Genomic DNA, 72,089 nt, shown 5'->3' on the forward strand with positions numbered 1-72,089 from the left:
CATATAACCCCCCCCCCCCCACACACACACACACACACACAGGACCCGGGGGCCTTAGCTTGGGGTGGGGGGCGTTTTGAGGTGTTACACCCCCCCTTAATAAATATATTTTCTGGAAGGCAGCTGGATGCAGGTGCTTTCAGTCGGGTATTGTGAGATGCCCGTCGGATTTCACCAGGAATGTTTACATACACACAAACTAAAACGCACACACGCTGTTTTGAAAGTCCTAAAAAATATTGGCTACTTCACAAAATATTGTATTTTCTCTCTTAGTACTCCTAGCAGTCCGCATTCTCAGCCATTTCCGCTACCCCATAAGGCCCTCTCATGCACCCTGCTTGTCGCATAATAATGTACTTAAACATTATATGTCAGCGTGAGACCGGGACCCCCAAGTTCCTGTGAGGATGTGGCTCATATACTGCGTGACGTAACTCCTGCGTCACGGGTGCCCCATAGAGAGCAGAAACTGCAGTAGATAGATTGGAGGGGGCACTGAATGCCTTCAGCGACCATCTTCAGCAGGTGGAGGGAAGATGAACTGTGTGTACTTATTAACGCGGACCACTGCACATGTACTATCATGACAGACACACGAAGGTGGCTACTTACAGATCACCACAATGATAAACCTCACACCCCGTGTGTCACTGCGCAGCTGCGGAGGCCATTTTGGACTCCTCCGTACAGAGGCAGCCCTGCACTGGACTCATGGGCTCGTGAATGCCCTCACTTCTTTGCAGCCTTTAACTGGTATAATTGTATCGTTCGCCTTATACTCTGCCTCTGGCTTTACTTGTGAACTGTGTTTGGAGATCCATTTGATTTGCCTATGCTGTCCTTCAGGAAGATTTCTTTGGATTTGTACCTTGGAGTTATGGTTGCATTCTTAGTTTGTAAAGTTTTTTGGATCTTGGATTTACTTTTCTTTTTCAGTGGTTTTCTAAACTTTCTTTGCCAAGTAGACAGACATGCTCCGTGTATTTGATGCTATCACTCAGTGCCATTGCTAGCATTAAACGTATTGTCTTTCAGAGTTGAATTTGGGGAGGATTTTTTTGGAGGGCATCTCCTCACATCTTCCTGCTGATCTCCCGGAAGGGGTGGTTTCTGTCACCTTCTGAGTATTCAGGACTAGGTGGCTGGTGGTCTGTCCCTGTGGACATGCCAGACAGCCTCTGATGGCCTTTTGCTGAGGCCACAGAGGAAGGAGCGGTTAGGCTTTTTGGAAGCTGTGGCCTTGGGCCCTCCATTCACCTTCGCTCTCTACCATCAGGTTCAACAGAGAGTTACGAAGCGGGTCTGCACCTTGGAGAGTTTGCACCAGTAGCCAGGCACCATCAAAGCGTCCTCTCAATCCGAGGCAACTTCCATGATGACAAGAATCAATTATCAGGGGCTCAGATTCGGGGTGGTGGATTGAATGGTTCCTCTACTGACATGCCATCTCCGTAACCCTCAGGATCTAAGGGTGGAGACAAGTCTCACCGTTGGGTGTTATATTGAGTCCAAACGGCCTGCAGTCAAGCACCAGCACCGGGGGAACTGATGGCGAGAGCACGGAATGCAGCAAAACTGATATAATGGGTACTGGCAGAGGGTGACAAACTCAATGATGAATTACAGATATCACTAATTCACAGCACATTGGAAACAGCTAGTACTCCTAGAGCGTCATAGGTGCTGCACAATTTTTTTGTGGGAAAACTCATCTCCCCTTGGTCGTAATTACAATCACAAGATGACCTTTTGAAAACCTTTCCCCAGTGATATGCCATCCCTCTTGTAAATGGCTTAAGTTTTGCTAAGTGTTGGATATTGGGTTTGTTCTCGGTAATTGGGGCCATAACGCAACATATAATTCAGTTACGTGGGAGGAGATGCGTGGTAGTGGATAGAACAGCAAACTTTGGATCCCAGGACCCAACTTTGAATCCTGGCCGCAACACTTGACTCCCCATCGTTTGATTCTGGGCATATCACGTAATCTTCCTGTGCCTGAAAATGTGGCATGTAATGTACACATTTCGGGCCTGATTTATACTTTTTTAGCGCCGCATATGCGTCATTTTTTGATGCAAAAGTGGCGCAAACTTTCAAATTTCAATTATATTTTGTAAGTTTGCAGCGCTTTTGCGTCAATAAACGACGCAAATGCAGTGCTAAAAAAGTATAAATCAGGCCCTTTATTTCTGTAATCCTCACTATATGTACACCATCTTGTACGTTGTTTCCCATTCCCCCAAGTAATTTACAGGGCTCTGCTTCTTCTTAGCCAGGTTTGCAATATATTAATACCCACAGATACATATGTTCTAAAAGGACTTTTGGAAATACTAATTGTTAGGTATTCTCAGAAAGATGCTACCTGGTATGACTTCGACACCAGGACTGAACCCCACCGCAACACTGCAATTGAAAGTGTTCTCAATAAGATGTCAATGCATTCTTCACCTTCCAGGAAGGTGGTGCCTGGACACGCCAAAATAAACTGATCATTCAAAGAAATACATCACCAATTCGGATCCCCCATGGAATAACATCAGTTACCAAGTAGAGTACTTAAATCCTTTGTCCCATCACTTGTCCTATGGAGGCTTGCATAAGGCAACTTATTTCTCATAAACCTTCCCAGAATCCACCTCGGTCCTCTTAAGTTAGCCCTACCTGCCTTTGCAATGCAAGCTTCAGGAACCAGGACACTGTACACCTCAGTCCAGCCCTGATCACTCTCAGATTGGCATCCTGTCGAAGACAGTGGTTTATTCAAACTGTCCTGTGGAGTCCATAAAAGACTTCACTCCTGGGCAACATACAACCTGGATCACAACTGGTTGTCAATGGAGGCTTTAGCCCCAGCCGCTGTCCCATTATCCTTTAAACTTGAAATCACAACATTCAGAAAATGGTTCCATAGTTGTTTTGTCATGCAGATGGGGCATGCTATATCCATGGTAAAAATGCGTGATTACCTTACCACACACAGAACACTCACTATTGCCATAGATGTAGCACTTTGTATTCATAAACGGGAAACAACTTGCAGGAACTCTCTACTTCTCAATTATCACCAGTTGAAAGCTGGCAGCAACTGGTATGTTTTTTTGCTCTTCTGAGATGCATTTACAAAGAGGTAGTGGCACAGTTTTTGGTCTTCTTCAGGGCAAATATTCATTAGAGAAATATTTATGCTACAGTGTAGGAATTCTAATGTGCTCTGCATACCATGCACCATCTAAGTCTTGTCAGTAAGGCAAACAAAACTTGCTCTTCAACCTGTCCTGTGGGCGTAGCTCCACACCCTTGACATTCACCTCTGCAGTCTGGGAAAAGTTGAGGAGTGCACACCAGCACTGTGATATCAATACCGTTACCCCTGAATGAAGCGAAACCGTCAAACTTAATTTCAGGGTACACTGACTGCACTGGGCAGGGCGAGATGCCTGATCACTCCCAAAGCCCCAAAGCTGGTACATGTGTGATCTTGAGCAGGGTGATCTAAAGCAGTAATTCCCACCCTTTTGACTTTGTGGACCCCTGCTTTATCATTACTGGAACCCGAGGACCCCCACTGAATCATTTTTAGAATCCGGGGACCACCCACTGAGTCATTACTGAAAGATGGGGACCTAATCTGTTAATATTATTCAATTTTCTAAGCAGTTGTGGACCCCCAAGGGTCCCCGGACCACAGGTTGGGACCCACTGATCTAAAGGGACATTGGAGGCCCTCCTCCCTTGAGGGACCATGGAGTTCCTTTGGGCTGGCGGCATCAATGAGAACCTCCGGTCTTGCTGGGCTGTCGTGGCTCTAGTCTCGAGGAGTAAAACGGGTGAGTCTTACATCTTGAAGTATGAATATGCTGTTTTTAGGGACCATGGTGACGTCGTCTTGAGGAACCAATGACTTCCTGTCTTCAGAGACCCGGAAGGGCAACAAATCCCCCTGAGATGTAAAGTGTTTAACAACTGAACCCTTACACTCACTTTTACAGAAGGGGATAGAATGGGACAGGTGCCCTAGGCAGCTGCTCACGTCACTGTTGGGTCTGCTTGGGTGTTTGCATTGCATCTGCCTTTATGACAACTCCCTCTCACACCTGTTGACCTTGAAATACCGCCCTCCAATTCAGAAAGTAGCACGAGGACAAATATACAATTCAAAATTTTAATTTATCAAAAGACAAAAAATAAACACACATTACAACAAATAGACATCGCTCTGTAGTGAGAATGCGGTGACCGGGCACTAACACATCATAAATCCTGGGGTTAGGGGTTAAAAGGGCACTTGGTTGGTGCCGCGAGGTAAACACTGTGGGGGGAAGTTGGCACATCTCGGGTTAGGAATGTTTCTTAGGAGTGATGCAGGCACCTGCAGGAGAGATTGGGGTTCAAGGCACTGTTAAGAAGGCATTGGAGAGTAGACTGCTCACGCCACTGTTGATTAAAAGAAATGACCCTCCCTCCTCTTCATAAGGAATATTAACCAAAATTTTGGGTAAGAAGTATTCAGGAATATTTTGAACCTACAAGCCTGTACGCCACACTTTAGGGAGATACCTGTGGTCCCTTCTATCTACCATAGTTCAGAGAACCCCCAAACCATGGAGGATTGAAGGGAAGGCACTTGTGTACAAAATTTAAAGGCACTGAGTGTGTGTGTGTGTGTGTGTGTATATATATATATATATATATATATATATACCTGCATCAGTATGGTCAAAGAGACAGCTTAAGCGGACAGCTGCTGTATATATATATATATATATATATATATATATATATATATATATATATATATATATATGCTGCCCTTTTAGTATTAGTTTAAAGCTCTGAAGTGGCCCATGCTGGGGAGGGGCAGGGCCATGAGGGTTTTGGAAAACCTTTTATAGTCCATTTGAACACAACCTTTCAGCATCAATCAAGAGGAACCCCCACTTCTGCAAAGACTGAGTCGGAGTGCCATGGGTAGGCACGCAGGTCTTGCAGACCCCTCTGGAGTACATTTGAACACAATATGTCAGTATTTGTCACTCGTAGTGCACACTGCTGAGGAGAATTAAGCGAGGCTTAGCTTTATCCGATCTGCTGGTATACAGACATCAACAATTGGGTGTCACACAATTTTACATCTGTGATTCAGGCAAAAAAAACGCTGTTGAGCTCTGAGGTAAGTTGCCTCGTCTGATCTCCGCTGGTGTAGTGAGAGCCGTGGCTGCAAGCCAACTTTCAAGACGAACGTATTTGACATTACTTTAATGTGCCCTGTTTTACAACGCAGACATGGGCACCGCATAAGGTAAACATATGGACAGTTACATACAGTACACATAATTAGCTTTCCGTAATCCAAACCACCACCACCAGCGCCCACCCAGCAGCCCAGCAAGTGCTGTGACGCGCAAGAGAACAGCAACTCTGTGTGCAAACTGGATAGCAATTTGCCCAAGGGTTGACCCATACCTTCCCTCTGGGTTACCCATGATTTCTCCCTGGGTTGACCCTTGCCCTCTCCCTGGAGATGAGCCCTCTCTGGGTGGGCCTAGTGCTGCGATAGGTTTGCCTCATGACTGCTCCTTTCTTGGTTTGATTCTCTCCAGCTTGACCCATGTTCTCTCTCTGAGTTGACTCATGGCCGCGCTGGAGGAATGCATGCGCCTTTTCTGGGTGGAGCCATACCATCCTTGAAATCACTTATGGCCCCTGTCTAGAATCACCAACGAGTCGCTTTGTTTCACGCCCTCCCCTTTTCTGGCTTCAGCCATGACTAATCTCTATGGGTTGCCACATGAATCCTCTCTGGGGTGACCAATCACCTCACAAGGAATGGAGTCATGCTCGCTCACTGAGTTAACCTGTGGCCTCTCTCCGAGTTCACCCACAACCTCCCTCCTAGCTGACTACTAACTTATTGCGCTCTAGTGGCCTCTGGAATGGAACAGGATATTTCAGAATGGGGGGGTGTACAGCACAGCAAGAGGGGTGTGAGAAAACCCAGGGAGAGTGATAAGGGGAGACCAGAAAGGATAACATTCTCTAGTACCGCCTCCCGGCCTTGTTTAGGTCCTGGGTACAATCAGTTGCTGACCCGTACACGACTCTGTTCCATACCTATTGTGGACTGGAGGCTTAGGTCTGCGGGTGAAAACTGATATTCCTTCGTAGGTCAAACCACATATGGATAGGGCAAGGTCAGCCAAGGTCCTTTGGTTCCCTGCTGACACAAGAGGGGAATTCTGACCAAAGTGAAAAATACAGAATGCTAAACTGGGGACCGGTGTTAGGAAGCGTGGCCGAGTGAAAATCAACCAGAGAGAGTGTTGTTCAACAAAATCTGCTCTGAGTCAGTGCTTCAGCACACAAACAGTATGTAGAATATGCTGCTATAGTGCTCCCCCCCAGCAAAAGAGTCCTGCTATCTGGTATAGGTAAACCAAGTCACTGCTGATACTCTGGGATAACCCTCACTAAAAAAGGCTACCCACACATCTCTGACGGACAGAAGTTTCTTCACAAGTCAAAAACATGAAATAATCCAAGCCAGATATAAAAGTAGGGTGCTGGTTCCTTCACGTCTGGATTATGGCACAAGGCACTGGCTGCATGGAGGCACTTTGGTGTATGGAAACAATCCTTCTTGGTTTCCACCCGCTAGGAGGCATTTTAAAACACTTCTGGTTCCAGAGGTCTCTACGAGGTTGGGTGATGGAGTCCTCCAGTGAAAGGCAGACAGTCCCTACTGCCTTCCCTTTGCTCTAGCCCATCAAGGCTGTCAGACCCACTTGACACTGGTTAGCATCAAACAAGAACTGTATTTTTTAGCTATAAAGGGCCTGATCTTCTTCTTCACCGTCATACTGATCCTCGCAGATCTTAAATTCAGGTACCTCTTGGTCATGTCCCGTTTCATCAGATGGATGCAGCCGGCAGTCCTCCAACATTGCATCCGTGGCCAAAAGCCAGGGGTGGAGCAGGATGCCCTGGGCAGTGAGTCTCTCTGTGGGGTCCTTGCGCAGGATGCTGTGGATCAAGCATCGCGCCTTGGGCGACAGGCAGTCTGGGATGGAGAAGACCCCCTTACGGATCTTGTTGAAAAGCGAGGCGGGATTTGTGTCTTCAAATGGGTAACGCCCCACCAGCATTGTGTAGAGAATGACACCGAGGCTCCAGATGTCTGCAGCCTTCCCTGAGTAACTGTCCATGCTGAGGATCTCTGGACCCACGTAGGCCGGACAACCATGCTTGTCAGACAAGGAGTCCTCCGGGCCATCCAGGAGGTGGCAATCCTCTAGGTTCTCCAGCACCACCTTTGTCCTGGTGAAAAAAAGATAAAAGGGTAAGTTACAAACCCAAAATCAGATTCTCCACTTGCAAACGTGTGCATGTTAAGTTCACGTATCAACAGGCGTGCGCACTCGCAGACACACACACCGACAATTTCACAAGTGGCTGCACAAAAAGTTACAGTCACTTCTGAAATCTCAAATTCAAACAGAAGCACTGAAATCAGCATCAGGGTCTGTCGATCTCAAATTGGAAATAAAATACTGTAATCCGCTCTTCCCTCTCACACTCATGGCCTCTAGACGCCCTATGTGTTTAGGGCTGAGAAATATCAAACAACACTTCTTTAAGGCAGAGAGTACAGCAACAGTTAGGGCAACTACAATTCATGCCTGCTCACCACATTTGTGACTGCCACTGCCGCCACACTGAAAAATGCCAAGAGACTCCAAGCTCCACCCACCAGATGTACTGGGAGAAGGCCCCACCAAATATCACTGCTAAAAAAGGCAGCCTTGAACACTCAATGTCCCTCAAGAGCAATGCGGCACTGTATGTCCCACAGAGTGTCAAATGGAAACTGGCTCTGCCCTTATAGATTCACTGCTCTTACTCTCTCTCAGCCCTTTCTTTCCTTCCACCAGGACCAGTGAACTAACCCTGTGCCCCCCTCACCACTATACCTCACGGGTAGATGGCAATTTTCTTATAGGTCTGTTTATGAATAGGCAACAATTGTTTGATTCAACAATGGCCGCTCACCTTTCCTTGTCCCTGAAGATGAATTTGCGTAGCTTGAGGTCCCTCAGAAGGACCCCTTCGGCGTGGCAGTGTGCCACAGCCTCTGCCATTTGTCTGAAGATGGTGGCCACCTCCCGCTCCGGTAGACGCTTGCGCTGTCGTATGTGAGAGTGCATATCACCATGGCCCGGTTCCTGGAAGATGTAGGCACTTTGGTCCCCGAGGATTATCTCAGCCATAGGAGCAATGTTGGGGTGAGGAGGCAGGCGGCCGTACGGGGCTGTAACCTTGTGGTAATTTTTCATGGTGTATACCTGAAAGGGAAAGAGCATGTGAGAAATTGCTGGGTATGGGAGAGTGAAAACATTGGCCAAAATCAACACCAACCAAAGCTTTAGCTGAGACTTGATTAAATGGTTAGATTGAGGTGTGGTCCTGAGATTAGGTGGATATTCTGTTTTTAGGTCTGGTGTTTGCCAAGGCCTAGTGATGTTACTTAATTATATCTATAAGATATTTGCTTTCAGGCACTTACAGCTAGGCCACTCCATCGATTTGTGTCATTCACATTTTATTTCCTCCACTACAGCATGGGTCACTAGGTCAACCCACATCAGTCACTGGCTTACTTCATCACGAGTGATGGCGTTCTGCCCTTTCACAAGGAGCACATGAACACTCAAAATAGTTCCCTTAAGTACTAGTAACGTGTACTTTTTTAGGCTAAAAAATATTTGGGGTTTTAGCCCCATTTTTTTATATTAACGAGATCTCACTAGCTTCTCCAGCCATAAAGCTTTCCAAAATCCATGACAAAATAAGAATTGATAAAGCCAATAGACTGGCGGCCAATGCCTTTGCCACAGTTTATTTAGGTTAAGATGTGGCCCACTTGCTTAACTGAGATTTGGTCTAGGGGTCAAGCGTCTGAATGTGGAACCAAGAGTTAATCTAGTTACTTCCAGTTAGCAAGCAGAAGTTCTTACAAAGAGCAGTGTTAGTACCTATTTAATAACTAGACCTCACATTCGACTGCCTTGCCTCGCTCTTACCTGCTTTTCAGAGCCACCGACCGACATGTTGGCACATCTTTCAATTTCCCTCTCGGTACATTCTCCTGTTATTATCCCCCCAAAAGAGGAAATACCCCTTTTGGTTGAAATTATGATGTGGGAGGTACCTGAGTTTTCCGGATATCACAGGAATGATGATATGTGCAGGCACATAAAGGCCAGGAGGCCAGTCTGCTCGGCTTGGTTCTCTACTTTCTAATGAATCGCTAACTTTTGGTTGGGGTCTTTTTCTTATCAGGCCCCCAACATGTAGACCATTAAACAAAAATGAGGAACAAAAACACTCTGCAATTTACATTTGCACTGGGCTCCTTTTTCATTTTGTGCTTGGTGTACACGTATTTGCAAAAACCTAGTATTTATGCCTGCTTTCCATGCATTTGCCACGGTGTAAGATTGTTGTAAAAATCCGTTGTTTTTATTATTAAGAGCACAGGCACTCCTGCTAACAAGTGTAACAGCAGCCAAGAAAAAACTAGAATATAAAGACCGCACGTGTACTTTTTGTAAAAAAGAAAATGGAGTCCAAGATTTTAATCATGTTGTTTTAGTCTGTCCAGCTTTACAATCTAAAAGAATTGGGTTTTTTATGTCCTGTTTTTCGTAATGCCGGGATAATATCGGCTAAAGAAGCACAGACTAGTAGCACCGCGAACTCAGGATATTGGTTTTAATGTTTTTAAACGTTTTTTAGAGGTTTATTTTTATCTGCACACTAACTTTGATGTGTTCCTGTTTTGTAAAGTGATCTTACTCTGAGCTATTTCTTTCTATGTATGTGATTCTTTATACTATATGATCTCTGTGGAAATCTTTATAAAAAGACGTATGATGATGATATTTGTTAATACCTGCAAAACCTAAGCACCCACAAATAGCCCTAGTTGCCTCCTCACTAAAAAAGGGAAACCTGTGCACGCCTGTGTTTTAGCGCCGTACCCGGCCCTGAAAGGGCCACTAGTTTTGACTTCCAACATTACTCAAGGATGCTGAACAATCGGATCTACTTCATAATTTTCTACAGTTGGGAAAAACATCTTTCCTCGCTCAAAATGTCCCCAACTGCCTTTCTGGCTGGTGCCTTGGATCAAAGTCTTCAGGTGAGTTTTTTTAAGTGCACGTCACAGAGCGGTTGCCTTTTTTTTTCTTCCACAGTTTTGACCTCGTCCTGACTTTCAGATTGGTGGATTTACTCTTTGGATTGTTGCCCAGATGTGTGCACTCCTGCATCAACGCCTTTGACCGCTTGATGGCAGCAACAAGCAACGTTTGGTAGCTTCTGTTGTTACTTGGTGCAGAGCTCCTGCAGGCTCGGGCCTTAGCAAGCATGGTTGTAATAACAGTTCCAAATGCCTTAATTAAGCAATGCTATTCCTCACAGCTGTGCTTTTACAGGGTCATTTAATTTATCGTTTTATTTTCTGAACGATGTTTTACAGACCCTACGAATCCCAAAACCTATCAGGGCATAGTGCACATTTTTAGAACGAGGACAGAGACAGTGTTACATTTAACTTTCAACAGAGTTGCAAAGCCCTCCCGGCAAGTGAGCCTACAAATTTAAAAACATTCAGAATATTCCGGCAGTAAGATCTCGAAATATGGTTCTAAATAGCATATATATGGCATCAAATAGGTGAGAGCAAAACTCGAGTTGTCTATGATTCAGAACCTGAAGTGAAAACCATAAACGTTATCCATCTGAGAGCCTTGTTACAGCAGCTAGCAATTCCTTTAGAATTCATGTGATGCTGCAATCTGAGCATTAAAAGCCTGACTCTAATTTCTTTATAATCAAGGACTTGTGATACAGTCCGCCACCAATAATAAAGAAATAACACCAGAAGTCAACTCTAAAAACTTAATAGAGTGGAGATCTGACATTACAGTGCCTGCTGCCAGGGGTGAAAGGCAGGCCAGGTCACGGGGCATAATAAAGGAGCTGTTCAAACAGCGGAAATGAAACATTGATTTTCTTTCTTCTGCTCTGTTCTTCTAGTTATAAAATGGGGAGGTAAAGGGGGGATTTATAGCAACGTTTATTTTTACACTCCTAAGGTATTTATAGAAAAGAATCGTTCTGTGTGTTTCTCCTCAGCTTTTTTTTAATTACTTGCATTAAACTGATTTTAATATCTTTCCCAACAATTATCTAAGAGCTTTTTTCTGCGTTTAATTTTGCACCAGATTAATTTTATTTTTCATGTTTCCAGACACGCTAAGGATTAAAGTGGTTTGTGGGAAAGGTGAGACCCTCACGGGTGAGTAGTGCGCTTTACAAATCCCTGATTGATTGATTGATTCTGTGACCATGAACAAAGCATGCCCTGAAACCCATTATAAGGTACTGCAAGTCACCTTGCAAATCCCTAACCTTATAAAGGACTCTGCCTCCGTCCTTGTTCTTCTATATCAGTAGTCTCCAAACTTTTTAATGCTGCGCCCCCCCAGTTGGAAAAAAAAAATCATTGGGCCCTTCTCAGAATTTTTCACAATTATTTTATAAAGATGGCAATGTTTGAATATGTCTAGGCTGATTTAAACACTGCAGTTAAGTACTGTTACCTTTTTAAAAATGCAATAACATGCTTCTACTTAAAACAAAGGCCTGTTATCTGTATAATGCTTCTTTTGCCCCCCCCCCTAGGGACCCCCCACCAGTTTGTAGACCTCTGTTCTTTATGGTCAAGGAACCTTGTGGTGACTTGCAATATCCTTATAATGTAAAGCAGGGGTTACTTTGTCACATATATGCAACATGTAGCAACAATAGGGAACAACTTTTGTTTACCACTGTTGCTGTGTCACAACAGTGAATAACAGGGTAATGGGATGTTGTATCTGATATACATGAAAGGGGGTCTCTCTGACAGCAACTTGTAACAAATGCTTTCCTGAAAAGCGTAAATTTGTTTTTGAGTTTTGAAACTTGAACACATTCTTTAGACAAGGAATGTACGGTCCAGCAGTGCTATCTCTGGTTGCTCAGATGTTAGTAAAGTATGTCTGATGGAAGAGATAGTCCCTAGGTTGCTCAGATGTTAGAGATTTAAGCCTTTGACAGCAGAGCCCTCTCTCTGAATGCTCAAACATTAGAGGTAGGTCTGAGAGCTGCGCTATCCCACAGGATGCTTAAGTTAGATGTGCATGTCTGACAACAGAGCTACTGTTAGGTTACTGAGATGGTAGAAATGTATATCTGACAACAGAGCTATCATCAAGTTGCTGGGATGAAAGAGATGCATATCTGTCAGCAGAGCTATTCCTGAGATTTCACAGATTTTACAAGCAGTGCTTTAATTGGGTGGGTCCTGAGTACCAGCACTTTTTTATTTGGAGAGGGAAGTACCTGCACTTCTCTAGAAAAACGTAATACTTTTAATCAGAGAGTACCAGCACTTCTATTTTCCCATTTCAAGCACTGGTTACAAATACATGACTGACTGCACGGTTACCCCCAGGTTGCACTACGATTAGAAAAGGAAGTCTGACAGAGTTACCCACTAGTCCATGATCTGAAGTTCCCTGCCCAGGGCTGGGAGAGGAGAGGTACTCACCTTGCAGATGTAGGGTTCCTCTGTATGCTTGTGCACTGCAAGGTACACGTTCTGCCTCTCCTGGTGGTCCAACAAGGTGTATGGTCCTATCCTGGAGATGGTGCGTTCCTGGGGCGCAGCACAGGAGGGCCGAGGAAGGGGGCGCAGACATGGTGCCAGTCCAGGCTGGGGGCCAATCCGTGGCCGCTTACATCTGGGCGTGTCGGAGTCCTCTACGTCAAGGCGCTTCCTGCTGAGAAGAGCCGCTCTAGGCACATTGTGCACATTTAAGCTCATCTAGAGGGAACAGAAAAAAATAGGACATTGGTTCTGGAGAGCAGGACTCTAGAAGCTCAGGGTAGAAACTCGAGGCCTGCATGGCTCCTGTTTAGACGTGAGGCATGCGTGTCTGTCGCATGTTCATCAGTGAAGCCTGATGCCTCGTGTTTAGCAGTTAAGGCGCTATATCTCATGTTTAGTTGTGAGGTCCGCGTCCTTCGTGTTAACTAGTGACTCCCATGTGTCTCGTTTTTAGTAGTGAGGCCTGCCTGGCTTGTGTTTAGCAGTGAACCCCGTGTGTCCTCATTAGTAGTGTGACGTATGTGTGCCGTGTTCAGCAGGGAGGCGTGTCTTACTTGTGTTTAATAGTGAGGCCTGTTTGTCTCGTGTTCAGCAGAGAAGCTTGTTTGTCTGGTGTTTGTTTACTAGTGGGGCCTGTTTGTCGAGTGTTTAATAGTGAGGCATATGTGTCTGTCTTGTGTTTAGTAGTGAGGCCTATTTGTCGAGTGTTTAATGGTGAGGCATCTGTGTCTGTCTTGTGTTTAATAGTGAGGCCTGTTTGTCTCGTGTTCAGCAGAGAAGCTTGTTTGTCTAGGGATTGTTTACTAGTGGGGCCTGTTTGTCGAGTGGTTAATAGTGAGGCACCTGTGTCCTCTTGTGTTTAGTAGTGAGGTATCTGTGTATGGCCTTCAGCAGAGGCCTGCTTACCTGGTGTTCAGCATGGAGGCCTGTCTGTCTCTTGTTCGGTGGGAAGGCCAGTGTGTCTAGTGCCTAGCTCCGAATTCACTCAGCCTTCTACTTAGCAGGGAGGCGTGTGGGTCACCTTGTCTTGTGTGTGTTTATCACTGAAGCCTGTGTGTCACTACAGCTGGTGATTTCAGCAGTGTCTGTGTTCACGAGGTCTCTCACTGCGGCGCAGCGCTATATATAGCAGTGAGGTGAGTGTAGAGGTATGACTAGGCTGGTGTTTCAGGCAGATGGCATAATTTCGGGATGAGCTGCATGACTTGGGTGTGCCAGTGTGTCACGGCTCGTGAGTAATGTCCGAGTGGTGCACCGTTAAGGTCTGTGGTTTTGTGTCACTCTCTCAGTGGCGTGTCAGCGCCATGTTTAACAGTGAGATGAGCGCACTCGTGTCATAATGGCGTGCCTATACATTTTTGCCGACATCTAAAAATGTCTAGGGAGTTTTTCCATTTGCCCTCGTGAGGCTCAGGGAAGTGTACGTCGTCAAGGTTATCCTGGGAGGGCAGAGGCTATAAGGTGGCTGTGACCCCGATATCTAGGGTGAGTTGTGATGAATAGAGTAACACAGGTTGTTCAGATGTATTAAATCTCACGCACTGGGAGTGAGTTGTACGGCCCGGATCCGCGCCCTCGCCTGTGACATGCCACACCCACCACACTGACATTAAGGTGGGGTCTCAACTACATGACCCCCAAATTCTATTTTAAAACGTACATTATTGCTCCAGAGGTCTCAAATTCAGCTCTTGTCTGCCGCTTGGACCCCCACGTGTTTTCACTGCTGTCGGGACCTCCACGTCCTTCCTTTGCAAGTGCAAGGTCGAAAGATATAGCAAATGCAGCGTTAAAAGTTAGGGGTGCAGCCCCCCTCTCCCCGATCCTTATAGCACTGCAGCTGCCTTTGACACTGAAACCCGCAGGGCGCTTCAGAGGGATATTCACACCAGCACCTCAGCACGGGCAGGGGCTGTAAACAGGAGGTCCCCCCCTCCCCCAACCCCCTTTTCTGGGTGGTCTTTCTGGGGATGAACCCTCTTTACAAACCGGATACATATCAGCTCGCCCCAGGCACGACATTTCCGAACACACAAACCCTCCTTCCCCCCATTCCTGATAAGTCTCTCCAGTTTTTATATAGCGCGAACTCGACCCGGCGGGATTGGAGCGCTTTACATTATACAAAGACACATTCATCCAGTTTTCATAGGCGCGGCGACTTCACCCTGTTTCCCCAGCTCCATACTTGGCAATTCTGGCATTTATGCCACATGCCCTCCCCTTCCGCACTCAGCCCGCTGTAATGGGTACCCTTCCAGTGCTTTCACGCACACCCTTCACCCCCCACAGCGCCCACTGAGTGAATGTACCGTATACATACATTAGTGAATACACGCGTGGGGCACTATACGCTTCTAGAAGACTATCTTCTGCTGTAAGTCACAGACCCACGCACCGCAGCGCCAAAGTTACCACAACCAGGAAAAGCTAGAAAGCGGTGTTCTGCGGTATAGCGCATGGACGCACCCAGCGCAAGTCCCAAATTACCAGTCACCAGAAAAAACTTGAAGACTGTTCTGGTGTCTAGCGCATAGATGAACGCAGCGCCACACAAAAGATGCCATAACCAGGAACACTTGAAGACTGGTTTTCCTGTAAACCCCATAGATGAACACAGTGGCTCGCCAAAGTTATCCACGCCAGGAACAACTAGAGGCCTGTGTTCTGCGCCCAGACGCACCCAGCGCCACACGAGTGTTACCAACAACCAGGAAGAAAGTGAAGACGGTTCTGGTGTATAGCGCATTGATGAACGCAGCCCCACACAAAAGTTACCAACAACTAGAAACTATAGAGGGCTGTACTCTGCTGAATAGCGCATAGACGCACCCAGCGCCACACGAGTTAGCAGCAACCGGTGAAAAATGAAACTTAAGGTCCCACGGGAGAAGCCCTTACCTCCGGGAGTCGGCTCGGTGTGGGGAGCGAGACGGGTCTGCGTCCTTAGAGGGAGAGACAGCTGGTTGATGTGATGCAGAATAGGTGAGGGCGGAGACCCCAGGAGAGAGCTATAAAGCCCCCCAGGTGTGGCTGTGCCAGGATGCGACAGCCCCAGTCTGCACTGATTGAATCAGGCCCCATGTCTGGCACCCCCACCCCTCTGCGAGGCAGACACTCTCGCCCCCCCGGGGGCGGGGTGAGAGATGCCCCTGCTGGAAGTGCGCTGAGCTGGAGGAGGCCTCCCTGGGGTGCCGGGAGGAAGTCAAGCCTTCCTGCCACGGAGAGGAAGAGGAAAGGCGTCTGTTCCTCGGAGTATCAGCGGATGTCGCAATCCCCCTGCTTCGTATTCCCAGGGATGGATGACAAGTGCTGGGGGGAGGGTACCTTAACCCGTGCCCGGCTTCAGAGTTCAGTGTCAGCAGCTGGCCGAGGGCTACGGGAGAGCTGGGGCCACTGTCCTCTGAGACCCCCCGATAGTTCGGGATTACAGTCCGCTCGTCCAGACGCAAGGAGAGGGACTCACAGCCCATACAGATGGCATTTAGCTCTTCCTACGCGAGCGGTGCCTGGGCATACCAACTATGAGGAAGGCATGTGCCTCAGACCACACAATGTGATCTGGTGAAGAATGCGTTATTGAATCCCAGGTCCCCAAGTTTCAGAGCCGGCAACGAGAGCGCATCTCAATGAACCCAGGAGGGGACCATGTCTTAACTTAATAACAACTCCACCTAAAAGACCAGACCGCGTCTCACGTGAACACTTTGAGCACATATGTGCCTCTAGTCCACACTGCAACCTCTAGACCACTTGACAACTTAACCAGTAATCACGACTCATCTTATTCACTGAGCCACCTCTCACCAGACAGACCACATCTCAACCACTAGACCATGTTGTAACCACTAACCACATCTCAACATAATGGCCAGACCACGTCTAAACCACCAGATCACATCTCAACTGAACCACTAGACCAACACACTGCATACACCTGACCACATCTCAAGCCAACCATCTCAAGCCAACAAGTGCACACTGAACAATTGATCAGCCACCGGATCACTTGCAACATATTCAGCACATCTTAACACACCACACAACAACCACTAGATGACATCTCAACCACTAGACCACATCTCAACACACCACATAGCAACCACTAAAGGACATCTCAAACACTAGACCACACATCAACCACCACAACACATCTCAACCACCAGACCACACAGCAACCACCACAACACATCTCAAACACACAGCAACCACTACACCACATCTCAACCTTGAGATCACAGAGCAACCACTAGACCACATCTCATCCACAATACCACGTAGCAGCTACTAGACCACATCTCAACCACTAGACCACACAGCAACCCTTAGACCACATCTCAACCACTAGACCACACAGCAACCCTTAGACCACATCTCAACCACTAGACCACCCAGCAACTACTAGATCATTGCTCAGCCACCAGACCACAGCAACCAGTAGACCACATCTCAACCACTAGACCACATCTCAGCCACTAGAACACACATAAACCATCAGACCACATCTCAACCACCAGACCACACAGAAACCACTAGATGACACAGCAACCACTAGACCACATCTCAAAATTCCCACAAGGTCTCAACAAAATCACTAGACCACCTTTCAACTAAAATAATGTCTTATATTAACCACTCACTCATCCACATATCAATTTATTCAGGAAATTATATCCCAACCACAAAACCTCTCCTCTATCACTGGACCCCACCTCAGCATAACCATGAGACTGTAGCTTCCCCACTGCGCCACATCTTGATGTAATCCCTGGACCACATATCAGCATAACCACAATTTAAGCACAAGACCACTTATCAGTGTAAGTACTGACCCACCTTAATCATTAGAACACATACTGACATCACTGTACGACCACATCTTAATTTAACCATTAAATAATATATATATATATACATACATATATAGACATGTATGTATATGTAACAGCACACCTGTTTTCTTAATTTAATCACTAAACTACATATCAGTATCGCCAGAGACCACATTTTAAGTCTAATCACACCACCAGACTTTAGCTTAACAGTTAAATCCAAGTTTACTCATTAAAATACATGTCATTCTAACCACAAAACCACGTCTCAATTTTATCACACGGCCACAGCTCTGAGTAACCACTAGGCTACTTTTGGTCTAGCTGATTCATGGGAGAGCAGCGGCTTTTAGGACAGGGTGGTGGGCTGTGTCCAGGTCCCTGGGACGGGAGGTGTCCAGGGTCCCAGAGCAGCTCCTCCTCCACAGAGTCGATGAGTAGAGGGACAGCGAGACTATACCTGGGACTGTCCTGAAGTAAAGACAGAGGACTGACCAAGAGAGTAGAGACCAATAATACGCACTACTTAGCCAAAGTCAGAACAAAGGAATGCTTACCTGGTCACCTCCCCAGGCCAGCACAAGGCGCGTGAGCTGGCCAAGAGTTGTTGCTGTGCCCAGGTCACGTAAGTGTAGTTAGGATTCCAGGGCCAACGAAGGGTAGGGGGGTGCCCAATCCAGCGATGCCCGGTCTAACGAAGGGTGGTGACTGTTTCTGATCAGGGAAGAGTAGTTATCCTCAGGCCAGCGATGCCCAGGTCAGTGAAGAGTGGTGAATACTGGCAGACTAGCAAAGAATAGCGGTTGTGCCAAGGCCAGGGATGCCAAACTCATAAAGAGCTGGTACTGTACCAGGGCCAGGGGAGGGTAGTTGTTTTGCTAAGGCCAGTGAAGAGTAGATGGTGTGTCCATTCAGTGCCAGGCTTGCGAAGCTTGGTAACTATTTCCAGTCCAGTAACCAGTAGATTCAGTACCAAGTGTCCACAATGCCCAAGTCAGCAAAGCGCGTTTTTTTGTGCCAGGAGCAGTAATGAGCAGATAAAATGCCCACTCGAGTTGTGATCATTCAAGATGCCACGGTCAGCACAGGACGGATACTTAGAGGTGCCCAGGTACACTGCCCCGGGTGTGATAGACGCGCTGCCAGCTCACCTCGCACAAGTACAGTCCTCCGGGCGCTCTCCAGCCTGGGTGATGCGGACAGGGGTGGCTTGGTGTGCCCCTGGGTGCTGTCGGGTGTAAGAGGGTCCTGGGTGGGGGAGGGAGGAGCAGGGAAGGTGTCGCCCAGGTGTTGCTGGATGTGTGGGCACGCTGAGCATCCAACCCGGGCGAGCAGGGCTCAGGGAAAGAGCAGAGTGGCACTCGCCCTCCCTTTCTGACGGCCAGCACTCCCTCTTTGCCTCCGAGCCCTCCCTCTTTCCCTGACAGTCACCCCTTTGCTCCTCCCCTCGGTATGATGTAAATCCGAGCTAACGTGAGTTGCTCGCTGCTTTCGCTTCTCGTTCTGAGTCAGAGAGCCCGGCTGATGATGCACTCGCCCCCTATTGCAACATCCTCGCTCTCCAGGCCTCGCGCCGCCCCCTCCACGGTGTGCTGAAATCCTACCCGCCCACCCCATGATGACATGCGGAGATCCTGTATGCAATCACGGCAGCCGGTGCCAAGCGCCGCCCAGCGGGGATTGCACGCAGCGAGGCCGAGATTACGCTCACTGTGACTGGCGATTGCAGCATGGACCGGGAGGGCGCCTGCTGCTGGACTCAGGGGCGTAGCTTCCATTGGTGCAGCAGGTGCAGTGCACCGGGTCTCAGAGGCCTGAGGGGGCCATCAAATCCTGGTCGATGCTATAATGCAAACAGCGGGCTAGGGGCATTTCCTTCCTTTATTAGTTAACCAATTAGTCAATTAATTACGTAAATAGTTAAGGCCCTTGAGACATTGGCAACCCTACTGCTACTGGTCCTAGCAGTGCTATACCACCCTGGCGCATGCACTGTGCACTCGCAGTGGAGTAGCACAATTCTCCAGTGCTGGCATGGCACCCTGGTTCTGTATGGCACCCTGTCACTGCTTCTGCACAGCACTGGTGGTAGAACCATTTTCAAAGTGGGGGTGCTGGCTAGTGAGTCATTGCACTGTTCAGCAGCCCCCCGCATCACATGGATATTAAACAATTGTGATTCTGAACCTGTAATTCTACAAGTAGCCACACCTTTCTTTCCAAGGACCATGCCCCCCATTGTATTGTATTGTAATAGTATTTATATAGCGCTTACTACCCTTGACGAGGCGTCGAAGCGCTTTTCAGCGAGTAGCACGCTACTCCGGAACCCAACAAGAATTAGTGATGGATTGTCACCACCGCCAATATTTTTGAAAAAATTGGGTTTACTGGTGTATGTTAAAGGATATTTTCTCACAAATGTAAATGCAAAGTGATATGGAACCCTACTTTATAGAAAGTACCTTCACTATTGAACAAGCTTCCTGTCCAAGAAGGGGGATGAGAAATAATCACTGGAAATTCAAACCCTCGACTCAATAAGTTACATTATTGTAGTTTCTTTAAAGACAGGTCTTACAACGACTAGAAAAAACATTGTGGATCCCAGGCAGCAACTGACCTGCACGTGAAAGTCAGACTTCCAAACGGTTGGATTTACAACCCTACAAGGAATTCCAAAAGGTGACCTTGCTGTCATAAAATCTTTTATTTTCATCTCATATTTCCCCAAGAACATCTACTATTATAAAGCAATAAATAGCATTCACTGGGTTGGGAATGCGCCCTTAAAGACACAAATGCCTTGAAAGTTTGTGAATGTCCAGAAAGACATGCATTTGTAGGCATCCACATCTGATCTCACACTCTTTCCCACCCCTAAATGACTACAGATTTAGGGCCTAATTTAGAGTTTGACGCAGGGGTTACTCCATCACAACGGTGACGGATATCCCTTCAGCCAAAATATTAATGGGATTTATATTTCGACGGAGTAACCCCTCCGCCAAACTGTAAACCAGGCCCTCAGTATTTTCAAGAGTTTGGGTAAATACATTTCCTTGATAGGAAGGTGGACGGAGCTGCCCCAATCTTTCGGGGGATGCTAGGGAAGGTGTTTCGGTAAAGGGAAACATTTTCCTGGTGGCAGAAAAGATATAAAAGAAACAAAATGTGCCATTGCACAAAGGTGTTGTCTTCCAACACTGCACATTAGGGAAATGGCAACTCAAAAACTCAAAACACATTCACGTGACTTTCTGGGGAATATCCCTAAAAGATCGTGATTAGCAACGAATTCCGGATGCAAGGTGAGAAAGGTTTGGAAATCCCTGAAATGTATTAAGTTCTCCATGCCAAAGAGAACATCTATCAGTGTAGTTCAATAAATTCCTTTGTGGATAGGCCCTGTGTGGCCACTTGGATATCTTGATGTGCACCTCTCATTCACTCAGAGCTCTGCCTTTGATACAAAGATTCAAAAAGAGTTATTTTCTTAAAACCCTGCCCATGATTTTATGTCATTTCTACTTCTCAACAGTGCAACAGCTGCAGCTTAATTATCTAGACGAGATGCTCTTCGGAGTGGACGCTTGGAGACACCACAAGAGAACACTTGCACCATTTGGAACATTTGTTTAAGTAGTACTGTGTTAGTATCGAAAGATAGTGGAGGTTTATTTTGTGCCCAACTCAGTGGTACTTTTATTGACCTCAGAAAGACCTATAAGGATTTAACCAGAACTTTTAAATCAAACACACTTATCAGGACTGGATGTAATAGTCCAATGAGCCACTATATTTGCAATGCTGCCACTAAATACCCTTATTTTCTGATCTGCTACAGTATTCTAGTCGACTGAAATAGGTAATATTTCAGAAACAGCAATATAAGAGATAATGGGTCTCACCTGTGTGCATCATACAAAGTTCACCAGTGTACCTTGGTTCATTGTGGCCTTACTAAAAGCATTAATATTTAGAGGGAAACTGCTTTGTTTGACATTCCATTGAGGATCACACTTTTTAAAATATTTGTAAAGTTCAGAAAAACAAAGCAGTTGTTTTTTTTCTTACACAACTTTCTCCTCTCATTGTTCCTTTTTCCCAAAACAATGTCATTAGATTCAAGTTCAAAATGTGTACACTTTGGGGGTCATTCCTACCCTGGCGGTCCGAGACCGCCAGGGTAGGGGACGGAGGAAGCACCGCCAACAGGCTGGCGGTGCTTCTTGGGCTATTCTGACCACGGCGGTAAAGCCGCGGTCAGAAAAGGGAAGCCGGCGGTTTCCCGCCGGCTTCCCGCTGCCCCTGTGAATCCTCCACGGTGGCGCTGCAAGCAGCGCCGCCATGGGGATTCCGACCCCCTTCCCGCCAGCCTGGTTCTGGCGGTTTTCACCGCCAGAACCTGGATGGCGGGAACGGGTGTCGTGGGGCCCCTGCAGTGCCCATGCCACTGGCATGGGCACTGCAGGGCCCTCTAACAGGGCCCCACATTGATTTTCAGTGTCTGCTTGGCAGACACTGAAAATCGCGACGGGTGCAACTGCACCCGTCGCACACGAGCAACTCCGCCGGCTCCATTCGGAGCCGGCTTCCTCGTTGCTGGTGCTTTCCCGCTGGGCGGGCGGGCGGCCTTTTGGCGGTCGCCCGCCAGCCCAGCGGGAAAGACAGAATGACCGCCGCGGTCTTTTGACCGCAGTACGGTCTTCTGGCGGTTCCCGCCAGGCGGGCGGCGCCCGCCGTCCGCCAAGGTAGGAATGACCGCCTTTGTCATTAGAGAATCATAAACATTGATCTGCATGGTATAAAAAATTGTAGCAGTTTGTGATAATATCGTCTTCCCTGTTTATGTATCATTATGGCTGATAGCTGAGTGTCCGGTCTATTTTTGAATGGAGATGTTGCAATACAAACACTTTAAAATGATGAGTTAAGACTTTATTCCTTGTTTGTCTTCTTCATGATTTTTTTTGGCGTGGGGGGGCTGCAGTCCCTCTGGCACCCCTAGTTCCAGCACCCTAGCAGCACTACTGATCCATAATACTTCAATAGCACCCTGCAGGTGAGCAGTGGCGGGCACTTGTCAACGGGGATGGCGAGGGGTGAGGGGGTGTATTGCATTTAAAAAAAAACAAAAAACTTACCTCTATGTTGGGAGAGACGGTTCTGTCTCTCCCTTTGGACTCCCGGAAGCACAAGGCTTCCAGACTCCCCTCCAATCACAACGCTGCTGTCAACAGCATGACAACAGCATCGTGATTGGTCTGAGCAAACTGCTTCGGCGCTCAGACAGGGAGTAGGGCACTGTGCACTTTCTCCTCCCGGGCTGTTCAACACAGCCGGGTGGGGAAATGCAAAGTGCGCATGACTGTTTGGCCGGCGTCATGCACACTTATGTGTCCTCACCACTCTGCCCCGAGCCCTCCTCCTCCTCCCGCCCCGCCCCGCCCTAACCTGGCTCCCTGAGGAATAAGAAAATTATAATAACATTACGTTATTATCATTTTATTTTTCCCTTTCGTCCATTGCATAAAGCAGTGTTGAGACGCTCCTCTGCTTTAGCGGAGGAGCCGCTGCTGCAGGGGAGTAACTTAGTGAGATTCAGGGGTGTTATTCTCAAATTTCCCAATTTAAAAAGCAGTAGGCCGCATGGTGAATTGGTGACATGACCAAGGTTCTGGTGGACTCTTCCCATGAAGTACTGACTTGCACTAGGTGGGCCTCTGAGGCTGATTTAGAGTTTGGCAGACAGGTGCTCTGTTGCAATGATGGCGAGTACCCTGTCTGCCAGTATGAAGGTCTGACCACCCTATTTTGAGCCAGGCAGACCATAAGTTTTTCCACTGACAGAGTAAAATTTACTCTAGTCAGTGTAAAACTTCCTCCGACCGCCTGACAAAGTATGTGTCATCGGAAGTAAGCTATCCAATCTTCCGCCATATTGAGAGTGGACAGTCAGGTGCATTTCCTTTTTATTGACCATAATCACCAGATATATCCTGGTGGTGAGGGACAAGTGAAAAAAGAAAAACATATCCCCACACTATGGGAGAAAATCGCAGTGGGGGGTCATTCTTTTTTTATTTTCAAAAACAAACTCTTGCTTTGAGAGTTTGTTTTGAAAAATAAAAAACGTAGGAAAAGTTTGCCAAACAGCTGTCATACTTGATGGAGCCAATCGTTAAACCTTTACTACATTGACAGGAACGGCCATGACAGCGGTTTCTGTCAATGTTTAGAGACGTCCGCTCGGGCTGGCTGCTATCTCTAAATTTGGTGGGCTAAGTAAAGGCAGCAAAGTCCTGTGCCACTCTTTCTGCCTTTACTCCATTTGCTAAATCCCAAATTAGGCCATGGATGTTATTTAGGGGTTGCCTTACTAACTCTGGCACTTTCCTTGCAACCCCTAGCCTCAGAGGTTGCAGGAGCAGCGCTAGGAGACGGGAAAACATGGCTGTCAAAGTTGTTTACCTATGTGTCCACTCACTCCCCTCCGCCTGATCTTAGAGACACACTCCTGCTCATGGTGGTGAGCAGCAACAGTATCGTTATGACCTGCAGAGTTAGGAGGAAGCTGTGGATCATAAAAAAAAACACAAAGTTAAACAAGGTAGGCCCCAGCCGTGACCTTGTTCTGCTTTTCGAATTAAAGAAAACAAGTTTTCCATTGTTGGAAATCGCCCTTTTTGCAGGGTTTTCCCCAAACCTTTCGCCTCTGACCTCCTGTTTTGACTGTGTGCTGCATTTCGTTTTTGCCTGTTTAAAGACTCTGGGCACTTTACACCTGCTGGCCAGTGCTAAAGTGCAAGTGCTTCCTTGTACTGGTGATTATTTTCGCCATGATTGGCATATTTGAATTACTAGTAAGTCCCTAATAAAGTGCACTATGTGTGCCCAGGGCATGTAAATCGAATGCTAATAGTGGGCCTGCAGCACTAATTGTGCCACCCATATGAGTAGCCCTGTAAACTTCTCAGATCTGCCATTGCAGTGTCTGTGTGTGCAGTTTTAAACTGCCAATTCGACCTGGCAAGTGCACCCAGTGGCCAAACCCAAACCTTCCCTTTTATTACATGTAAGTCACCCCTAAGGTAGGCCCAACGTAGCCCCAAGAGCAGGGTGCAGTGTATTTAAAAGGTAGGACATGTACTGGTGTGTTTTGCATGTCCTGATAGTGAAATAAAGCTAAATTTGTTTTCACTATTGCAAGGACTGTCTCTCCAATAGGGTAAAATAGAGATTGCCTTGAAATATCAATATCTTTTAAAATTACATTTCCCATTGGGAGCAGATGGAGATGTGGGGTTTGGGGTCTCGGAACTCACAATTTAACAATACATCTTTTGATGAAGTTGTTTTTTGAATGCAAAGTTTGCATTTTCTGCGCATTGTTCCTAGGTGTCAATTTCTCATCGACCTCGCACTGCCTGTAAAGAACCGAGGCTGCATGTCCGGAAACTCACGCATCGCCTTTCCTGCGAGAAAAGAATTGGTACATCATCTCCCCTGCGCAGTAAGGAAGCAACACATTACTCTGCTTTTCCAGTGCCTTACCTCCCCTGCAGACCGCATCGTGTTTGTTCTTGATGCATCCCAGGTAAAAGGATACTACCATTGATTCCTAGGTTCCATTTAAACCTTTAAAAAGTGATATCTTTACTTGTGTATGTTGGATTTGTGTTGTTTTGCTTTTCTTTACTCAGATAAATATTGGCAATTTTTCTAAACTGGTGTGGAGTACTTTTGTTGTGTTTTTATGGTGTTACTGTGTGTGTGTGTGTAAGCTGACTGCTTGAGCCAAGCTGACAAGGGGGCGAGCAGGGGTTATCTAGCTGTGTGGCTCCCTTACCCTGACTAGAATGAGGGTCGCTACTTAGACAGGATGGAAACCATTGCCAACTAGAGACCCAATTTCTAAAATCCATGCTCCAAGGGGGATTAGTTTTAGACCCTTTTGTTACATTGTATAACATTTCTCATTTGAAAGAAACAAATACACCAAGCCTTTTTGCACTTCATACCTGAAACTTTGTAATTGGTTTCAGAGATTTGTATGTTTGTAAACATAAATATTATTCCAATTGAAATGCAATGTTTGTAAGACCCCTGGCTTCGGCTGTCTAAAGCTATAACCCACAGAGCTATCAGCAAATAAAACTCTACTACTGTAATCAATAACAGAAATACAAGTTCAGCACTGGTGATACTGCTCCTGAACAGGACCAGACTCCAGTGTGTGGTGGAATCTCCAAAGTCTAAACCATGGCTGGACGGTACCAGACCCTGTTAGCACTGCAAGACCCTGCTGTCAAGCCTAGATCTTGTATGGGATCTTGTATCTTCTCGTACAAAACCTATACTTTCATACTTTCCCCTCCTATTATGTGTGCTGTACAGTACAGCATAGTGGCAAAGTTGGAAAAATGTGAATGTTTTTAAAGATGCTTCACTGTTACATCTGCCTCCAGGAGGCATCATTTTTTGTGCGGATCCCTGTCTACAAATGTCAGTAGATAGGGGTTTGCATAAAAGAATTTGGGTGGTTTGATGGGAATGCCCATTTACAACACATAGTAGGCCCCTTTCACCTTAAGTAGGGCATTGCACTACTTTTTGCTATTGTGGGCAGCATTCCACTGCAATTCATGATTTGTGTTGGAACATAAATCCCACTGCAACATTTTGCACTAGGTTTGTGTCTCTTTGTGGCCAAATCAGGGGCAAAGTGTTCGTAAACATGGGTCATGGTGTCCTTTTAAAATGGAATCCTATTTTAACTCTAGAGATGCATTTCTACGTTATGTGTTCCCAGTGTTTAGAAATCAGAGGTGTCATAATTCAGTATTGCAGTGCAAGGTGTGCACTGTGTGACTCCCAGCTCGTTTGGACCTCTCTAATGCTCCTTATTCAGTTCCTGAAGCAATCGGTGGTAACTGGGCAGTGAACACCAATTAACTAATGTTTACCGCTTGTGTCCAGTGGCTTGATTTAGAGTTTGGCAGATGGGATACTCCATCACAAACATGACGAATATCCTGTTCCCTGTATTACAAGTGAATTCTATCCCATGGCACTTGAAATAAGGCGGGCATGATATTTGCCACATCTGCAATGGAGTATCCCAGCCGTCAAACTCGAAATCAGGCCCTAAGTGTCTTGTGTAACATTGTACTTTACAGTAGGTTCCAAGTATTCCTTAATGGCTTTAGGGTGGTATTGAGCATTTAAGATTTAGTCTAGGAGGCAGAGTTTTCACCTTTCCAAGAGAAAGGTACTGTACATAGTAGACGTCTTTTTACAGTAACTTGTAGAAAAGCAATAATAAATATGGAGCTGTTGACTGCTGGCGTTGGAATACAAACTTATACAATTTAATAGTGGTTAGAAAGGTGCTACAGTTCCAAATAGCATGTACAGCAACGCAAGATGTTATTTTATGTAGGAAAGATTGTGGACTATATTATTAAAGCTATTGGCACTCCCTCTCAGCGGTGACAGAGACCCTATCCGCAGAAATCTAAACCCCATTATGTCCTATTGGATTTAGACTTCAGCAGACGTGCTATACGTCACCGTTGTGATGGATTAACCTGTCCTCGTAAACTAAACCAGGCCCTTAGTGAGGTCAATAACACAAGCACTATTTACTTAGCTAGTAAAGTTACCGGCTTTTTCATTTATGAAACTATTATTTTCCTGCTTTGGCAATCTATCATCGATTTTCTTATGAATGTACCAGCTGCTCCCTGGCAATGGCTACTCCAAAACATATCATGGCAGCTCCCTCATTAATATATGGGTGGTAACTAAATAAACTAAACTAGATTTTATTGGCGTTAGTAACTTTCTTGCTATTTAGTTAATCTTCAACTTATTGTATATTTTTTTAAGTAACATTAGTGTCATCACTTCCTGTGATGTCATCAGGGTCAGAGGTCACATGACATCACTTCCTGTGATGTCATCGGGGTCGAAGGATGTGTGATGTCACTTCAGCTACAGCTGGCATTTTGGTAAATTCACGTCTATGAATTAGGCCCCCTGTCTAGAGTGGCGCGGTGGCAAAAAAGAATGGTTTGGAATCCTACCTCAAGGGATTGCCAGAGGTTAGAGTATTTGCAAGCATTTGTCGCATCACTGTTTTGATGTTTGACTGCCGGTAGTGTGTGTGGAATGCTGATACTGGTGTAGCTTTCCAAGCGTACTACTGCCAATGTTTGTGAATTCTAAAACGTAGTAAATTTGCATCCATTCAAAGAGTACTTGAATGGGTGCAGATTTACTACTTTTTTGGTAAACAGGTCACTGAGGGTCATATTTGCAAAGAAGCTGAGCAATGCAGCGAAACAAGCAAAGTTGCTGCACAAGATTACCTGAAGAGAGCAGAATTCGCTGTCCCTTTAAAGAGATGTTGCAGCTCTGCCCTCTCCATGTGCCAGCGTACTTTAGGCTGGGAAGTCTGTGTTATGGTCAGGATAGTTTTTGGGCAGGAAGGCGTTCCTTCTTGCACACATACTATCTTTGAAGGTTTTTTTCTCTTTGGTTGTGTGCTGCAGAGTGCAGTACACATGCAAAGAGGAAATAATGAGGAGAATTATAGATATTTCTGCTTGATACGCCAATCTCAGGCAGGCACAATATTTAGGTGCAAACCTGTATTTATGGCTTCTTGTAAACAGGAGTTTGCATCAGAATCCATGGGTGGATGTAAGGGAATGTCCAAGCACCGCTCATGGAACGCCTCCCTGATAAATACTTACAAAGCCACACATGTGTACGTTTGCGTGGCTTTGTAAATGCCAAAAACTATTTTGCGTTAGGCTGCATCAAAAAAGTAAGTGAGGCAATTCAGATGCAAAATCTGTGTAAACCTGGGCCTAAACATATTTAAGTTACTGATCCAAAAAATGAACATGTTAAAATCGATATTGAAATCATGTTGACAAGAAAAACCGACATAGGCATAGCAGACCCGACTCCGGGACCCTAGAGCCAAATAACAGCCAAGAATGTATTTATTTAAGTGGTATCACAACTCAAACACCCCCCATAGATATACCACTCCAGCACTAGTACAGGACTGTCTGACTGTACTGCATCAGAAAATTGATGCACCACCCTGACATCGACACGCCTTGCTGGCTCACGTACATCACTCTGGCATTGATACAGCACATTGACACTGATGTAGCAGCCTACACTAGTGGAACACTCGGGCAATATTACAGCATCCTAATACTGGTGCGGCACATTGACATTATAACCATGACACTCATACATTTGTGGTACTAGGGCAGACCCCTTGCACTGATCAGCACATTGCCACTGTTGTAGCAGCCTGGCACTGCTCCCCACCTGAGACAACACTCTGACAATGGTACACCAGCGTGCACTACTTTGCATTGGTACAGTATCCTGCCACAGGTACATAAAAAGCCCCCGAAAGGCCTGCTAAGGGCCTTTCAGAAGCTTTACGCTAATGCTTGGCTGGTCCTTCATGAGGCTCACATCTCTTGTCATCAAACCTGATGTAAATAATGGTTTGCAAGAGGGGTGTGTGGTTTGTGACTCTGTTGAGTATTTTCGGTAGTGATCTTCCTAACCATTTTAAAAATTCCTTCTCGTATGACCCCCAAACTGTGTTCGCCGATGATGCTGTAGTTCTTTCCTAAACCTCTTTTGGACTCCAACAACAGATAAAAATCTTGTGCAAAGGCACCATTCTATACCAGTTATCCATTTACACCACAAGTACTAACAGTTGGTAATTAGTGTCATGTCTCTGCATCCCAAAGCTTCTGGTTTCTTTTGCCAGCAACTTCTCCCCATTTATCGGTAACATTTTGTCCCTGTGACTTTGTCTGTATTATCTCACTTGTTAGACCCCAAACATTGATCATCCTTTTACCCGTAGTCCCACACTTGTCTTTTGGCACCCTTGTTGTGCGGTTGCTTCATTTTTCTGCACCTCCCACTACTGTGCTCCTGTCTCACTTGGGGGGGGAAAGTAGCTACTGAAAAGGATGGACCATTGGAGAACCATAGTTTAGGAGCAATCATTGTGTCCCGTACTCAAATTCGCAAAGGAAAATAAAACATACAATGAATCTTCCAATGATGTGAATGCTTCTAACTAGAGGGTTATATTTAGGCTCAGAATCTGAAAAAGATCAATAAACGTAGATCGGCATTCCTTATAAGGCCCACGGATGCACATTATTTGCTGAGTTGCACTTACCTGAAATTCCAGAGCTATTTCTCTTTGAATTTGAGCATCCCCTGTAGGCCAATTTTGCTTTCAGCAGGTGTTCTTCTACTTCAAGATGAAACCTGTTTTACTATGCGCCCATCTTTCTCTGGGTCCTCACACAGGACTTATGGGTACATTCATTAGTGCACATCTTTTGTGAGGACCTTGAATACAGAAGAACGCGGACACCTTGTCAATAAACGATTTGCTTATTGCAGAAACGTCAGGTTTGCCCACTGCGTTATCCTGGGGAGTGCAAAGCCACAGTCTTTGAAGTGGATAACAGTCTCCACTGGTTCTGGAGGGGGCCTGGAGCCCAGAGTGCTTCATCCTGCCAAGGACTGAGGTAGTGGATGTATTTCTCCACTTGTTCTGGAGGGGGCACGGTGCCCAGAGTGCTCCACATGCAGTGAGGCCGGTCCCATTCCCTCACCGGGGTGTGTGTGCCACGAGATTGCCTCGGAACAGGTAGCTTGATACACCATGGAGGCAGAGACATACCCCACACTGCTGCAGTTGCAAACAGTGATGGAAGTCATGCCTCATGAAAGCTGGGCAGGGTCCAGGAAGTTTCCTCCAGCCTCGGACAACTGACCACTGGGGATGGTAGCCATGTCAGCTGTGGTGCCACTGTCCGAGCACGTCACGGGGCTGGTGGCGGTGCTTGCAGCGGTGTCTGTGGCGGCGGTGCTGGCGGTGGTGCATGGGTCAGCACCTGTTGAGGGACACAGCAGGGCGTCTCCTGCAGCCTTGGACGGCTGCCCACTGGGGAAGGTGCTGGGGACTGTTGCTGAGGCTGCAGACATGCCGGTGGCAGTGCAGGTGGCAGTGCAGGTAGCTGTGCAGGTGGTGGTGATGGTGGCGGTGCAGGTTGCGGTGCTGGTTACGGGGCAGGTAGCGGTGCTGGTTGCGGGGCAGGTTGCGGTGTTCGCCGCCGTACAGGTTGGTGGAGTCGTGGGGTGACAATAGTCCCTCAGTCGGTGCCACCGTGCCCTGCCCTGACCTGCTCTTCTGCTTTTGTCCCTTCCCCACCTTTGATGGTGCCGCAGGTGTCTTGCCACTGTCCCCTTTTGTTTTGGCGGAGCCCCTGGTGGCTGGTAGGTGCGGCTTCTCCCTCCAGGATGTGGGCACCTTCTTCACCTTGGCAGGTGGCGGAATGTCCTAGGCCTCGCTAGGTGGCACACTGGCAGCCCTGATGGGTGGCGCACTCGATGACCCCGCAGTTGCTGGCACCACTGTGCCTGGGGATTTGGTGGCTGAGGTGCTGGGCTGGGACCTGGAAAGCCTGGCCCTAGGGGAAGGACGAGGGGGGGAGGTGAAGGGAAGAGGTCAAGGTTTGCCAGGAGAAGATTTTTAGACACACTGGGACGGGAAGATGGAGGGGGTTTGGGAGTGGAGGAAGAGGTAGTGGTTGTAGGAGGTGTACGTTTGCGGAATTTGGGTGAAGGTGCATGGGCCAGAGGCTGTTGTGAGTTGAATGGCTGTTGGGTGGGTGTGTGCCTGCGTTTGTGTACTTTGGGAGGAGGGCTCACAGACACACTGGGATGTGTGCATGGTAGTGGGGTGGTGATTGCACGTGAGCGGTGTGTGGTGATGGGTGTGCTTGTAATGGAGGTAGTGGCTGAGGATGTAGTACATGCAGGTGTGAGTGGCTACGAGACAGGGAGGGAGGAGGAGGACGTGGAGGAGGGGGACAGTGTGGAGACAGTGGATGTTGCTGTGTCTGCATGGGGATGGTGCTTGTGTGAGTGCTTGTGGGATGTGTGGTGCTTATGTTTGCCATGTACACTCTTGTGTGTTGATGAGTGTGCATGCTGGTCTGATGGTGTGCTTGGAATAGGCTGAGGTGCAGAGAATTGGGTCGGGTGGAGGAAGTTGGAGGGGGGAGGCTGGACTCAGGGACAATGGCTGCCATCAGTGCTGAGGCCAGAGCCTGAAAGAATGAATGCCCTCCAGGTATGCATTTGCTTGTTGCAAATGCCTCTCAACACCCTGGATGGTATTCAAAATGGTAGATTGCCCAACAGTGAGGGATCTCAGGAGGTCAATAGCCTCCTCACTGAGGGCAGCAGGGCTGACTGGGGAAGGGGCTGAGGTGCCTGGGGCGAAGGAGATGCCCACCCTCCTGGGTGAGCGGGCACGGTACACACGGTGAGGGGCTGCTGGGAGGGCGGTGCTGGTAGTGGGGGTGGCGGCTGAACCTGTTGATGCGGTGGGCACAGAGGTGCCCAACACCGCAAGGGAGCTCCAATCAGAGGAGGAGTTGCTGTCACTGGTGTATGCTCCTGACCCCGTCGTAGAGCTCCCCTCACCCTCCGTTCCACTGGTGGCTCTAGACTCCGTTGCTTCACCCTCCAGGGCCAAGTGGGTTGCAGCTCCCTCCTGCTCTGGTGCCACTGCTCCTCCGTCAGATGATGCTATTGCACACAGGAACAGGGAGACAAAACAAAAAGGGGGGGGGAGACAGAAGAAAAACATGTTCAGTGCATGCAACACCACTACCGTTGGCGGACATAACACACAGGGAACAGCCCTCTCCACTACGCGATGCAGTAACAGTTCCTGGCAAATTCACATGCGCATGGGGTACGAGGCCTAAGCCCAATTGCTGCACACCTGGAAGTCATAGGAGCCTGACTAGGTGTAGATGGTTATTACCACTAGTTGGGTTGGGGTGCCACAGAGCCTGCCTAACAAGGGACCTTGCCTACCAAGTTCGCCCTGGCATAGGGGAACCCACTGCCCACCTCCCCCACCCAGACACCTCGTAATGCGCGCAGAGTCAGCTGAATGAGAGTGTACTCACCCCCTTGTGGCTGCTGTGATGCTCTCAAGCGCCCATCCAAGTCTTGATAGGCCACCGCCAGTATCCGGTACATCAGGGGGGTCATGGTGCGACGGGCACCCCTTCCACGTTGGGAGGCCATCCCCAGCTGGGCCTCCGCCGTCTTCTTGCTCCAGCGGCGCAGGTCCTCCCATCTTTTATGGCGGTGGGTGCTCCGTCTGTGGTAGACCCCCAGGGTCTTGACGTCCTTTGCGATGGCACGCCAAATACCCTTCTTCTGGTCGGTGCTGACCTTGAGGAAAGGTACAGGAGGAAAGGAAATTACTCACCCGTCCGGACCGTCATTCTCATTGCCCACCAGTTCCCACACATGCTGTGATGCACATACACTCACCATCCGCACATGCAGGCCTCGGCCCCCCTCCCATGTATCTTCCATCCACACCACTCAAAACAGGCATTGCCCACGCAGCATGCTCACAGTGTACTCACCTGTTTGTCTGGAGGACCGTACAGTTGAGTCTACTGGGGGAGGACCCCATCCACTAGTTTCTCCATCTCCTCCAAAGTGAAGGCAGGGGCCCTTTCCCCAGACACTGTAGCCATTGTCACTTCCAGACACAGGTCACAGCAGCACTTGCAGTGTAGGTCCTCTCCTGTTGAAGGTCAGGTATCAAGTGAGTGAACAGACAGAAAATGGCGGTCACGCCAACGGCAGTGCGTACCGTCACCGCCGGCGTACATCGTCATTCGCTCCTGGGACCTATAGGGCCCAATGTTAACCAATGCTGAATTGTGCCTCGCTCTTCGACCGCCCACCATGACGGTGTACAATGCCTGAGCAGTTACCTAATTTCCCCTTGTCCCACCTTACAGGTCAGGCAGCCGCCGATTCAGGGAGCCACATGGGATGGATAAAAAACTGCGTCACACCTATCTAGGCCGGGAATACAGACAGATACCGGCACATTGCGAATTACCAACGTTTAAGCAAATAACACATTGTGATACCTCAGTGCTGGATGACCCTCTGCTCGCTGTTCTCCTCCATAGGGCACGTCTGCTGGGGCAGGTGATGAGATGGCGGCATCCTCCGGTGTACAGACCCCTGGTGGGTCGACAATGGAAGAGAGACACATCATAATCACATACAGACTTGATAGTGCAACAATCCTGGATCTGTGTGCCCAGTTGGAGCCAGACCTGATTTCAGCTATCCGCCATCCCACAGGAATCCCCCCTCTAGTGCAGTTTCTGTCTGTACTCCATTTCCTGGCCAGTGGGTCTTTTCAAACAACAGTGGCCATGTCATCAGGGATGCCACTGATGGTACACATGTGGCATTTGTCCCTCCCCCCGCAGGAATGAACAGGTGTACAGAAACCGGAAAAGCTACCATTCGATGAATGTGCAGATTGTGTGTTTGGCAGACCAGTACATCTCCCATGTGAATGCCAAGTATCCTGGCTCAGTGCATGACGCTTACATTTTGAGGAATAGCAGCATCCCTTATGTGATGGGGCAACTCCAGAGGCACTGTGTGTGGCTAATAGGTGAAGCCAAGGTCCCAACACAGTTGACATAGTTGTCTGGGTATGGGGTTGTCCCTAAGGGTTAGTGTGTGTCTAACAGTTGTCCCCTCGACATTTGCAGGTGACTCTGGTTACCCCAACCTGTCATGGCTACTGACCCCCAGTGAGGAATCCCAGGACAAGGGCACATGGGCGAACTAGGATTGTAGAACGCATCTTCGGCCTCCTGAAGGCCAGATTCCAGTGCTTCCATCTGACAGGTGGCTCCCTATACTACTTACCGAAGAAAGTGTGCCAGATAATCGAGGCCTGCTGTATGCTGCACAACCTGGCTTTGCGACACCAGGTGCCTTTTCTGCAGGAGGATGGGCCAGATGGTGGTCTTGTGGCAGCTGTGGAGCCTGTGGACAGTGAAGAAGAGGAGGCAGAAGAAGATGTCGACAACCGAAACAACATCATCATGCAATACTTCCAGTGAGACACAGGTAAGAAGATGTAACTGCTTCCCACATCTCATACTATTGTTGGAGCTAGCAGAAGTCTGTCATTTTCACTCAGTGTATGGACCCTGACTTGTTACTTTGGTTTCCATTTCACAGATCTGGGTCCCACTTTGTGCCCTCTGCTATGTTTACTGCTGGCCTACAGATGTGTTACATTGGTATGTGAACACGTACATTGACATTGCTATATTCCAGAGGTTTTGCAATTCCACATTTGTGAAAGCACAGACTGACTCCAGCTTGTTTTGCGATTCAAGTGTGCTTATTTCTGTGTAAATAAGTGGAGTGGGTTGTAAAATGGGCTGGGGTGATGGTGGAGGAATGTCCAAGGCAGAGTCCAGTCTATTTGTTTCACAGGTGCATTGTCCAATGTGGCATAGGAAGTGGGGCAATGGCAGTTTCAGGTGGACAGGGTGTCAAAGTGGGACATAAGGGTGACATTTAGGTTTTTTTTATTTCCTGGCAGCGGTCTTGGCAATGTTCTCTGTCTTGTTCCTGGATCTCAGGGACTGATTGCGGGGTGGTTCTCCATCTGCAGGGGGTGGTGTGCTGGTGGCCCGTTGTTCCTGTGGCGGGGCGTCCTGTCCACTAGCGCCGGCGGAGGTGGAGGGCTGTTCATCATCCAGGCTAGTGTCAGGGGCCCATTGGTGTGCCACTGTGTCCCTCCTGGTGTTGAGAAGATCTGCCAGCACCCCTGCAATGGTGACCAGGGTGTTGTTGATGGACTTCAAGTCCTCCCTGATCCCCAGGCAGTGTTCCTCCTGCAGCCACTGGGTCTCCTGAAACTTGGCCAGTACCGTGCCCGTGGTCTCCTGGGAATGGTGGTAAGCTCCCATGATGTTGGAGAGTGCCTTGTGGAGTGTTGGTTCCCTGAGCCTGTCCTCCCCCTGTCGCACAGCAGTCCTCCCAGCTTCCCTGTGAACCGTGTGCCCACTGCCACTGACCCCAGGTCCCTGATCGTCCTGTGTTAGTGGGGTTGCCTGGGTTCCCTGTAGTGGTGGACACACTGCTGATTGACGTGTCCTGGGGACAGAGGGATGGGCCCGCTGGGTGGGTGCTGTGGTGGTGTTTCCTGAGGGGGGAGGTTCAGTGGTGGTTTGTGACTGTGTCAGGAGAACCGACTGTCCCGAGGTCCCTGATGGGCTGGGCTGGTCATCTTGACCCAGGCGTGTAGAGCTGCTATCGTCACTGTGGGCCTCTTCTGTGGGGGGACTGGATATGTCTGGCACCTCCTGTCCGGTGACGTTGGGTAGGGGTCCTGTTGGGGTGTAAATGCATAGTTATTGTATGTGTGTGTGCCATCTTGTGCAATGGGTGAGTTACCGTCTGCTCCTGTGCTTGCATTATTGGCTTGGCCCTTGTGTGATTGGTGATTTTGGGGCATGAGTGAGTCTCTCTACTGGACTTGCTTTGGTGATGGGTGTCCATGCATTGGTGTTACATGCAGGTCTTGGTTTTGGGATGTGTGGGTTGTGTTAGTGGGGTATCTGTGGGTTGCTGGGGTGATGGGTGTGAGGGTGGGAGTATGTGATGGCATATTTAACTGAGTCATAGATTTAGGACTATGGGGGTTATTACAACTTTGGAGGAGGTGTTAATCCGTCCCAAAAGTGACGGTAAAGTGACGGATATACCACCAGCCGTATTACGAGTTCCATAGGATATAATGGACTCGTAATACGGCTGGTGGTATATCCGTCACTTTACTGTCACTTTTGGGACGGATTAACACCTCCTCCAAAGTTGTAATAACCCCCTATGTCAGTTTGGGTATGTCTGACCTTGTGTCCCTTGCAAACTCTTATATCCCCATCAAGTACATCAAACACTTCTACCTCGAGCTTAGACTGGCCAGCAGCGGGTGCAGTGTGGTGCTAGGCATGAGATGTACAAAGTTAGAAACGTCTTGGAAAAATTGTTGTTTGTTTCATGACATCCATGTAAAAATCGTGACTTTTACTACTATCTAAGTCACTTACACCTTGTTTAATTAAGAAAATAGCTTGGAAGCTTTTGCCAGAAATCAGTCGGTGTTCTTCTCTTCCAATGCACCATTGTCCATAAAACAACTTAGCAAAATATAAAGGTGCAGAGAAAATTTCTGACTACGATTTCCAGCAGGGAAGTGTGACACAGGTATGCAAACAGCATGAATCGCACTCTTTGTGTTTGGCTTGGCTGTATTCTATCAGCCTGAAAATGGTCTCTCCATGTGGAGATAGCTTCATGCGTTATAGGAGGAAGGAAATTAGAAACCTCACAAACTAAGTGAAGGGCAAAATCAGGAACTTATCAAAGCTTTGTGGGCATAAATGTTTTGCCATGTCTTAGTGTTGGGCCCTAGACTTCCTCAGGTGCTCTCCTGAAAAGAAGAAAATACTGTGAACAAAATCACCAAAATAAAGAGCACAAATCATAGGGTACGACCAAAAGGGAGCTATCTACTACCACGTGTTGTCCAAGCCTCTTGAGAAACAGGAGAACACAAGGCTTGCTGGATTTGTAAGTAAGGTAAACATGGCTGGAGCGTCTCCTTAACAAGTACTAGCAAACCAATAGATCTTGCCTGTGCAAGAGCTATTGGCTTTACCAATGTGTTTCAGCAGTGTTGTATACCAGCATGGTTGCTGTGCAGCATGGCTAAAAGTTAGTGGCATAGAGGAGAGTGGCATGGAGTGTCATAGAGTGTAATGGCAAATAGTGGAGTAGAGCGTTGTAGAGTGGAGTGGCTGAAAGTGTCGTGTATTGAAGTTACATAGTTTGGGGTGGTGCAGAGTGGCATAGAGCATAGTGGCCAGGTGTAGAGTGCATTGGCGTAGAGTGTTGCAGAGTACAGTGTCATACAGTGCAGTGGCATTAAGTGCAGTGGCAGGGAATTCAGTGGCATATAATGCAGAACCGTAGAATGCAGTGGTGTAGATTAGAATGGTGCACAGAAGAGTGGAGTGGTGCAGAGTGCAGTGGCACAGAGTAGAGTGGCGCAGAGTAAAGTGGCACAGAGTAGAGTGGCACAGAGTAGAGCGGCATAGACTGCAGTGGCGAAGAGGGCAGTGGCACAGAGTAGAGTGGCGTGGAGTGGCATAGAGTTGAGTGATGCAGAGGGCAGTGACACAGAGCAGAGCCGAGTGGCGTAGAGTACAGTGGTGTAGAGTGGTGCAGAGTAGAGTAGCATAGAGTGGACTATAGTGCCATAGAGTGCAGTGGCATAGAGTGGACTAGTTCAGAGTAGAGTGGCGTAGAGTTCAGTGACTGAGAGTCCAATCTTGCAGAGTAGTGTCTGAGTGCAGTGGTATAGAGTGACAGAGTGCAGTGGCATAGAGTACAGTTATGCAGACTAGAGTGCAGTGACCTATAGTGCAGTGGTGTAGAGTGCACTGGTGTAGAGTGCAGTGGTTATTAGTGAAGTGGCATTGAGTGCAGATGTATAGAGTGGAGTGGCACAGAGTGGAGTAGAGTCTAGTGGCATAGAGTAGATTGTTTCAGAGAAGAGTGAAGTGGAGTAGAGTGAAGTGGTGCAGGGTAGAGTGCAGTTACGTAGAGAGACATGGAGTGTAATGGTGTAGAGTAATGTGATGTAGAGTGCAGTGGCATAGAGTACAGTGGTGAAGAGTAGATAAGAGTGGTATACAGTGGTTTGGAATAGGGTTGAGTGATACAGAGTAAAGTGCATTGGTATAGAGTGTATTGGCATAGCGTGCAGTGGTGCAGAGTGGCGTAGAGTGCAGTGAAGTAGAGTGGAGTTGTGCAGAATAGAAGTGACGTGTTAACAAAAAGGCGAGTTCATAGACGGATACAGAAAACAAGGTTTAGGTAACGGGAGGGAGGAACTGAACCAGGTGAGCCTAAAGCAAATAAAGCCAGTAAATGGAAAGGAAGAAAGTACAAGTTACAAACCACAAAGCCAATGGTAATCAACTAGCAGAATGCATTTTTACGTCAACTTCCTGGACGTCCTCAAGATGACTTTAGCAAAGTAGGGTGTGAACTAAAAAGGACCTGGTCTCTTCTATTGATCACTACATGGCATGCTGCTACCACCGCTCTTGCTGCGTAACTCTTGGTGACGATGATAGCCTTCCATCACTATTAGGGTAGAAGGCTGGGTGCCCCTCCAACAAGACCACAATCTGCAAGACAGGCCTATGTCATAGCACACATGCATGATCCATATTCACCTGCGATAAAAAAATCATCATTATGTATCCAGACATCAATACAGTTGGGCACTCGGGCAGGGCTATACATCCGTTACTTTGCAGAAGACTTTTCCTTCCCAACAGCAGCCAACATGTCAGGCCAGATTTGGGGCTCCATGGCATAGCCATATGTGATTAAAAGCCCCTGTTCTCCTCGCTCCCCATTCCTGTTTTTATGTCAGGTAATAGGATTTTCTGTTGTGACTCTGCTGTAAAGATCCTGTCAAGGCATTGATCTTACCAACTCAATTCTTCATACTGGAACACGGTCTTCTGTCAAGTAGCCCAACCATAGCTGTATCCTACTTGAGCAGCATCATTAAAAGACTGACTCCTAGTTTTCACCGGTTGCTTTTAAATTAAAATAAAACACCATAAAAAAACAGAAAATCCTATCTCCTTTTTAGGTCCCACCTACCAAACAGAGCTAACTGTGTGTTGGAAAAGATCTATTTTAGGCTTATGAAGAACTGACAACCAATGGTTGGCTTTATTGCCACTCTCATTAGCTTGCTTCTTACTCAGTGACTTTCCTCGTCCCTTTTGTATTTTTTCCTCTCTGGAGCATACCCTGTTTACCGTTTGTTTGATTTGCTGAATTGTATTCTTCCACTGCTCACCTTTAAGTAACTGCTTTTTTATTTGTGTCTGAGCACTCAGGTAGAGTGCTTGCGTTTCTTTTACTTCTCTCCTTCGTGGCTTTTTCTCCTCGCTAAATTCCGCCACAACATTGCAGCCTTCCTTGTGTGCCTTTCTTCCCCTACCGCCCTCCTGTGTTTCTCTCTCCATTTGCTTCTACCCCCACCTCTGTTACTATCGCCCTCCTGTGCTGCACATCTCCCTCCTTCCCAGCCTAATTTTTAGGTCTCACCTACACAGTGCATGCGCTGTGGGATGTGTTGTTTACAATACAGTGGGCTTACAACTCACCCACAGCAAACCAAACCATTGCTAGTGCTCCCATAGGCTGCTCTATTCTACACCACTCCAATCTACTCTAAGCCACCCCACTCCATACCACTGCATTCTTTGCCACACTACTCTATGCCACGCCACTAACTTTAAACCATGCTGAACAGCAGCCATGCCAGGCAAGACCTATTGGCTTTGCCAATGCTTGTTAATTTAACCTCCTCCCTACGCCCCCCACTCCACCTCCCCCACTCCACCTCCCCCCCCCCCCCCCAAGCTCTGGTCACTCTCCCAGTTTCTCCCTCCTCACACAACAATGTGTTTCTCCATTGCCCACCCCACCTCTACAGTTAAGATATTTTGGGGGTCATTCTAACCCTGGCGGTCCAAGACCGCCAGGGCTAAAATGACGGGGGCACCGCCAACAGGCTGGCGGTGCCCCGCTGGGCATTCTGACTGCGGCATTTGACCGCGGTCAGAATTGGAAAACCGGCGGTCTCCCGCCGGTTTTCCGCTGCCCATTTGAATCCGCGCCCGCCAGGAACAGGATGGCGGTATGGGGTGTCGTGGGGCCCCTGGGGGCCCCTGGAGTGCCCATGCCAATGGCATGGGCACTGCAGGGGCCCCCGTAAGAGGGCCCCACAATGAATTTCACTGTCTGCATTGCAGACAGTGAAATTCGCGACGGGTGCCACTGCACCCGTCGCACCTTCCCACTCCGCCGGCTCCATTCGGAGCCGGCGTCCTCGTGGGAAGGTTGTTTTACACTGGGCTGGCGGGCGGCCTTTTGGCGGTCGCCCGCCAGCCCAGTGTAAAACCCAGAATACCCGCAGCGGTCTAATGACCGCGGTGCGGTATTCTGGAGGGGGGCCTCCGCCGCCCGCCAGGGTGAGAATCACCCCCTTTATGTTCCCGAAAGCACTGCCATTCACTTATATATATATATATATATTTCTATATATATGTATATATATATATATTTAACTAACCCATTTAAGAGGAACCCACCATCTTAGATCAGCTATTATAAAATAAAGGAATAAGGTGCGTGTGTCATTCTTCACATGTGGGCATATGTGATGATGCATGCGTGCCTCGTTTTTTCAGCTTGCGTCCAGATCCCATAGCTTTAGCTACATATGCTTTCTTACAGGATTGGTTCCTTTCAGTCAACTACTTATTCCCTCCCGTTCTCATGATCAGCAGAGTTCTTGCTCAGGTCAGGTGTCAACAGGGTACTATGGTAATAGTGTACACTACTGTTGATAATGCACTGCGGAGGCATTATTATAGCGCTTCGTATCCGTGACGAGGCACTGAAGCTCATTTATTGGTGATTAGGCAAGACTAAACAGATCTCTAAATGAACTTACTAATGGGGTGAAATGCTAGGGTTCACAAGGCGCTCAGGATTCAAATAGACTGGAGATCTCAAGAAAAGAGGGTGCCTGCACGAGGGTAATCACCCAACCCTCCAAAAGGTTCAATAGAACCTCAAACCTAAACACAACAGTGTGCGGTACCTCTCAAATGGTGTTAGAATTCAATATTGATAAATACAATTCAAACAGAAAAATCTATTTTGATATAATTTCAGTTTATCAAATCAAATCCAAACGTTTATTGTCGTTCATTAGTAGTATTCTGATTCAAAACAATTTTTGGTATGATTTCAATTTGTAACAATCGATTCAAACATTCATTGTAGCCCGTCCATCATGTTATAATTTAAGCTTGTAGCCCGTCCATGATTTTACAATTTAAGCCAACACGTGTTTCGTCACGGGACATTGTTTTCTCCCATCCCAAACGACTTCTTCAGGGCACTTGACTCTAGTTCTCCGTCTCTCGATTATATCTTCCAATAATAGTATTAAAGATGAGATTTCCATGAACTACATTCGTACATTATAATACAGAAAACTCCAATGCGAACCTGGCTAGTACGGGCGGTTATTTAATCAACAATCGGAAATGAAAGACGCCCTGTAACGAGTACGTACAGTGCGTAGATCAGAGAACCCCGATGCGATTGTTGATTAAATAACCGCCCGTACTAGCCAGGTTCGCATTGGAGTTTTCTGTATTATAATGAAGTTCATGGAAATCTCATCTTTAATACTATTATTGGAAGATATAATCGAGAGACGGAGATCTCTATATACCCAACCATGAGTCAGAGGGAGGCCCACGTTATTCACTGGATACGGCCAGCTATGATTGACATCCATTTAATAAACACCTGGGGGATGACCAGAGCGCGTGCGAAAAGTGCAGCCATAGAGCCTCGAGGCCCTCAACCTTTCTAAAGCTCCAGAGCACGTTATTCTTTGCAGGGCTTCCATGCACCCCTATCCTTGGGGCATCCACATTATGCTTTTCAGCGCTTCAAAACATCGGATGCTATCCGGTGGCTTCAGGGTACCCCTATCATTGGCACAGCTCCCTAACTCCCTCCCCGACCAGCCTTCACCTATAGAGCTCCTCAGCAATCTTTGCGCATGTTATAGAGAAGCGCTAGTGTTACACGTTTGTTTTTTTGCACTTTTATACAGCGCGAACTCGACCTGAATGTACTGATACGCTTCACACGATCACCAGTTATATTACACAAGCTCACATTCATTTATATGTTTTTTTCCAGTAGTGGAAAGGTTTGGTGATTTGACCAGAATCACAGCAATTTGAGACGACGCCGAGACTCGAACCTGGTGGTCTCCAGTTCCAATGTCGGTGCTATGTCTATCACGTTACATCCTCTACCCTTGGCGCTCCCTAACGCTCCCAGACGCCCCTAAGGATGAGGTCGCAGATCAACAGCGAGCGTCTAGAGCTTTTAGTCTATCCCTCAAAATACATCTTAAATAACGTCTCAAAAGATAAAAGTGCAGATTGAGGCGGCTGTCAGTGCCCTGCTGGGAAACGTCTCAGTCACACCGGGCTTGAAACCAAAATCACCCCAGGCGAAAATGTATAAAACAGCCCCGTCTGCAGCCTCACACCGCAGGAGGCCACGGCTAGCACAGTGCCATCGGGACAAACATACAGTGACACTCCTTTTTAGTGTAAAAGGTCATTTATTTAGGACAGGATTTAAACACAAACATCAATTAACATTTTAACTGCACATCAAACTTTTAACCAGACCTTAACTTGTACTCCTTTCCCTTCATTCTTTCCTCAAATAGTTCCCTTCAATTCTCCTACCGTATACGCTCCCTTATTCCTCCCAATCCTTCCTAGCTTGTAAACCTACCCCCCCCGTTCTGATCCTTCAACTCCTTGTTTTTCCCCCTGGAAGGGTGGACAAGCCCGCATCTGGCTCTCCACCCTCCCCCATCTCCTGCCACCACACAACCTACCTCACCTGCCCTAAATGACAACTAAAAACCCAAAACTACCCCCCTATTCTACCTTGAAGCTAATATATGCCATCCCAAAACCCCTTTTCTTCTCAGCTGGGTGGGTGGGTGGTCAAGAAACGCCTACGCCTAACTCCCACCGTTGGCGCGGACAGAGACCGACCCCACCCCTCCACCCCCCTTTTAAACCCTGTCCTAAGCCCTCCCCCACTTACCTGGCTACCAATAGGGCGCCTCCTGCGCCACTTCCTGCGTCCCGAACGGCCCGCGGAGAGACTAGACCGGGTCTCTCTCTCCGCGGGCCCCTCCATCGGGACAAACATACAGTGACACTCCTTTTTAGTGTAAAAGGTCATTTATTTAGGACAGGATTTAAACACAAACATCAATTAACATTTTAACTGCACATCAAACTTTTAACCAGACCTTAACTTGTACTCCTTTCCCTTCATTCTTTCCTCAAATAGTTCCCTTCAATTCTCCTACCGTATACGCTCCCTTATTCCTCCCAATCCTTCCTAGCTTGTAAACCTACCCCCCCCGTTCTGATCCTTCAACTCCTTGTTTTTCCCCCTGGAAGGGTGGACAAGCCCGCATCTGGCTCTCCACCCTCCCCCATCTCCTGCCACCCAGCAAAACCCATGAGGCGTTTTGCTGCCCCCACCCCCCCAAAGAAAAACTTATATCCCTACCCTATGCACTTCTACATCCCCCTTTAAACTCCTTCTTCCATCATTTCTTAATTTTGTTGTCTAATGCTCAAATTCACCCCCCACACACTTTCTAAGATCATCCTCAGCTCTGTTATGTAGAAAGCATTCCCTATCTGGGATAAATGAACCCCATCGTCACGAAACAAGGCCTTCTCTTGCTCTTTTATGTCCTCATGCCTTAAAACCTTTATCCCCTGTGCCCAACAGAAAACTCTCATGGCTCTATTTAACTTCTTCCGAGCCCGCTCAATGGCTCCGTGGTTAATAGCCCCTCTCCAAGCCCTTCTTGGCACAAATTCCGTCCATACCAAGCATGTTCCACATAGTTTCTGTTTCAAGAGTTCCAAATCTCTCTGCATCATCTGAATCAGAGTGAGCCCCGATAGCTTCACTAAGTCATTCTCGCCCAGATGGATCAACAAAAGGTCCGGGCATCCCCACTGCGGCAAGTTACCTGTGATAAATGGTAGCAGACTGCCCCATCTCATACCACTCTTGCCCCACCAAAGCACTTCATGCTGTCTGCTGGGCAGTCCCAATGATCTGCCGTAAACTTGCTTCTCCGCAAATTTTGCCGCCCAATGAATGAACGAATGGCCGACCAACCACGTCGTCATCTTGTCCGCTTGCGGCCCAGCCACACACCCTGCAAGGAAAAAACACTGTAAAAGCTGTATTGTTGCGCTAGCACACCCCTCCCACCCTCTGCCCTGTTATCTTCAGGGCCTGACATACCTCTCACAGCACCTAGATTTCCATCTCCCTATTGCCTTAATCTTGGCCCAATCCCAACCTAAATGAGCTGCCGCCGTCGCCGCGCCAATCCTAAATGAATGCGTACCATATTCCCCTGAACACCGCCCTATCCGTCCAAGTGCCGTTCTCATCACTTGCAGCAGCTGATAGCTGGTCATCTTCCGCCCTGATGCATGACTGAAAACCCCTGACTCACCTGCCCCGGGGCATCTTGACTTGAAACTGATCCATTCCACTACCGGGCATGCCACTTCCACGCCCCCTTTTTCCAGCCATACCCACTTGCCCTTGCCAAGCTGATCCGTTTTTGACCTTCTGAGCCATATCCCCAGCCTGTCCTTATGCAAGCACACCTCCTTCCCTCTCACTCCAATCTCTTTTCCCACCCCCAACAGTTCCGAAACTCGAAAAGCGCCGAAAAACATCCACACCATGCACAAACGAAACAAACCCCCTTCATACTCGTCCGTGCAACACACCGGTAGCACCTGTAGCAGTTCCAGCAATATTTCGAATGTGATGGGTGCTCTCGCTGGTCTATTCCCGCCGGACCTAAACCTGCCCCAACCTTTCAACATTTTCCCCAACAAATCATTCCTTGCAGGATCAAAACCAAAAAACAGTTTCCCATAAAAAGAAACGCCTGCTAGTTTTCCCCCTATAGTAGCCGGAGATAAACCCTCCTTGATCAAAAAAAGCACAAAACGTAACGCCCTTGCTTCTAAAACCTGCGAACCCTGCGCCCAGAAATTCACTCCACACGGCTCAAAAGATTGAAACTCCAACCATGCCAGCCTGTAACTTCTCCGTGTGGACACCGCTAATGACATCTCCACCAGCCCTGTGATCATCATGCCCCCCACTCCCAAATGTCTGCCGGGACCATGGTCTTGCTCCGTTCCGCTCCAGGTGCCAGTTCGCGAAAACGCTGCCACTGTGAACGAGATAGGGAGTCTGCAATCTCGTTGTGAACCCCAGGAATATGCACCGCTTTAAATATAACATTCAAGGATAAACATTTCAACATAAACTGGCGCAACAAGCGCAAAACTCTAAGATCCCTCGCTCTCTGTCTGTTGACTAGCTCCACCTCAGCCATGTTGTCGATTTGAAATATCACCGTCCTGTTGACTAGTTCCTGTCCCCACACCGCCAGTGCCACTAGCAGAGGAAAGAATTCCAGAAATGCGATACTTCTCCCCTGTTGCAGCCAACTTACCGGCCATGTCTCCGCACACCACCTCCCATCCCAGTATAGCCCGAAACCTGTTGCTCCCGCTGCATCTGAAAAAATTTGCACCTGCCACACCGTGTCTTGCTCGCCGAAAGACATTGGCACCCCATTGAAATCCTTCAAAAATGTCTCCCAAATTCTGATGTCCTCCCGCAAGGCTAGCGATACCCGAATTCTATGGTGTGGAAGCACTGCACCAGACATGGCCAGCCCCAAACGCCTACAAAAAGTCCTACCTCCCCTCACTACTCTACACGCAAAATTGAGATATCCTAGGAGCCTTTGCGCCGTCCGTAAATCTATCTTACGTAGTGTCCGCACCTCAGCTAGGAAAGCCAATATTTCCTTCACCTTTGATACAGGTAATCTGGCCACCAACTCCCTTGTATCCAATTCTATGCCCAAAAATGTCAAGGTCTGCAGCGGACCTTCAGTCTTCTCTGGGGCCAAAGGTACTCCTGCCTGCTGGGTCAATTTCTGAAAACTGCCTAAAGCCTGCTCGCACTGCCCTGAGGAGGCTGTTCCCACAAATAGAAAATCGTCCAAATAGTGAGTCACCAAACGATGCCCACTTGATCGTACGAAAACCCATTGTAAAAACGTACTGAAAGTCTCAAAAAGCGCGCAGGATATCGCACAACCCATGGGTAAAACCCTATCCACATATATTGCACCATCGAGCTGCATGGCCAGCAGGTCGAAATCCGCTGGGTGGATAGGAAGCAGTCTGAAAGCTGATTGGATGTCGCATTTTCCCAATTCTGCATTTCGTCCGCACTTCAGTACTAACTTCACTGCATCGTCTACTGACGCATATTCTACCCGTGAATCCTCTTGTGCAATGAAATCGTTAACTGACGTGCCTTCGGGCCATGACAGGTGGTGAATCAGACGAAACTCTCCCTGCGCTTTCTTGGGCACCACTCCTAAAGGAGATATCATCAGCGAGTCGCTTGGCCATTCGAAAAATGGGCCGGCTATTCTACCCAGGCCTACCTCTTTAGCCAATTTGTCGCGCACTATCTGAGGCTGTTCTCTGGCAGACCGCAAGTTGTCTGCCCACCTTCTTTCTCTAGGACCCTGATAACCTACTCTAAAACCTTCCCTAAAACCCCACTCTAATATTCGCGCTTTGTCCGTGTCTGGATATATGCGCAACCAGGGCAGCAAGAAATCCAGTTTAACTGGTGTAGGACCCTTTTGGCGCAGGAGCGCCATGCGATCCCCTGCCTCTTGACGCTCTCCACTGTTCTGCGGGGCTAGAGAGGGTGAAGCATTGTATAACCGGGTGACGGCCCCCACACTTGGAGCAGTCATGCTTAAACCTACACTGCGCTCTGGAGCAAAAACCTTTGTTGAAATTCCAGCATGCCCCAGAAGTTGAACCTGTATGTTTTGTGTTTGCACCCGCCCCCCCCGGGACGGGGCGCGCCTGAAAGGGTTTATATAGAACTGGTAAACCGCTCGCCGTATGCGTGGAAGCCGCCGTCTGAGCCGATGCCATCCATTGCATCCACAGCTCTGAGTCTACATCCCCCCAGGGCTTTTCGGGATTTACACTCACCCGGGCTCTAAACTCCTCATCGTAACTGAGCCATGCAAAACCTCCAAAATGCATTTGAGCCTTTCTGATAATGTCCATGTACTTAAAAAGTGCGATTGCCCTATCCGGGTATTTTTCGCAGTAAATACTGGCGAATATCAAAAAGGCGGACGTCCAATTGTCCATCGTGATGGGGACCCTGGGCCTGCGCGCCAATTCCCATTCCTCCTCCTTGGAGCCCTCCTTGGCCTGTATATCCCTATGCAGCAGTTTGAAAACGTCTACGTATTCGTGTTTCCATATCTTAGTTTTTGTTTTTTCGGATATGTGTGACCCAAGTGGCATAGCTAACCCCATATATGGAAGGCGTTTCTTGAGCCCTCCCCCTTCCTTTTCTGCTGCTGCTTCCGCCCCCGCCGTCTTGCTGCTATCTGTTGTGTCAACTGGCGCAGCGCTTCCTTTTCCTGTGCTATCCCCCGTTCCTTGACCTGGTATAGGAGGTGGTGTGTCTAAAACTGAACCTTCCCCTACGCCAATAGATCTACTCGTACTTGTCTCCTTTGGCGTCCCCCCAGCCTCCCCCCATACTGACCACCATTTCTTACCTCCTGCATTCTCTCCAATGCTCCTCGGAACTCTCCTTGGGTTCCTACCCCGCGGTGCGGCTTGCCGACCTCCCGTAGGCCCATCAGTTATGATCGTCTCCTGTAAAGCATAAAACGAAGAAGAGGTTGCGCCGCCTCTGCGCCCTCGCCCTCCCCCTCTCGGGATGGCGCTCACCGTATCCCGAATCTCACCATCCTCCCATTCATCCCCTTCATCCTCGTAATCCAGTTCCAAGCAATCATCTCCTCCCCAGTAGCCCGAATGTTGGGCGTAGCCTCTAGTTTTGGTCGGAGCCGTTTCTGACTCCTCCGTGCCCGCATGGCGCACACCAATTCCGCGTCTCCCGCGCTCCCCCGGGGTGGAAAAGGCCGCTGCTGACCCTTCCAGTGCTTCGTTCCAACGTGATTGGGCCGTGCTGCGCCCAGTTGGCGTGGCCCTTTTTCTGCCAACCTCCGTCGCTGGCATTGTGTTTCTGCTGTCCCCATGACCGTGTGCGTCACCAGGGTTCCCCGCGCCAACTATCCCCTCGGCCGCACCAGCCTCTTGTCTCTGATTCGTTTCTACCTGCGGAACCCAAACCCAGGTGCCTCCAGCTGCCCCTGGCGGTTGTGCCCGTTTTTCTTCCCTAAATGTATTGGCCCTTATGCCCGCTTCACTGCGCGCGCTCTCCTCTTCTCTTTCCCTGCACAGCTGTGCCCACCTGGCCTCTGTCTCCAAAACAGCCCTGCGCTGTTCTCGGATCCTGGCCTCCAGGTCCCAGGCCTCCGCCTGGTCCCATTGTCCTTGTGAGGGTGGGTCGGGGGCCCCTGTGGGCCCCGCCCCGTCTGTTACCGTGTTTTGTGCACTTCTGGCCTGACGGGTGGCTGTCTTGGCTCTGGCCACCCCCCCTTTTACCTTTCCCGCGTATTTACCTTTTTTCCTTGCTGGGGCCCCTGAGGCCCCCAAGCTGTGGCCCTCATCCTTGTGGAATGACAAATCTAATGGCGCGGCCTCTCCGCTAGGGCCGGGCCGGGGCTGCTCAGAATCTACTCCCCCGCGTCCCTGTTCCCCCTTGTCGGGGGTCAGCCCTGCCTCTCCCTGAAGTGCCGCCCCTAATGGTGCGCCGCCTGCTTCTGCGTCCCCTGGCCGTGGATCTTGTGTGCCTTGCGCCTCCCCACTAAACATCAATGGGCTATGCATGCTGCGGAGCTTTTGGTGGGTACCTACCACGTCGCCGGGGTCCGCTGGATCCCCGTCCGAGTCCTGCGACTCGCATGCCGCAATTGCCGCCGCAACCCGGCTGGACGCGGCCCTCGTCGGACGTGACATTCCCACCCATGCCTGATCTAAAACCCCTGGCCTAAGCAGGTCCGCCCGGCCAGCCTCCCCAAGAACGCGTAGCGCCGCCCTGACCGCCTCTGCATCATGACTGGTTGCCATGGCAGCCTTATCGCAAGAATTCTCCTGTTCTATATTTTATTCTTATTATTATTTATTTTTTTTTTTTTTTTTTTAAAAGGCCCCTTGTCTCTGTTAAGTATAACAGCAAAAGGAAAAATTGTTTTTTTTTTTTTTTTTTTTGAAGTGCCCTTTTCCTCAACCTGAGATTGGTGCTGTGTCCAGTAGTCAATGCCTCACGCTAGATCCCAACCTGAATTGTTCAGGTTACCCTATTATCAATATGTAATTTGTCCTTTATATATCTATATATATATATATTTTTTGTGCCTCCCTGGCCTGTTGCCGGCTGCACGTGTCCTGGGCCCCCCCGGCCCCTTCGCCGGCCTACCGAGCGGGAGCCCGGTCCCCTGCTGCCGTGAAAACCGCGCTTCCGCGGTTTGCGAGCGTGCCCCACGTGGCCGCTCGCAACTGTTGGCTTCCCGCTACCTGAGCTGCGTACAGCTCCCCGCGGGGGCTCAAACCGCCGGCGCCGCCTTCCGACAATGGCCGCGGGGTTGCTATTGCCCTGCCTGGCCTACCTTCCCTCCGAATTGCCTCGCGCACCTCCTGCCGTAACTGGACTCTCCAAGAAACGCCTACGCCTAACTCCCACCGTTGGCGCGGACAGAGACCGACCCCACCCCTCCACCCCCCTTTTAAACCCTGTCCTAAGCCCTCCCCCACTTACCTGGCTACCAATAGGGCGCCTCCTGCGCCACTTCCTGCGTCCCGAACGGCCCGCGGAGAGACTAGACCGGGTCTCTCTCTCCGCGGGCCCCTCCATGGGGCCGCGGCTGCGCCCTGGCAGCCCGCCCAACACTGAAAGCATCACCCTAAAACGCAGACCACGTGCACAGTGCCCCAGTGACAGAGGGGAGTGTCAGCCGGGCCCGGCTGCAGCCAGCGGTACAGATCCATCCATCAGAGGCACGCGCAGGGACCGGTGTGTGGCTCGTCTGTGCCGCACGCGACCCCTCCTTCACACTGTTATCTCAGGATTACACATCCCACAGCTGGATGTGTCAGGACAGGAGGCTTTCTGCACCTGTCTCACGACTAAATTAATTAGCTTACAAGAGGGGACACTTGGGAGTGTGGCGCCCTTTACACAGCTCCACAACACTACACAGCCCCGGATTTTCAATCAGAAGCGCTTTGCATGCTGGGATCTTTGAACCTATATATGTGCAATGTAGTAAACAAAACTGTAAGTGGCACACAGCAATGAATGAGTAGTTGGCTGACAGGCCGCAGCTGGCTGAATGTGCTGCACACGGCACGGTGATATCTGGCAACTCCGCCACTGCACGGATTTAACGACTTGGGGTTTTGGCGCAATAACCAAATAAATTCTACGCTTGAGGAATCTCAAAAGTAGTTCCAGGGCCTTCGCACGCGAGTGTGTAAATCATTGACACGTAACCAGACCAAGCACCAGGGCCTTTTGGGACCGTGCACACTTAGTTCCGTCGGGATCACGAGGCACTTCCTGGGGCACACACACGACATCCTGAGCTCTGCAGACTTTCCTGTTCCTGTGTGAAGAATAATTCCAAAGTCGCTGTCTGAGTGAAGTGTGGGTGGTGTTTTGTGGAAGGGGTACGAGGGAGAACTTTCAGGGAAAGAGCTCAGTCTTAAAGTACGGCGTACCACATTCCTCTGGGTGTTAATCGCTTCTTACCGCTAATTAGTTTGTTTAAAATGATGAAAGGCTCCCAGGTGACCGAATTAGCAGAGCTGTGGATTGAGTTAGCTCCAGGAAATCGGGCAGGAGGGGGTCTGAGCACCTTGGGTGTGGGGTGTGTAGGGAGGATGTAACACCACATAGGTCTAAAGTTAGCAGATGCTCCAGAGTCTTCGTGGAGTTACCTTAACATTGCATTCTGGGAAGCGTAGTCCTGATGCACTTAAATTGCTCTAAAGCTTTAGATTACAATGTCTTGCTGAAGGAAAGGCTGGACATGGTGACGAAAATGGCATGGGGGTCATATGGTGCACTTACGAAGCTCTCTATATCAGGTTTGAGAAGTTCACTGAGTTGGTATGTTTTTCTCTGCATTCTGGTACCCGTAGTCATGCATTTGCGATGCCGCTTTCTCGAACAACTGGAACTATCAAAGATGTGCCCATAAGGTGCCAGTCACACAGATCGGGGTACTTCACAGTGGGGGAGCTCTGAGGGATTGTAAGGGTGACATACCTTCTAGAAACTCACAAGTCACATTAAGTGCTTAGGATTCCGGACTGTTCACTGTTGCACAAAATAATAACTGTGACAAATGTGGCCGGAACCTTTCAATGCGTGTTGTTCTTACACTACTTCAGCTCCAACTGCACAGAGCATATAGAGGGTTTGTTTTCCTGGTGTTTTAGCCAACAGCACTTTGCATTGTGGATCCTGTAGTTGGGTTTCCCTGTTATAAGTCTGGGAGTAGATTTCCACGACGGAGGCGTTAGAAATGACATGGGGCCACTTGGCTGCTGGGGGTCCACAAGGAAGTGTCTCCTTAGCTCATCGAAAGCTAGAAGAGACATGTTTTGTTGGGATCCTGAGGTAGGCCCCGGGTGAAGGTAGTGCTAGTACTCGGAGGTTTCTTTCACAGAAAGGCTTGGGCTAGTTTTATCACTTGCTCCTTGTCACCGGAGAGCATATTGTGTGGGATTGGCTTTCGTTTAAAAACCTAAAGCATTCTCGCCCTGGTTTATAGTGGGATAAAGAGGACTATAGGTCCCAGAATGCAAAACAGAAAAATGCGACTGGATGACCTACTCGTGCATGTATCTGGGAAACCTAAGTGCTCTGATAAGTCTGCAAGACAGACCCACATATTACAGTGTATGAGAAGCCCAAGATATCAGCGCCCAAGCATGAATCTGATCCCGATGTCAGAATGTACCAGCAAGAGAAGCTAAAGTATACAAAAAAGTAATGTTTGGAATATTTGAATTAATCTCAGCCACTGGTAATTCTCGAGGAGTCCACTGTTATTTTGCACGCCATGCCACCTCAGTTTGGTCTGTCATATGCAAATCAGTCTTGACCCTGCTCCAGTGGGAATAGTACAGCCCGAAATGCCAAGCCAAGTACTCCCTGAACCGGAACACACGCAACTCAGGACCAGTTTTGCCCTACTTAGGACTCATCAGCCAGGTATAGCTTAGATCCAGTGAAACAGTGTGCCTGGGACCCATGTCTGGGCATACCCATTCCACTTAGGGTGACACTCTAATGTATACAAAAAGTGATGGATTCATTGTAGGAGGCTGGCCTGGCTTGTAGTGGGTACCAAGGGGTACTTACACTTTGTACCAGGTCCAGTTATCCCTTATTAGTGTATAGGGTGTCTAGCAGCTTAGGCTGATAGAAAAGGACTAGGAGACATGCAAAGCTCCCACTATACCACTGGTGTCATATGTACAATATCATAAGAAAACACAATACACAGATATACTAAAAATAAAGGTACTTTATTTTTATGACAATATGCCAAAAGTATCTCAGTGAGTACCCTCAGTATGAGGATAGCAAATATACACAAGATATATGTACACAATACCAAAAATATGCAGTAATAGCAATAAAAAGCAATGCAAGCAATGTACAGTCACAATAGATTGCAATGAGAGCACATAGGTATAGGGGCAACACAAACCATATACTCTAAAAGTGGAATGCAAATAACGTATGGACTCCAAACCTATGTGAGCTTGTAGAGGGTCGCTGGGACTGTAAGAAAACAGTGAGGGTTAGAAAAATAGCCCACCCCAAGGCCCTGAAAAGTAGGTGTAAAGTGCACCTAAGTTCCCCAGAGAGCACAGAAGTCGTGATAGGGGAATTCTGCAAGGAAGACCAACACCAGCAATGCAACAACGATGGATTTCCAGACGAGAGTACCTGTGGAACAAGGGGACCAAGTCCAAGAGTCACACTCAAGTCGTGAGTGGGCAGATGCCCAAGAAATGCCAGCTGAGGGTGCAAAGAAGCTGCCACCGGATGGTAGAAACTGTGGATTCTGCAAGAACGAAGAGGACTAGGAACTTCCCCTTTGGAGGATGGATGTCCCACGTCATGAAGAAGCTTGCAGAGGTGTTCCCACGCAGAAAGATCGCAAACAAGCCTTGCTAGCTGCAAGGGTCACGGTTAGGGTTTTTGGATGCTGCTGTGGCCCAGGAGGGACCAGGATATCGCCAATTGCGTGAGGAGACAGAGGGGGCGCCCAGCAAGCCAAGGAGCCCACTCAGAAGCAGGCAGCACCCGCAGAAGTGCCGGAACAGGCACTACGAAGAAGAGTGAACCGGAGCTCACCCGAAGTCACAAGAGAAGGTCCCACGACGCCGGAGGACAACTCAGGAGGACGTGCACTGCAGGTTAGAGTGTCGGGGACCCAGGCTTGGCTGTGCACAAAGGAAATCCTGGAAGAGTGCACAGGAGCTGGAGCAGCTGCAAATCACGCGGTACCCAGCAATGCAGTCTAGCGTGGGGAGACAATGAGTTACCTCCACCAAATTTGGACTGAAGAGTCACTGGACTGTGGGAGTCACTTGGACAGAGTTGCTGAGTTCCAGGGACCACGCTCGTCGTGCTGAGAGGGGACCCAGAGGACCGGTGATGCAATCTTTTGGTGCCTGCGGTTGCAGGGGGAAGATTCCGTCGACCCACAGGAGATTTCTTCGGAGCTTCTAGTGCAGAGAGGAGGCAGACTACCCCCACAGCATGCACCACCAGGAAAGCAGACAATAAGGCGGCTGGATCAGCGATACAAGGTTGCAGTAGTCGTCTTTGCTACTTTGTTGCAGTTTTGCAGGCATCCAGAGCAGTCAGCGGTCGATTCCTAGGCAGAAGGTGAAGAGAGAGATGCAGAGGAACTCTGATGAGCTCTTGCATTCGTTATCTAAAGAATTCCCCAAAGCAGAGACCCTAAATAGCCAGAAAAGGAGGTTTGGCTACTTAGGAAGGAGGATAGGCTAGCAACACAGGTAAGAGCCTATCAGAAGGAGTCTCTGACGTCACCTGCTGGCACTGGCCACTCAGAGCAGTCCAGTGTGCCAGCAGCACCTCTGTTTCCAAGATGGCAGAGGTCTGGAGCACACTGGAGGAGCTCTGGGCACCTCCCAGGGGAGGTGCAGGTCAGAGGAGTGGTCACTCCCCTTTCCTTTGTCCAGTTTCACGCCAGAGCAGGGCTGGGGGATCCCTGAACCGGTGTAGACTGGCTTATGCAGAGATGGGCACCATCTGTGCCCATCAAAGCATTTCCAGAGGCTGGGGGAGGCTACTCCTCCCCATCCCTGACACCTTTTTCCAAAGGGAGAGGGTGTAACACCCTCTCTCTGAGGAAGTCCTTTGTTCTGCTTTCCTGGGCCAAGCCTGGCTGGACCCCAGGAGGGCAGAAACCTGTCTGAGGGGTTGGCAGCAGTAGCAGCTGCAGTGAAACCCCGGGAAAGGTAGTTTGGCAGTACCCGGGTCTGTGCTAGAGACCCGGGGAATCATGGAATTGTCTCCCCAATGCCAGGGTGGCATTGGGGTGACAATTCCATGATCTTAGACATGTTACATGGCCATGTTCGGAGTTACCATTGTGACGCTATACATAGGTAGTGACATATGTATAGTGCACGTGTGTAATGGTGTCCCCGCACTCACAAAGTCCGGGGAATTTGCCCTGAACAATGTGGGGGGCCCTTGGCTAGTGCCAGGGTGCCCACACACTAAGTAACTTAGCACCCAACCTTTACCAGGTAAAGGTTAGACATATAGGTGACTTATAAGTTACTTAAGTGCAGTGGTAAATGGCTGTGAAATAACGTGGACGTTATTTCACTCAGGCTGCAGTGGCAGGCCTGTGTAAGAATTGTCAGAGCTCCCTATGGGTGGCAAAAGAAATGCTGCAGCCCATAGGGATCTCCTGGAACCCCAATACCTTGGGTACCTCAGTACCATATACTAGGGAATTATAAGGGTGTTTCAGTATGCCAATGTGAATTGGTGAAATTGGTCACTAGCCTGTTAGTGACAATTTGGAAAGTAATGAGAGAGCATAACCACTGAGGTTCTGGTTAGCAGAGCCTCAGTGAGACAGTTAGGCATCACACAGGGAACACATACATATAGGCCACAAACTTATGAGCACTGGGGTCCTGGCTAGCAGGGTCCCAGTGACACATAACAAACATACTGAAAACATAGGGTTTTCACAATGAGCACTGGGCCCTGGCTGGCAGGATCCCAGTGAGACAGTGAAAACACTCTGACATACACCCACAAACAGGCCAAAAGTGGGGGTAACAAGGCTAGAAAGAGGCTACTTTCTCACATTCATTGCTTGAATTAATCCCAGCCACTGGTAATTACTCGGGCCGCATCGCAGTCCTTTGTTATTTTGCACAATGGGCACCTCAGTTTGGACCCAGCTCTATGCAAATCAATCTTGACCCGTCTCCCATGCCAACAGTCCAGCCCAAACTGTCAAGCCAGGTCCTCCTTGACCCGAAACACGAGCAACCCAGGACCACTTTCACCCTAGTAAGGGTTAATCAACCAGGTATAGCTTGGTTCCAGTGACACAGTGTGCATGGACCCGCGTCTAGGCATGTCCATTCCTCTTGGGGCGACATACTAAAGTACCAGAAAGACGGGGATCCTGACATAATTGTGTGCCAGTGTCAGAAAGGCCTAAATATCACTATATCGCCAGTGTGAGAGGGGCTAAAATGTCATAGCAGAGGGACAGCGGTCCAAAACACCGCAGCGTTCCAACCACCGAGAGGTCTTAGTATCACATGTGCCTTAGTAAGAACCATTAAATGGTAATTTGTGTAATTACTCATACATACAGATAAAACTGGTCTTCCTACAGTGTACCCACATCTTGAAATTAGTAGGGTTCAACAAAGTCCAAAACCAGGCTCCACTTCAAATTGTCTGTAAAAGTCTTGTAAAGTGCTATACTGTGTGCCTTTGTTTCCTTTCATAGCATTGGTGGCTAGATGTTAGGCTCTTGATGGCTCCCAGCCAGGATGATATTTGGACAAAAGGAGGGCTGACAGCCCAGTTGAAAGCAAAAATAAGAAAGCAGCCTGTATGTTGCAGCTCTGGATAGAAAGCAGACAAAATGTGGGCCCTGCTGAATTGTGTCCCGGTCTCGGAAAATGACACCAGAGCAAATTCATCATATATCAATAGGTCAGATAATTCCAGATCAGGCTCAGAAATAGCAGTTAGAACTGGGATCTGGCGGGGGTTCTTAATATTTCTTGTATGGCCAGGGGCAAGCCTTTACTTGCCCTGTGTTCCTCCCCTTCACCTAGGTTTGTGGAGACCCAATAAGTGGCACCAGAATCATGGCTGGAGGTCATACATGCCCTCTGCTGCCCTTCAGGGGTTTTCACAAACCTGAGGGAGGTGAGAGAATGAGGAGATGCACTGCCTGCACAAGCGGGCTCATTTCTCTGGCAGCAGGGTCTGTGAAGACCTGCGCTCAAATAGAAGTACATACTGGTGTTGACCAGCATCTCTCAAAAACCTGCTGTGAATCAGTACCACTTTCAGCAGGGAGGGTTATGCCTAAGGCTTTAAGTGGGATGCTAGAAGTTGGGGGCTCTAAAAGTTGTGTGGCCTATACAATTAGGGACATGACTTAAACACATAAAGTGCGTTTCTCTGATTCTCATATTGTGCCAGTCAGTATTTGGTTTCCACTCTGAGCTTTGTGTTATTGCTTCCAGATATATGACACAACTGACATACAACTAAAACCAGCGAGGGATATTGGATTTGTCAATTGTTGTTAGCTGTTTTAGATAAACGAGCAACATCAACGATTTTGTTATAAATAATTAATATTGAAAATGTTTCAATTCTGAAATTGTGAGTTTGCATATTAAACATTAATGAGGCCTGTGGAAGGGGTTGTGGTCTTCAGAGTGTTTATGTCACTCCTGTTATGTTCACTCCATGTTAGCCACGTACACCCTTTTCTATCTATATCATCTTACACCTCATCTTTCTTCTTCAGCACCCCATCTTCACTGTCTCCTGAATACACTTCCTCGCATCTCCTTCAGCACCCCCCAAACACACAACACACCTACTCACCTGTAAGCACTGCATTTTCTTTTACTTTTGCCTTGTCAATATTTTTACTACTGTATATCTCTTTCACATACATTTGCTCAGAATCACAACTGCAACTGGAATACATGACCATTGGTCTGTGCGCTCTGCAGAGAGGCCAAGGATAGGATGGTCAGATATTCTAAACACCTTTTTGACCAACTGACAGGTACTGTGGGAAACATCTACAACCTTCACCCTCAACTCCAGAGCTCTTAATGGTGGTTATTTATAATCACCTGTAGGTAACTCAGTTCATAGTATGCATTATTCAAGAGTAGTATACTTACATGAAAAAACATACAGAAACTGAAACACAACATCTTGACAATAGTTACCACCCTAAGGTAGAACACGAATAAGTAAGACGTGAAATATATCCTGGAACCATATTGCTGACATGGATTACCTTATTGAGATACGTTTCAATGCCTGTTTTTAGTTACTAACTGGTTTGAGTCCCAGTGGGAGCCGACCCACTTAAATCCCTTGTTAGAGCTGGGGCAAAAGTTGGTGGAGATGGGTGGCTGGAAGCCAGGTATTTTTTTTTTTTTTTTTAACATTGGGGCAGGAGAAGGGCAAATATAGATGGCGTTGGAGTGAGTGTCAGGAGGGCAGATATCATTTTTCCAACGTGGGTAGGTGGGGGTAGGGAATGTAGTAGGTGTGTTGGTAGATGGCAAGGGGCCAGGAATTTTATTTCAAGCTTGGCGGGGCAAGATTATGGGCCTGATTACAACTTTGGAGGACGGTGTTAAACCGTCCCAAAAGTGACGGATATACCACCTACCGTATTACGAGTTCCATAGGATATAATGGACTCGTAATACGGTAGGTGGTATATCCGCCACTTTTGGGACGGTTTAACACCGTCCTCCAAAGTTGTAATCAGGCCCTATATGTATAGAGGATGGTGGGAGTAGATTGCTGGAGATCTTGACAAGAGGAAGAACTTGTTTCACATTTGTTCCCCTGCCTCACCTGGATCTCATGGTGGCAGAAACCATAGAAATGAGAGGTGGGAGAACACTGCCTCTTTCTGTGAATTGACTGGGAGCAGAGGTGTCCGACTTGGGTCCAGGAGAACCTGAGCTATGGAGCTGCTCAAGATAACTTCAAGATATATTTACACACAATTAACCCACATTTTTAAAAGTTGCATTGTCAGTGATTATTGTAAAAATCTGGAATGGATCAATCGACCCTTGACCCAGGGTGGACACACCTGTGAAACTTATTTAATGGCATGACTTGATGCACAAGTTATTGTAAAATGTAGTTGTTCACAGAAAGTCTTTGAATTGGGAGACAACTGTATTGCATTATTTACAGAAAGAACGAAGGAGAGATAGGGGCACTGGCTCCCTGTCGTTCAGTCTGAAGTCCAGGTGATGTCGCGCTCTCTTACCTGATCTTGGACGTGTAGGCCTTGCACAGCCAACAAGTGCACGGGTGCATTGCGGGGTCCACTAATAACAAGGTGCACGGCTGTCTGGGTGTTGGCTCACTGCTGGCGAGCTGTGTGCATTGAATCTGTAGTTCTTGTCTGTGTGCTACGGGTGTGATTGGACAGTGGGGGCTGTTAACAGTTGCTTTATCTCTGTGGATATGTCTCATGCAACTGAGCGTTGTGCTCGGACGTTTGGGTTCTCGGAAATGACGTGTGCCGCACCCTCGGTGGGGGGCTGACTCCCAGTCCCAGGCTGTCTGTCTGGTTGTGGAGAGGGTGTTGTGAGGGGGGTCCTCTCGGTCTTGCCCGCGTGCCGTGTTGAACCTCGACCTGCCTACGTAGCGTCTCTCGCAGTAGCGGGGAAGAGTTCTTGGCGCTAACTCTCCCCGCTCACGGCCTGCGGCCGACCCCTTTGGATTACTGTCTTGTTGCTAATTAGTTTATTCAACATGATGAAAGGAGAAGAGGGTGAGAGGTCATCAGGACGTGCGAGGCGGGTAAACTCCGGGAAATGAGGCGGGGTAGCCGGCCAGGGGTCGGGTGGGAAGAGGATGCAGGTTTTGCTCAGAAGATGCGAGAACATCGGTCTGCGTCACCTCTGCTCTACTTCCCGCGACGCCCCCTTTCCGCCGCCATTGCTTACCGCTTCCTCAACCGGCCTAGCTCCCAGAAATTATTTTTTTCATCTAGTGTGCTATACAAGTGTTCCGCTATTTACATTCGTTTCTTTGAATTCCATATACATTGTACCTTTGCAGCGCCTCGTTGCCCTCGCGTTTATCTCGCTCTACCCTGCATGCCCCTGTTAGCATCCTGTTCTTTTCTCAAATTATTAACTTTCAAAGGCAGTTTTCCGAGCTTCTCATTGTTTCTGAGGCACTTACTGGCGCCTCTCTGTTCTTTTTCTCCGCCAAGACCATCTGCCCACTCTTCTCCGTTCTGCCTTCCCTTTTCTAGAAACTTCTAACTCTGTTTATCCATTTCTTTCGCCCTTAGTCTTCACCTCAATCTATCCACCTCCCACCCATCGGTTCTGTTTCTCCTCCCACGTTCTCCTTTCTCATTTTACTCAGAACCTCGTTCACTACTTCATTTTCTTTGTTATTTATCACCCCTCCTTATCTGTCCATCCCTGTATTTCATTCCCTTGCTCTATTTTCTTTCTTTTACTCTCCTCCTTCGCATGTTGACCTCTCCTCTTTTTCTCCCGCTTGTCTCAATTTCCGCGTTTCACCTTTCACCTTTCCCGCCCTCTTTGCCTTCACTCTCCCTTGTCTCTCCCCTCTCTTCTTTTTCGACTGTCTACCTCATTTCTTTTTCCTGTCCCTTCTCTCACTTCAGTCACTCCGTTTAGGTCTCGACTAGAGACTGGTTTTACCTGTCTGTTGTCGAAATGTCTCTGTGGATCATACCAAAACGTCACAGTGAGCTTCGGGTCAGCCAGTCGCCTACCACTGGCGAGCATCATTGTCATTCTCGCTTGTGTGTTTCTTATTCAATGGCTTTCTTGCTGAATCTTGTGTTTGTCTCCTTCTCGGAGCATGGTTTCTATACCAGGCTTTTGATTGGACGACTCAGCTTCCACCTAAAATTCCACCCCCTCACTTTCTGTATCACTCCAGCCACCCCAGCTTGTCCATTGCTTCGCCTGTTCCTCTCCACCTGATTTTTATTTTTTAAAACCCCTCACCCCAAGCTTCTCATTGCCGCTCACTTCCCTTTTGCTGTAGTAAGTTACTGCACCTCTCTCCTCTGTATGTACGCGTATAGTATTTCTATAGCACAAACATAGCCAAAAGGTAGTGAACTGCTGTAAGGGACAAAGACAAGCATACAGCCAACACGCGACAGGTGAGGTAGCTGGGTTGTGGAGGGTTAACGCATTGTGGTGCTGTGCCCTTTAAATGTGTGAGTCTTCACCTCTTTCCTCAATTTGAACAGCAGCGTTGGGGCAGTCCTAATGGATACAAGGATATTGTGCCAGATCCTAGGTGCATAGGTGGGAAAGGCCTGGTTCCAGGAAGATGGTGAGATTGTCTGCAAGATAAGTGGGTGTGCTGGTCGCGACGGCTTAGAAAATAATGCAGCTGGGTTTGAAGAGCCTGCAGGACTGCAAGGGTAGCACTGGGGCTGCATTAGGATGGGGGGGGGGGTAATGTGGTCATATTTCTTCAAAAACTGGATGAGACATGCTGTGGCATGTAGGGTGCCAGTGTGAAATCTGTGAGGCCATGGAGCAGGAAGTCTCCAATATCAGAAATCAAAGTAGGAGGGGTTGAACAGCACTTCTGAAGTTGCTTTCTGGATCAAACGGTTTCACTTTCTTTAGAAGAGAGAGCTGGTAGCAGGCCGTCTTTGTGGTTTTTTTTTTAACAGTGTGTTCTTTCAGTGTGATGTAGGTGTCCAAGGTAAATCCCGGTGACTTGGTTTTCAGGTGAGGTTCAAAGCCATCATGGTTCATGTCAATGCACCACCTTGTCATGTTTCTTGATCGTTGTTCTTGAAAAATTACAGGAATTTGGTCTTGGTTTGGTTGAGCTAGCTAGGTGCTTGACATTCAGGTCTCAATAATGTGCGGCTCCAGGTAGATGTTGAAGAGGATTGGAAACTCCTCACAACCCCCTCTCAGCTGCTGCCACTCAGAGGCATTTACTTTTGAATGCCCATGCCTCCGCCCCCTCTGCCGTTCCCCCCCATTCTTTTTCCACTACACTCTCACCCCTTTTCTGCCACTGCACCACATTCCTTTATTTTTTAAATCTTTTATTCCTTTTTTGGAAGAGTCTTGCAGCCTGTTGTAGGTGACTCCTGTTACAAAAAACTCTTTTTTTGCGCATTGAACCTTTTTCTTAAATTTTAGTACTCCAAGATTCATGTTCACCATCTTGAAAAGGTAAATAATAAAAACAATAACAGCTGTGCCTTGAGAGCTGCTTCATGAAGCATATGCATCTTCTCTTATTTATCTATTTTTGCTGATATGCACATGATCAGCAAATAGCATTTTTTTCTGTTTGCTAATAATGAACAGCATCAACGAAAACCACTGGCAACCCCAATAGGTCAACATTAGCAGCCAAAAGGAAAGACCTACCAAATTTACAAAACTAGTTTTAACTTGTCCTCTTCCCTCGTGTCCTCTGTTCTTCTTCCCTTTTCTTTCCTTGTAACCACACCAGCACCATAGACAAAACTGCATTTTGTAGGTTTGGGGGTACACCACTGGAAACTACAACATTAAAATAGGACAGAGTGGGAGGAAGGAAGTGTTCTCCAGGATTTAGGATTCTTTTTGACAGTACACTGAAAATATGCTGAGAGTTTAAGGCATGTCAAGCATACTTTCAATATTTTGTAATTAGTCGTAATCTACCTGCACCACCCGTAAAGAAATATTTTTAAAATTGGTACTAAAGGTGCATTTTATATAAATATGTGACAAGTTTATTAGTTAACATTATACTGAATTTACAGGGTGGGTATTCTTGAAATTTCTGTGAAAACATTAGGGGCATATGGAATTCGCATAATTTGCTTTTACATAATTACACAAAATTACATGCGATTGTGTGTAATAATGTGAAATGCAAATCTGTCATTTTGGTCTATATTTTAATCTGAAATGCATCAATTTTTGCTGCAAGGATGCATTTAAACAAAAGCACCGCGACCAACTGGCACTTGCATGCTTTTGTTTCCATGAGTTTGCAGTACATTTTGTGAATTGCGCGTCAGCAGTAAATTGATACCACAATTGGAGCTCAATTACCTGATGTGACATAATGGCACGAATTAGGGAATTTTGCATACAAGCCTAACACAAAATTCCTAGTATAATTTCAATTTCACCCAGGCCCAGAAAAGATATGACAAATAGTAAGTTGTAAAGGACACTGGAGGATAAATGGTGATTGTGAATGGATGGAGTTGAGCACAACTTCACACAGTGTTTCCCACAAGGGCCCTTTATGGTAATGTTTTACGGCACCTTATGCTAGTAATATCTCTACAACTGATATAATTCAATGTACTTTTAATGGGGGCCACTGCTTAAATGAGTGCCAAATTGGAGAGGTTTGAAGCATAGTCTTGCAGAAACAAAGCCAATTCTTGATAAAATTAAAATGATTCAGTAAGAAAGTTTGGGGGTATGCAACTATTTCAGGGCCACAAAAAACTGACATTGAAGTCAACCGGTCTTTTTGGTTTCTGTGTTGTGGTGGTGAACATGAAAATAACAAAGCCATGGCTGTCCTAAATGCACATTTTGACCCTCAAATGAATCTTGTCTTTGAGCATTTCAGAATGAGACAAGTGCTGCAGAAAGAGAGCGAGTCCATTGATGTCTTCCGTGCGTGGCTTAGAAACATTGGGCTCGATTTATAATTTGGTGGAGAGGGTACTCTGTTGCAACTGAGATGGAGTACCCGCTCCTCCAAACTGAAGGTTTGCTCGCCTCATTTAGAGGCAGGCAGACCTCCAGTATGTTGATGGTGGAGACTGCCATTTCTCGGCTGCCAACATACACCTTCGATAGCATAACAGAGTAAAGGCCATCAGAGTTTTGGCCATTTGTCTACCCGCCCTATTTAAAAAGGGCCAGTTTTCACTTCCTGTCATCATCAGTTTTCACTTCCCGTCACTGTCAGTTAAAGCATGGCAGTAAAGGACAGTGTAAAACGAACTCCAGATGATAGGAGAAAACGTCCATGGTGAGAGGTCATTGTTTTTTTTCTTATTTTCAAAAAGAAAATCCTGCTTTGGGAAAATAGAAAAAAACCATTGAGAGTTTGCTGCACAGTTCTATCATGTTAATGAAGCCGTCCGTCAAACTGTCATTGCATTTACAGAAACTAACAGTGACGGTGGCGTTTCCTGTATATGAAAGAGATGTTCTCTGGGCCGGCGGACATCTCTAAATTTGGCAGATGGTTACTCCCTCTGGGCAATGGAGTACTTTACTCCATCGGCTTAATGGAGTAAATACCCATCCGCCAAACTCTAAATCGGTCCCATTGTAAGTACATACACAGAGGACGACCTGCGCAAGGAGGTGTGGGAACCAATTGTTCAGGGCTTCTTATTGGTGGTCCCATGCCAGCTCATCCTCCAGAGGCCTGGCAGCTCACTGGATGAGATTCTTACTCTGGCCAGATCATTTGAACTGTCAAATTCTCGCAAAGAGCAAACTAAATCTGCATTTGCCAAAGTATCATTTAAAGAGGAGCCAAAAGTTTGACATAGAGCCAGTAGGACAACACTCAGAGCTGTGGATATTGCAGATCATTACCCAACCCTTTGAATCTCCTGCAGAGGGGAACACATGTTCAAACTATGGCAAGATGAACTATTTTGCATGCGTGTGGAGGAAAACGACCCAAAGGGATCCTCAGGCCTCATCTTAACCTTGGCAGTAATCTATGAATGGTTTCCAATAAGAGCAATGATGAACAATCTGGCCACATCAGACGGTGACCGGAGACAGGCCTCTGGGATGAAAATGAAGATGAGGAAATCTTGATCTCGTTCACCGCTGTTCCCACTAATTGAAATGAAGGCCAACCAACATGCAAAATGAGTATAGAAGGGCTGACAATCATGACCTTAAATGGCACAGGTGTCTAGTGAACATCATTTGTCATCATCAAGAAACCTACGCAGTTCTGGATCTTATACCTCTAGCAGGCATTTTCATCACAATGGTCACTCATGGTGGACCACCCAGGCAGCTAAATTCTTTGTAGCTGGAAGTGACACCTTACTTAGTTGCACAACAACAGAAGAGCTTGAGCTGGTCCAATTTGCCCATAGCATACCTCAACAGGAAGTTGTCCAAACACCAAACGTCTGACCATCTATTTCATGGATTGGAATGTGTAAACCAGCAACCACAACACTCAACGTCAATGCAACCGTCAAGCCCAATGGCCTTCAACATAGAATACTATTCGACTTGCGGCCCCTTGTTGAAGCTGAGCTAAACAAGAAGGAGCAGCTTGGAGTGATCTATAAAGTGTTGGACCACATATTGTGTCTCACCCTTGATAGTGGCCACCGAACCAAAACAGCCAAGTGCCAGAAAGCTGTGCATTGATATGAGGCAACAAGCAAAGTCATCAAAAGAGAGAATTGTCACACCAACCATCAATGACTTGATTGGTACTTGAATAGTGCTCAGTGGTTCTCAAAGCAGGACCTTAGTATCGGCTATCACCAGCTATTGATGGACGAGGAATACCAATACATTACAACATTCTTAACCTCCATACACTTGAGATGGTACAAGAGGCCACGTGCATCAAAATGCTAGCATAGAGACTGTCGAAGTTAGAGGGCATTCTGAACATCATTGATGACCTCTTGATATGTGCCTGCAGCATCCCTGAATACAATAGACTCAGGATAACAATTCATCACCTGGAATACTATGGCTTAACCTGCACAAGTCAAATTGCGAATTTCTAGAAACAGATGTACAGTTCTATGGATATATCTTCTCCTGTGCTGAAATCAGGGTAGACTTGCAGAATGTAATGGACATCTGGGATGCTGTACCAGCACAGATCATAGTGAAGGTATAAAGCTTCCTAGGCATGGGAAAATTCTGAGAAATATTCACCCCCTACCGTGACACACTCTCAGAACCCCTGAGAGCATTGACAGAAGTGAAGGTGCCCTGGGTATGCAACAAGAATGTCAGTCAATGAAACACTCCCTCCTACCTGGTGCATCTATGGGGTATTACAGCCTCACCAGAGACACCAAACTGTTCTTGAAAGTTAGTCTCACTGGACTTGGGGCAGTCATGATGAAGGACCAGAGCCAGGATGAATGGAGACCTTGAGCCAGATATTTCAAAATCCCATTTAGCATTCCCTAAATAGCGAGTTTTAAGAAATCGCTATTTAGGAAATGCAAAATGGTAAGTAACACAATAGAGAATCCTTAATACCGACGCCTACAGAATCGCAATCGCTATTCGTGAATTGCTATTTGGGATTGTGACTCCGTTCCTATGGGCCTCAGGGCCCATAAGTGTGAATGGTTTTGCATTACCTAAATTGCGGTTTCCCATTAGGAAATCACAAATTTGGGAAATGCAAAACCAAGAGTGCCGAGGGCCTAAGGTCCCCTTTGATGCACCCCGAAAATAATTTGTGCATATGTAAAGCGCACACATGACCTAGGGGTATGTGTGCGCTACATGGCACTTTAAAAATGTGTTTTAATGCATTTTTAAAAAATTGCACATGGTTTCCACCATCTTGGAGTTGGTGGCAATAGCATTTCCTAAATGCCCATTTTGCATTTTGGAAATGTGTGTTACATGTGCTTTGGGAATCGCAAATAGGAAAACCCTATTTGCAATTTCCTATTTAGGGAATCGCTAAACGCGATTCTCTATTTGGAGTCGCAATTTTAGGGAATCTAAAAAAATTGCACTACCTATGCCTTTCATACATCTGGAAAGGCTATTTTGCATTTGTAAACAGTCAAATTTACCGATTTGCACCGTTTGGGAATGCAAAATGGGTTAATAAATCTGGCCTCTAGTATTTTAGCAAGCTAGGCTCTTTCGGAAAAAGAGCAGATATTCCCAAATTGAAAAAGGGGCTGTAGCCAATAACTTGGTCTCTACTATTTTCCACTTATCATAGTACACACAGAACGTCAAAGTAACTACCAATCACAAGCTCTTTCTACCAATCTTTGCAGACACACCATCAAAGAGGAATTTAGCATCACAGAGAGGGTAATTCTGCTATGAAGGGCATGAATTGTCATCTCCTCTCTGACACCACATGGTCAGCCTTGTGCATCAAGGGCATCAAATTGCTGTCAAAACCAAGACCCACGTGGGGCAGAATGTCTGTTTTCTAGGCATGGATAATTTGGTAGATTAAATGGTAGGCGACTGGGTCAGGCTGGCCTATAGGGCAATCATGCAGTACCCAGTGGGCTGGACTGACAGGTCAGCATGTGAGGTCATTTTTCAGCTGTTTGATGGCCTTTTTAGGGTCTGCTGGACTTGTTTGAACTATCAATATCCTGATATTAAAACAAATATTTCTTCCAGCAAACTCAAATCGATGACGTCTTTTATGCCTAGCAAAACATTTAAACAGCATATCTTTACAAGTCCAAAACTGCCCCAGTTTGAAAACATTGGCCACTTTTTAAATCTAATTTGCTATTGGGAGCCACCTTTATTTTGTGGTATGGCCTATTTTCTGTCCCAGTCTGACCTAGGTAGACGAGTGCCACTGATGTCAATCAGCACGGATCTTGGCACCCCCATGATCATAAGGAAGAATGCTCAGTACTTGGGGAGGAAATCAGAGCAGACTAGTTATGACATATGCCAGGACAAAATTCTCTGTTGCAGAAGTGATAGTATCCCTGCCTCTTGAAATGTGCACACTGAGCAAGAGAAGGTACTAGGCACTTTTGGACTACCTGCTACACTCAAAAGAGGCAACGGTCTACCTTTCTAAGAGAGAGAGAATTTCAGAGCTATATCAAGTTACTGGAAATATGCCATTGACAGATTATCCCGAGGTGGCCCCAGGCTAACAGGGAAATAGAAAGGATGATCAGAACACACTGAATAAACCCGTCAGGATGTGCGTAGAACAGAATGGCAATCTGAAATTGGTGGTTCACACCTTACTGCGGATGTATTGCAACAAGCTCCACAATAAGACTTTCCATAATCATTCCACCTTGCTGTTAAATCATCCATTGACAGCCATGGTCCCAGTAGCAGCACCTAGCAGATCATAAACACCAGAGGACCTTAGTCAGCAAAGACAGCAGAGAAATAATGAAGCGGCCAGCTGAGCGCGAGGAGCTATGAGCAGTGACATACAACCAGCTGACATCATTCTAGTTAACAGCCCCCGGGGGGGTCAAATTAAAAATGTCATTTGAGAGACAGGCCTGGACAGTACTCGACAGGCAATGCACTTGATTACAGTCCAGTGGAAGAATGACCTGTGACCAAAATGTGTTGCTTTCTTCAAGAAATGGTGAAGAACTAACAGCCACTGAGACCCTTCAAGAGAAAATGTTAGTGACTGTGAAAAGGCTGAGTTGGCAGAGTGGGCAGCTCCAATGCCAGCAGGTAGACCTTTGGCCGCCATCGGCACAAGAGATGGTAGAAGAAGACCCAGAGACTCTTCACCCCCAGGCTTCAAGTTTGCCTCCTGGTTGGAGGGAGGGTCATTACAACCTCAGACCAAACTAGGACCATCCCAACAGGTGGGACAATGTCTCAGCAGCCTGGATGGTAGACATGGAAGATATTGCTGACAAGTTGTGCATTTGAGATCTTTGTTGGGAAGAGATGTAGTGTGCCACCTGTAACAACATAACTATCTTTCTCACATCCTGATGCCGCATGCGATGTCACAGTATAAATAAAGCTTTCCTGAGCCCATGGACTCAGGTGATGTGTACCCAGCAGCCAGAGGTCAGTGGAGTTATTGGTGCACTGCTGGTGCTATAGATATATATATAGGGCCTTGGTTACTTGCGTCCTGGCTGGCTGTGCACGCTCAATTTCTAATAACAGCAGCATCTGCCTCACACTCAATATAAGGCCCTGGCCAAAAGGGACTATTAGTTAGTGGGGGTGGGAACTGTGCTTCCGCTGTCTTCCATTTTTCTCCTCATTTTCCCCTTTGACTGGGTAAAAGGTGTGTGGGAAAGTAGCACCTTTCTGGCATAGTAACCCTCCCCTTTTTACCTGATGTCAGTGTGTTTAGACTGTAGTAAACTGGGATCCGGCTAACCAAAACCCCAGTGTCAGTGCTCTCTACCCTAAATTTAGTTGTAAGGTAACTTTTACATCTCACAATTAGCATACTGGTGCACTCTTGTAAGTCCCTAGTATATGGTACATAGGTACCCAGGGCATTGGTACACCAGAGGGCCCCCTTGGGCTGCAGCATGTAATATGCCAACCACGGGGGCCCATACAAACTGTGACTACAGGCCTGCTATTGGGGCCTATGTGAAATGTGCATGCACTTTTCACCCTAGATATAAGGGTTGCCTTATATCATGGTCAATGCACTCTGACCCTATAAGTCACCCCTAAGGTAGGCCCTTCAGCCCAAGGGCAGGGAGCATGGTTCTAAGTGTGAGGGCACCCCTGCATGAGCAGAGGTGCCCCTACAAGCCCCAGAATCAATTTCCTGAGCTTTATAAGTGCAGGGAAGCCATCTAAGGTATGTAGTGGACTCTGGTCAACATGAGTTGTCCAACTACATAATGTCTTCACCGAACATAGGCATGCTTGGCACCAAACATGTTGGAATCATGCAACCACACAGATTCCAATGCTAGTTGCATGATACTAGGTACTCTGAGGGGTCCCTAGGGGATCCCCCAAATTCTGCCTGTACAGACTTGCTGGGTCTGCATGCTAGCCCGTGCTGCTGCTGACCCCAGGCACTGTTCTGCCCTCCCGCTGATTAACCTAACTCGAGCAGGGGAAGGCAGAACAAAGGATTTCCTGTAAGATAAACATGTGACCACCTCTTCTTTAGAAATAGCTGTCTCTGGGCTGGGGTGTGGGTGCCTCTGAGTGCCACCAGACTGATTTGAAGGGTGCATTTGGTGCCCTCCTTGCATAAACCGGTTTGCACCTCAAAGAACAGAGGAGTGACCACCCCCTATCCAGCTCCTCCCCTAGGGAGGGGCACAGAGTTCTGCCAGGTGGCCACTTGATTCTGCCATCTTGGAAATAAGATGAGCAGAGGCCCCTGGGAGCATCTGACTGGTTAGTCCAGCTGGGTGACTTCGCTGACCCCCTCTGATAGGTGGGTCACTGCAGTAAGTGTCCAACCCCCTTCCTGGGTTACTTAAGGGCTTCCCTGAGGGTGGGACACCAGATTAGTCTGCAAGGCTTCAGAAAACATCTACAAGTCTTCTCTGCAAGATACTATTGCAACCTGGGCCCTGGAACTGCTGCTGTTCTTTGCTGGCACCAAGAGCAAGACTGTAACCAGTAGGAGGGCTCCTACTGCAACTTTGTTTCCAAGTTCTGCAGAGACTTCTGCAACCCCTTGGCCGTGCATCCTCCAGAGTCCCTGGGACTCTGCCTGCACTTAGGAAACCAAGAAGGAATCTCCCATGGAGTGAAGGAGTCACTCCCCTGCATCTGCAAGCACCTCAGTGATGAAGACCGGCTTGTGGATCCTGCTGTCCCACGGACTCTCCAAGGCTCTGCAACACAGGTAGTGGTTCTGTGGCTCTCCAGAGGTCTGACCTATCTTCTCTGCAACTGGGAAGTTTGTGGTCCCTCACTGGAGCTTCTTGGCTGGAACTCATGTGCTCTATATCTGCTTGTCGCTGCCAAGGCTTATTGGCTCTTCAGTCCGAAGACCTCCTAGCTCCAAGAAGCCCGGCCCCAAGAACTCTCCAACTCCAGGAACAATGTCCTCTTTGTAACTCCTGCAACGTGGGCATCCCTCCTTGCTTTGCTCTTGAGGCCTCCCTGAGACTCCCTGTACCTGCTGCCAAAGGGTCCTGCTGGTGACTCTGTCAATAACTGCTGGCTGTCCTGCTTGTTGGGGGCTGGCCCTGACCTTCCTCCCAAGGTTGGGTCACCTGGACCTTGCTAGTCCCAACAAATCCTACAAATTCCAGGCAACGATTCTCTGCATTTGCCAAGGCTTGTTGTTGGTCCCGCTGACCACTGACCCCTCTGCAATTCGACAACCGGCATGGGACAGCTCGTGGATGACTCCTGGGGCCCTCCTGCATTGCCTGGACCCCACAGCTGCACTTCTTTGTCCACTGTCCTGCAGGAAGCATCATCAAGAAGGGTGGGCATTGCCCTCCTACACCGCTCGGTCACCTCCAGGTGGACTGGACTCTGTCCCCTCTCTTCTTAGGTCCTCTTCTTCCAGAATCCACACCTGTGTTCCACCGACCTGGTCCACAGGTCGCGACAGCAGGTGGACATTCGAGATCCCCATTGACTTCAGCAGGAGGTTCTGACACAACTTCATCTCCAAGCACCTGGGCTCCCTGGTGTAGGTACTGAACTGTTCTGGGCAGCCATGTGTGGGGACACTATCCAACCTCCGTTGTCCCAAATGGTTTCCTCAGGTTCCTCTGGGAAGGACCCTGAAACGTGAAAACTCCAACTGCAACTTCCCCATGCTAGCCCATGGACACTGACCCGAGATTTTCTACTCTGCACACGGGTGTCTGGGTAATCCTACCTACTTACCTTAGGGGTTTTAGTACTTCCCCAGTCCTAAGGGTCCTTGAGTGGTAGTGTGGGTGTGGGTGAGTTTCGCATTCCATTTTTTTAGTTTATGGTTTGGGCCCCCATCAAAAGGGCCCATGTTATTTTATCCCTTTATCTGTTGCTTAGTGTATTTTTGTATGGCCATATCGTCGGTTAGGAGATATTCCAAACTTAGTTCTAGATTGTTTGTTATAATAAATATTTCCTATTTTTCTAACACTGGAGTGGTTCTTTCCTGTGTGTGCTTCACTGACTGACTTGTGTGGTATTTGCAACCGCTTTACATCCTCCTGCATAAGCCTTATCTGCTCTCCGCAGCTACCCCTATGAGAGCTCTGGTTATCTAAATCCACCTACACCATCACTAAGAGTTGCCTGCATTCAGTACAGGGTGCCTCACCTACAGGTGTACACCATACAGTGAGTCAGCCTCCTACAAGGTGCACAGTGCCACTGAAATGAATAATGAAGAAGTCCCACCAGCCAAAGAAACAAGAACCTCTTCTCTCCTCAAAATGCAGCAGAATTACAGTATGTGGGTCCCCTTTGTGGTGGGACCATGAAGACAGGCGCCTAGCTTTGCTTGGACAGATACACACATACACACATGCTGGGGCTCATTGAGTCCTACCTTTCCACCACAGTGACTGTGAAAGTCTAATGTGTGGTCAATAAAGGATTATCCACACTAACAGCAGTCCATGTATAAACATTGTATTACCATGTTTTATCAGGGTACTTAAAAAGAGGCTTTTATGCTAGTGCTAGAAATGGACAAAATGTACTATAGTACTAAGGGATTGGATGGGGAATGGTGGCATATTTTGGACCAGGGATGGGTCTTAATGGTTACTGGCAGCTGATAAACTGCCCAGGTGAAAGTACATCTGAAGC

General features: G+C 47.8%; 1 protein-coding gene across 3 annotated transcripts; it reads right to left on the reverse strand.

Moving 5' to 3' along the window:
* Positions 1-4,157: 4,157 nt before the first annotated feature.
* Positions 4,158-19,087, reverse strand: TRIB3 (tribbles pseudokinase 3). 3 transcript variants are annotated; one of them, XM_069243326.1, is made up of 4 exons: positions 18,708-19,087; positions 12,665-12,940; positions 8,056-8,348; positions 4,158-7,323 (listed from the first exon to the last, which is right to left on the reverse strand). In XM_069243326.1, the coding sequence occupies exons 2-4, from the start codon at positions 12,938-12,940 to the stop codon at positions 6,828-6,830; spliced, it is 1,065 nt and encodes a 354-aa protein (XP_069099427.1). In that variant the 5' UTR covers positions 18,708-19,087; the 3' UTR covers positions 4,158-6,827. The 3 variants fall into 3 exon arrangements, with proteins under 3 accessions (XP_069099427.1, XP_069099425.1, XP_069099426.1); XM_069243324.1 differs by having other exon boundaries at positions 18,114-19,087; XM_069243325.1 differs by lacking the exon at positions 18,708-19,087 and adding an exon at positions 15,626-17,058.
* Between the last annotated feature and the right edge of the window lie 53,002 nt (positions 19,088-72,089).

This window comes from Pleurodeles waltl, chromosome 7, assembly GCF_031143425.1.
Source record: "Pleurodeles waltl isolate 20211129_DDA chromosome 7, aPleWal1.hap1.20221129, whole genome shotgun sequence".
Taxonomy (NCBI): Eukaryota; Metazoa; Chordata; class Amphibia; order Caudata; family Salamandridae; genus Pleurodeles; species Pleurodeles waltl.

Coding starts and splice junctions, on each gene's coding strand:
- TRIB3 (XM_069243326.1), bottom strand. CDS start 12,940: ATGAGCTTAAATGTGCACAATGTGCCTAGAGCGGCTCTTCTCAGCAGG. Junction 8,349..12,664: donor AGGAACCCTACATCTGCAAG/GTGAGTACCTCT, acceptor TTTCCCTTTCAG/GTATACACCATGAAAAATTA. Junction 7,324..8,055: donor ATCTTCAGGGACAAGGAAAG/GTGAGCGGCCAT, acceptor TTTTTTCACCAG/GACAAAGGTGGTGCTGGAGA.